Raw genomic sequence first — 72,089 nt, forward strand, 5'->3', positions numbered from 1 at the left:
ATTTCTGCTCTTCGTTGCGTTTCGGCGGTCGCGTCTTTCATGCTAGCCGCCTGCCCCTGAACAATAGGTACCGCGGTGAGCGTTTCCCACTGTTCGACCGATTGTTCCGTATCCAAGTCTACCAAATTTTGGTGATTGTTGCCTTCACTTATTTTAATAATTTTCAATATAAATGCCAAATCTCAAATATAATTAGGATTACTCCCACTACTTATTCTCGATGACGTAACGGCCTGCTCGTAACAGTACTTTGTTATGAGATTTGCACAATACAAAATTCGTGTCCAGAACAACCTCATATCCGAAGATTGTCCCGTCACCAGGACGCCACGTGTAACCCCCCCCTCACTTATCGACCTTAATGACAGTGAAAAATTAAACCACGTGTATCTAATGGAAATTTGGGAAAAGCAATCGTCACTGAAGTTAATCTGTCGGTAAAGAGGGAGGAAAGGGTTACATCTAAATGAAAGGAAAAATGCAAATGAAATTGGGGGAAATTAATTTTCACCAAGAGTAAAGCTAGTAAAGAAAGTAAATGTGCGGTCGTTACGTTAACAATTAATTGGCATTAATTAGATATTTGACATTTGGGGAAAATTACGGACGCCAGTCCTATGGACAATTACTATAGTAACTGAAAAAGAAAGGTTAATGCACATATAACTAGCACTAAAAGCGTGGCAACTGAAGGTTGACACTTGTGGTGTGAAAACTGAATGTTTGTCAGTAGTAATAAATTTCGCTACATTCTGACTTAATTTAGCAAAAGAATTACTAAAACCGGAAAATTGAAAGTTAATTTAGTGACTGAAATTAATAGTGAACTTTGCTTCTGAAGCACTACTAAATTAAATGAAATAAGGTTTGTCTTGGGCTACCTCAACAATCATCTCAAAAGCTACTGGAATCTACGCAATTTAGAAATAAGAGATTTAACTTTGAACTTGAATTAAATGATTCTGAGCAATTAACAATAGCAAAATTTAGTACGTACCAAGCTGAGCTGCAGTCACAGGTAAGCTAAAATATGGTAACAAAACTCGCACTCTTAATTTGTGCTTGTTTAATCTAAATATTGTAGCCAGCTATGAATACCTTAACTGAACTTTGAAATTAAAGCAGTGAAATCGAATGATATTACTTTAATGCTGGCGTCTGAATTTCAACGACAGTCGGGTTCATTCCGGAAAAGGAGGGGACCCTGCTTGGTAATGCAATTGGGACAATGAGCAACAAAGGTTCATGCTATGTTGCTGTAATTTGGTAACACAAATTGACCAGTTTGAAAAGCTGAGGTCTGCCATACGGTTCTAAAACTTTACGTACTTTTAGTCTCCCTTGTTGGTTGATTGAAGGTTTGCAGTCATCGATCGGGGAGGTGGCGACAGTCACTCATTGTCGGCCGGCGCTGTTGCAGAAGCTGGATGTTGGCGCGCCTACTTCACGACACGGTCACAAGGCGAAACGGGCTCTTGATGTGCCAGCTAACTCTTCCCGTCCGCGACACCATGTCAGAAAGTAACATAGCAAGTCGAGCGCAATTACATGCTGCCAAACCCTGAAAGCGCGGCAACTCGCGGGAGCGTCACACAACACACCTGCTCCACTGCCCTCCTCCAGCCAGACTCCCCCTCTGCTCGCGCTCCACGCGGCAGAGTTAACACTACCAAAGATCCTAAACATTTCTGTTCTCCACACGACCTATCGATGTATTCGTTCGATAGCATAGTTTTCCCTAGGCAAGACCCAACGTAAAAATCCAAATAATATTTACAAAAATAACCAATTATACATCGACATAAATGCATAAACATATATATACAAATAGTAAAAAAATTACAATATATAAAGACACAGAAATGTCATATCTTCAGGTAACAAAATAAGGAAAAAAATTTGCAGTGCAATAGATGGAAATAGGAGGATATGCATTTCCGGCGTTACAAGTTCTTTTTTAGGAAGAACATAGTTGATGAAATTCTAAGGTGGACTAAAAAAGAGGGAAGTCTTGTTTACAGTAGTATATACACACGATAGATGCTGCTGAACTGAAGTGTTTTATTGGTGTTTTGATCCCGGCAGGTGCTGACGAGGCCTGTAATGAAGCATTCTTGGAATAAAGACGATAGCAGACCCATTTTCAGTGAATCAATGGCTACAAATAGTTTTACCCAGGTTTCAAGTTGCATCCGATTCGACGACACGGATGTGGGATGCCGCAGTCGTGCACCTGATATGCTGCTTCCCGTCAGAGAAATTTTTGAAATGTTTTGGGAAGACATTTCGAGACGTTTATATTCCTCACAGCAACGTAATAATTAGGGACGCCTTGTGACATTTCGTGGTAGATGTCCTATTGGGCAATATATTTCTTCAAATATGGGAAATATAGATTTAAGCTATGGGCTGTATGTGATAATGCAACATTTTACGTTCTCAGTCTGCAGGTTTACGCGGTTGATCAGAAAAAGACACAAGCGAAGTTGGTCAAGGCAAGAGAGTTGCTTTAGATATGGTGAAAGGCTTAGAAAACTGTGTCAGAAGTGTAACAGCTGACGATTTTTTCACGTGCATTAGACTGGCGAGAGTACTTTTGAAATTCAGTCTCATATTTTTAGGACAAGTTAAAAGAAATAAAGGAGAACTACCAGAAGCTTTCACTCAGACCAAACGTTGAGTCAAATATTCATCCACTTTTGGGTTTCAAGAGGATGTAACAATTGTTTCGTATTGTCCAGAAAAAGCAAAAGTTGTAACCCTACTCAGAACAATGCATTCATGGAAGAAAGTGGTAGATCGTGAAGAATCCAAGCTGTGATGATTCTGGATTGTAACAGAACAATATCAGGAGTAGATTTAATGGACAAGCATGTTAGAACGTATCCTAAAAAGAGGATCAGCAGGAAGTTCCCAGTGATATTATTTTGTAACACGATTAATATTAGCGCATCGAATTTATTTATAACATGGCTACATCTTATATCAATCTGGGCAGAAAGGAGTAACTAAAACAGGTGGACATTCGTCATAGAAATTGGAAAGTAACTCTTTTACAGCAACCTAGACAATATTGGTTCCCCAGTACCTTTAACAACACCACAGACGAAAAAACGAGGATAGCGTCTAATTTTTGAAAGATCTGTTGATAGGAACCACACTGATAAGTGTTCAAATTGTATATGTCTTGTACATAGAAACCACTCGGTAGTTTCTCATCTTAGTCACTCTGGAATTTGTTCAAAAATATTTGTAATTTCATAGGAATCGCTTGCAGCTTTTACTAAAATAAATAGTTACACATAATTTTGCATTCTGATTTATGTTTATTCCACTGCCATCAAGTTTTTAATTATTTTTTTCTAATTTCTGCTACCAGTCACTTTATTTTTAATTTTTAATCTAACATACTACAACGCGTTTCAAACATCTTCTGTTTATCTTCAGGCATTTATAATACATACATACATACATACAGAGAAAGGTTACTTAAAAATAAACAGTCTTAACCTAGATTAATCTAGAACCCTTTGTCCATTGTTTGTTACTGACGCGGTTGATGTGGCATTTGGGGATGGGGGGGGGGGGTGGGGAGGAGGGGGCATTGGATGGCTAGAAATCGAAATCAATGGTGTCTTCTGCTAGTTCTGTCAGTACAAAGAATATCGATACAAAACCTCGATAATCGATACAGACTCGCATTGCTACAGTCCGCCATCTTGTGTTGTGTGCATAATGTTTATATGTATGTCGAAGCTATTTGTGCAGCGAATTACGTCGGCAGTCAGTGACAAAATACAGTGTGCAATAGTGTATTGTCAATCAACAGCTCCGCCATTACCCCAGTGATGCAAAAATTCGTAATTGATCAACTGTCATATAAAAGCCTTCCACACTACTTTCGCAACACATAACTAATGCAAATCTATCTGCATCTTATACAGGCTGTGATATCATACATAGTCAACCACAAGGAAGAAAACCAGCGGAAGACACCACTGATTTCGATTTCTAGCAATCCACTGCCCCCCTCCTCCCCCCCCCCCCCCCCCCCAAATGCCACACCAACCGCTACAGTAACAGACAGTGGACATTCTAGATTAATCTAGTTTAAGACTGTTTATTTTAAGTAACATTTTTCTGTATGTATGTATAAACGCCTGAAGATGAGCAGAACAAGTTCGAAAGGCGTTGTATTTTGTTAGATTAAACATAAAATAAAAAAACTGGTAGCAGAAATTAGATATAAATAATTGTCCCACACCTTCACAGTTCAAAAACATAGCCATTATGGCCGAGAATAAAGTTTCAAATGTTGAAAAGAACACAAGCAATGTGATTACGTTCATCACCTATAAAAGTATCATTAGTAAAAAAATAGATTTTAATGAGGGTCACTAGAGACCATAGTGATACTCGTGTAATAAAAAATATTCGGTATTTGGATGGTTCAAAGTGTGCGGCACCACTGGATATAAAACACGATTACATCTTTGAGGTGTGGTGAGTTATTGCGGTACCGAAAATTTTCTGACGGCTTACGGCCGCTAGCATTGCCTTATATTCGAGATCTAAATTGCGTTACCATTTCACAAGACAAAGCAAGACTTCTTGTTGCACATTCTGTCGTAGCATACATCGCTGCAGACAAGGTTCGATTAGTTTCCTGGTCAGGACGCTTCACGGGCCTCTAACTCGTTGAAAATAACTGGTCGTGGATTTTTGAGAGACGGGCACAACAGCAGTCGCCAGGCACTAAGACTGTACAACTCTGTCTCACAGTCGAAGAAGCATGGACTGGCGTACCTATAGCCAAGCTCAATTCGAGCCAATACCTAGCTGTACTAGAGACGTTGTTGCTGCCAGTGTTATATCCGTCGGATGATCTACAGACTGATCCACGTATTGGAATTTCCTGGCACATTAAAACTGTGTGCCGGATCGAGGCTCGAACTCGGAACCTTTGCCTCTCACAGGCAAGTGCTCTACCATCTCAGCTACCCACCCACCACTCATGACCCGTCGTGACAGCTTCAATTCCTCTGATGAGGAGAGCTTCTGTGAAGCTTGGAAGGGAGGCGGAACTGAAGCTGTGAGGACGGGTCGTGAGTCGTGCTTGGGTAGCTCAGTTGGTAGAGCACTTGCCGGCGAAAGGCAAAGGTTCCGAGCTCGAGTCTCAAAGCGGCACACAGTTTTACTCCGCCAGGAAGTTTCATATCAGCGCACACTCCGCTGCATCGTGAATGTTTAATTCCTAATCACGTATTCTTCCCCATATACACAATGCGTAAAATATCATTATTTACTTTCCGTCATAGTGTTTCAGTTTCAATGGCGAAACGTGTAACTTAAAGTTACGTCTAAGTTTCAACAAATCACTATAATAACTGCAGTTCTTACCTCAAATGTCTACTTGTTGAGACTGCCGCTGGAATTCGTTGAACATCTCTGTAACCCTATCTCTTCTATTAATCCAAGCTAGTAAGGGCCCCAAAGTGAGGAGCGACGTCAAGAACTGGTAGAATATATGTTTTGTGAGCCACTTCTTACAAAAATGAATTTCCTCAAGATCTTTGTAGTGAACCCCATCTTGGCACCTGTTTTTCCTACTACTTGTTTTATGTGGTCATTTCACATTACGTTGCCCTGAATCGTTACTCGAAGTTATTTGCTGTTTCCAATGATTTTTGTAGCTAATAATATAACTGGAGAGTAGTGCATATCTTCCTTACAGTATAAAGGGTTTGCCACTTTTTGAATGCAATACATTGTCTGCTAACACTCTCATGAATCTTTCAACGTTATGTAGCTAATAATATAATTGGAGAGTAGTGCATATCTTCCTTACAGTATAAAGGATTTGCCACTTTTTGTATGCAATACATTGTCTGCCAACACTCTCATGAAACTTTCAACGTTATGCACGAGATCACTTATAAATATTGCAAACAATAATAGCCTTATGACTTCCTTGGAATAGGTATCATCTTTATCTCACGTTTTGTTCCAATAACAGATGTAAACAAAGCATTTTACAGTGTTTGCTGGAATACACTTCTTAAAATTTTAAAGGTAGCAGACATAAAATACAGAGAGGAAATGGTTATTTACAACCTGTACAACAATCAGACTGCAGTTATTAGAAGGAAAGAAGAAAGATTGGGATTTATAAAAGAAATGGCACAATTTCAGAGAGGTTACGGGTCTCATAGTGATATGATTTTATGTGTATAGACGGACGCGGCGAGTGAAAATTTGTACGAAGGCCGGGAATTGAACCTGAGTCTCCTGTTTACTGGGCATCCCACTGACAAAGAGGTCATTAGAGACGGAGCACAAGCTCGGATTTTGTCTATTAAGGCTGAGGAAGAAAATAGGCCGTTTCACAAGCTGTGACATTAAGGCGAATGAAACAGTGACCCGTATATGTAATAAGTTTCCTAACGTATTGCAGCCATAATGACATCGTCAAATGTCTTGCATTTAACACTTGACGATGCCACTATGGCTGCAGTACATTAGGACTTTGTTTTTATAAAAAAGATCTGATGATGGTCATTATAGACCGAAACCGGTAATCTGTTAACAAAAAGTTTGTGACCATAGACGTAAATTAAAGGAAACTTAAAATAGGCCGTGCTCTTTCAAAGGAACCATCCCAGCATTTGCCTGGACAGGGATTATAGCAAAAGCCCTTACGAATGCTAGTCCAGTGTGGTGACAGCTGAGCCACCTCGCTCGGTTGCAGTTGTAAGAGTCAAAAGACGTGAAAGAGAAGATGTGGTTGAGAGGGGAGACTAGGTTGTAGACAACTGTTGTTGTTGCTGAAGAAAAATCAAGAAGAAATCTGCAAAGGGAATTGAAGTTCACAGAGAAGAAATAGATACTTTTTGCTTTGCCGATGATATTGCATTTTTGTCATATGCGACATTTGAATGGGAAGGGCAGATGAATGGATTGGATACTGTCTTCAAAAGCGGCTACAAATAAACATCAATAAAAGTAAAAGAAGGAAATTGATGTAGTCGCATTAAATCAGGTGATGCTAAAGCAATTAGACTAGAAAATGAGACACTTCTCGTATTTTTTCATGAGAAATGTGACACTAAAAGCAATAGATATATGCTACTTGGACAGTAAGGTAACAGATATCGCCCAAAGCCGAGAGGATATAAAATGCAGACAGGCCACATTATGAAAATCATATCTGGAAGAGAGGAATTAGATGCCATCTAAAATAAATTTGTCAGGAAGCCATCTTTGAAGAGATTTGCCTTGAGTCAAGCCTTTTTCAAGAAGTGAGGGCCAGACGAAAAGCAGTTTAGACAAGAAGAAAAAAGAAGCTTTCCAAATGCGTTGTTACGGAAGAATGCTGAAGACTGGATGTGTAGATCGAATAAATAATGAGGAAGTACTGACTCGAACTGAGAGAAAAAGTAATTTATGGCTCAAATTGATGAACAGAAAGAGTCGGTTGATGGGACAATACTGTGATGTCGGGAAACCATCGGTTTGGTAATGTACGGAAGTGCGGGGCTATAAATTATCGGAGAAAAACAAAGCGATGAAGACAGTAAGCTGAATCAGCTGATTTTTGGTTGCAGTAGCCCTTGAAAGATGAAGTGTTTTGTGCACAATAAAGTAGACATTAAGTGCAGTTTGAAGAGGGAAAATTACATTTAAATAACATCCCTAGAGAATGCATAACAAACAGAAAATTTCTAGTAATGAATATTTCTTATCAGTTGAAGTGGTGTAAACACGCAAATATACTTGCCCTCAGAGTACTTACATCACTAAGTAACAGTCAGTATCTTTAAGTTAATTATAGTTTAAATGTACACTCATTTCTTAGCTATGTAATTTTTTTTTAAGTAACAAATGGACAAAATATGAAAACAGATTCCAGACTAAAAAAAGGAGCAGTTAGTGTAATAACCAAAACTGGTAGTAGAGCTCATTAGAAAGACCTATTCAAAGCAGTGTAGTTTTCAACTAGACCATGTAAGAACACTTCCCAGTCTGTTGCAGACTGTGAACAACTGCTTATTTCGCAAATGAAACGTGCAATGTAATATTCCGCTCGTCACGTCTTTTATGGGGTAGTGAATCACTGGGAATCTCTACGTTCAAAATAGAAATTACGCTGACTCTCAGAATGAAGTTTCAGAGCAGATGAAGTGCAGATTCTATGTCACTAATAATTAATCCAAACATAGGAGTACATTATTAGAGATCGCACCAGACAAGAGCGTAAGTAGTAGTTACTTCAATATTATGTACCACAAAGAAGTATTTACTTGAGTATTTCAAGGACTAGTCTATGTATTTAGATATTCCAAAAGCAGTATATAATTAACATCAAGAACAAGTAGGTTTCTTGTTTCTGTTTGAATGAAAGCACCAAACATACAAAATGGGATTTATTACAAGATAAGAATACAGTCTACCTTCAGGAACTGTGGCAGAACACAGGAGAATCATTTCATATCAGTCGTGATAAAGCATTGAGTAAAATTCGAGCAATAACAGAGGGTTCAAATAAGGATCAAAGTTATACATTCCATAAGTACTCTATGTACAGAGCAAATATTACAATGACAGCGCACAGCGCTTTAAGTTAACATAATAAATGTAAGGTTTCTATAGTCGAATAAAATACTTTAAATTCGCCTCCAACTGCTAAATATTGGTCCTTACAGATATCGTACGTACTGAGCAGCTTAGTTGTTCTAATACCGATGTCCCTTCTTCATTACAGGTGTCCATTACATTCTTTTGTTGTCATTAAAGATTTATCCGAAGGCATTAGGTAAATTGTAGTTATGCATCACATTGACGAAGTTATGCGCTCTATTCATTATTATGGTAGTTGAGATTCAGGTTACCACAAGATTTTTAAACGTATTTAACAATGAATAACGTATTAGGTTTTCAGGAAACACTTTACCATCAGGTTTACTTAGGCGTTACAAGATCAGTATCTTGACTGACTGCTTGCTAGTCATGAAGTTGAATAGTATTTACTGATGCCAGAATGTTACAGGTGTTTTAATGTCTCCCCACTCAGGCGCGATTCCATGGAAAAACTCTCAAAAAACCGTAGAAGAGACCTTCAGATTCATGACACACATTACCCGAGTTTAAGTGAACGATATTATGAGTAGAGTACTTGGTATAGTCTTAGGAAAACCTTAAATGGACTACTTAAGGTAAAAAAAATCATTGATGTACAGATATGTGTTCAGGTTTAAGTACAGCCTGACACGAATATTGCAGATTTAAGAATGGAACTGAAGTGTATCAGTTCGATTTAAATTCATAAGTACGAACCTGAAATTCTACAAAATCTGTGTAAGGTATAACACTTCATAATTTCATTTGGAATGTACGAAACGTTGACATACAGTTATTCATTTTTCAAGTAGAAGATTGGTTACAAGTTTTATAATAATGTGCTGACATTTATTCTTCTTCCTGTTATTCGTATTGGCGGTCGGATGGAGCAGATGGTTGAGTTTAAGCCAAGTACGTTCTGTTGCTGGAATGGTGCAGCTGAATGCAGGTATCTGCATTTGCAGTTGCGTCTGACTTGCCACTTCACAACGGATAGCGAAAACATGAAAAAGTCCAAACAACACATAATTATTATCGATTACATTCAAGGCTTCCTGGAAATAAAAACGTCTGATTGAACAACAAGAATGATGAACTAGTAAAATAGCTCGCTCCAGTTATTATCGATTACATTCAAGGCTTCCTGGAAATAAAAATGTCTGATTGAACAACAAGGATGCTGAACTAGTAAAATAGCTCGTTCCAGTATCCATTTTTCTCCCTTAAATCGAATACATTGTATATTAGTGTTATATTTGGGATTACTTTAATCAATTTCGTCTTCTTTTGTCAGTTTCTACTAGTCCTTCAAGTCTCATTAGCGTATAGACACCCCACGCTCTCATTAGCGAGCATGTAGCTGAAGTTGGTAATCTTGTTGTTGCCCGCAGACTGACTGATAAAACAGTTGATCCGCCGCACATCAGCAACAATGCTGTCGGTTACCCAGCGGAAATATTTATCACGCCATAATCAACTTCCAATACCACTACACTGTATAGCGTTCATAAGATACATCATTATTTTTCATTTAGTTCTATGGTGAGTGTCCATTACTGACTGTTCTGGTAGATTCACCTTACAATTGTTCGTTACGTAACAGTCTATTCGAGACTGAATAATTGCCCATAAAAACTCATAGCCGTGAACTACCACCTTCGCTTCATCTCTGACACTTACTGTTAACAATTTAGAGTGACTGTTATCACCACATCCACTCACATTCGTTCAGCATATATAAACATTTAATAATTCACTACATTTATACAATTGTTCGTTACGTAACAGTCTATTCGAGACTGAATAATTGCCCATAAAAACTCATAGCCGTGAACTACCACCTTCGCTTCATCTCTGACACTTACTGTTAACAATTTAGAGTCACTGTTATCACCACATCCACTCACATTCGTTCAGCATATATAAACATTTAATAATTCACTACATTTATCTTTGTTTAAATTTTTTCCCAAAGACCACCATCTTATTGATGACTGAACTATCTGTAGATCCTTCTATTACACTACTAATCTAATATGCTTCCGCTTTCATCACATTAACTCCATCCATATCTAAAACGTTAGTTAATACTATTCTCCTCCACTGGAATACTCCTAGCACACCTGATAGATTTATATCAATACTTACGTCAAGATGGTGAAATCCATCCAACTGTAAGAGGAAGAGCATCTCGGCTAAGAAGCAGAAATACAAAACTGATATCAATTACTACACGCAGAATAGAAAAATTACATTAGAGAGTGGTCTGATAATATTACTATCGTTAACTGCAGCAAACCACTGCCAACTAGTAGAGATTATTATTCCCAAAGCAGCATTGTTGAACTAGTCATGACATCATGGTACCCTGCCACATACATTCATGGAACGATACATTAGCAATTGAAATTAATCAACTTTACCTCACTGTCAAACAAGAAATTAGACATATCCGTAGTCTACTTCAAACTAATAAACATGCTCCCACAGCCGAATTCCATGTATTATCTTACAAGGGCTGTAACTGTTTTGCCTCAGCTTTAGCCATATAAGGTATAGACAGGATTATTGAGGATATGATTTGTCTCATATACATTAATTCACAGTAAAATATCTAGCAGGAGGTACTGACTTCTTCCAGAAAAGTCCACATCGAAATATACTAACTTATATCTATATTACCTAATATACAACTTACAAGAGATTTCCACTTCTAGTGGGTGGACTCATTCAAAGTACTTCTTCATGTCCTTGTGGGCATACATTCCTGTGATATGTATCATACCAGTTAATTACAGAACATACACTTCCTCGTGAGGTATATCAACAATGATATAGGGACCACAAGGTAGAATCTGCCACTTCTTGTAGCGCTTCGCTAACTTAGAACGTCTATTACGGCTACACACAAGTATTTTCTCCCCTACCTCAAATTTCTGCACTTCCTTCAATTGGCATCAAAGTATAATTTTTTCTTTTATTCCCTATGCATTATCGTGATTAAAGTTTGTCTAACTTTTTCCTTTAGACAAGATTCTTCTCTTACAACCATGGGTAACGGTGTAAGCCATTCATTATTCTCCTTATCAAACATTAATTAATTTCTGGTACACTGTGTGGACGTATCCTTTAAGCTGTTAAAATCTTTCTCGAATAATTGAGTATAATCGATCAATATAGGTTGTCTATTAGAACAGTGAGTCCCTAAGCGTATTGATTTCCCTGAAAACGAGAGCTCTGGAGTTGGCTTTGGGATGACACCGTCATACATGGTGGAGAAAAATGGTGTCACGTAATTTTAACACTGGATAGCTGATGCCAGTAGGAACCAAAATTACCCTACTGGCCATTAAAATAGCTGCACCACAAAGATGACGTGCTACAGACGCGAAATTTAACCGACAGTGAGAAGATGCTGTGATATTCAAATAATTAGCTTTTCATAGCATTCACACAAGATTGACGCCGTTGGCGATACCTACGACGTGCTGACAGGAGGAAAGTTTCCAACCGATTTCTCATACACAAACAGCAGTTGACCGGCGTTGCCTGGTGAAACGTTGTTCTGATGCCCCGTGTGAGGAGGAGAAATGCGTACCATCACGTTTCCCACTTTGATAAAGGTCGGATTGTAGCCTATCGCGATTGCGGTTTATCGTATCGCGACATTGCTGCTCGCGTTGGCCGAGATCCAATGACTGTTAGCAGAATATGGAATCAGTGGGTTCAGGAGGGTAATACTGAACGCCGTGCTGGATCCCAACGGCCTCGTATCACTAGAAGTATAGATGGCAGGCATCTTATCCGCATGGCTGTGATGAATCGTGCAGCCACGTCTCGATCTCTGAGTCAACAGATGGGGACGTTTTCAAGACAACAACCATCTGCACGAACAGTTCGACAACGTTTGCAGCAGCATGGACTATCAGCTCGGAGACCATGGCTGCGGTTACCCTTAACGCTGCATCACAGACAGGAGCGCCTACGATGGTGTACTCAACGACGAACCTGGGTGCACGAACGGCAAAACGTCGTTTTTTCGGATGAGTCCAGGTTCTGTTTATATCATCACGATGGTCGCATCCGTATTTGGCGACATCGCGGTGAACGCACATTGGAAGCGTGTATTCGTCATCGCCATATTGGCGTATCACCTGGCGTTATGGTATGGGGTGCCATTGGTTACACGTCTCCGTCCCCTCTAGTTCGCATTGACGCCACTTTGGACAGTGGACGTTACATTTCAGATGTGTTACGACCCGTGGCTCTACCCTTCATTCGATCCCTGCGAAACACTACATTTCAGCAGGATAATGCACGACCGCATGTTGCAGGTCCTGTACGGGCCTTTCTGGATACAGAAAATGTTCGACTGCTGCCCTGGCCAGCACATTCTCCAGATGTCTCACCAATTGAAAACGTCTGGCCAATGCACCCAAATTGCGTGAAAATGTAATCACAGGTCAGTTCTAGTATAATACATTTGTCCAAGGAATACCCGTTTGTCACCTGCATTTCTTCTTGGTGTAGCAATTTTAATGACCAGTAGTGTACTAATGTTGTGTAGATCGACAAAGCACCATTATTAAAGAACGGAGACTTGGCACCACGTGCTCCGATTGACCGTGGGATTGCTCTGTTGCCATTCGTCAGTTGCCAGTTGACAGGCAGCGCTGTGGTTGTCGGTTCACACATACAAAAGTCTCTCACCCCGTCACTGCCGCAACGGGATACGCACACGTGGCGAAAAGGTATTTCTGTTTGTCTTCAGGTCATGCCAGAGGCATTCACACGTAAGCTTCGCTTCAGAACACACACCCGTCACCTGCGATTTAGTCTTACATGAAGCAGGGCGGCCAAATATTCTTTTGAAGATCAACGACATATGGTTTTTGTTTATGGCCTAGCCGACGGTAATGCGCATGAAGTTCGACGGTTGTGTGAGGAACAGTACCCAGCAAAACGCCACCCAAAACCGAAAACGTTTACAGCAATTCACCTGCGACTTGGCGAAATAGGCTCTTTATGGTGGCGCTGGAAGACCTCGAACACGATGGGATGCTGCGTTTGAAGAGACTGTTTTCGACAGCTTCGAGGAAGCACCTATGACAAGTACTCGAGCGGTTGGACACGATGTGGGGGTGACTCAACGGTTAGTCTGGGAGGCATTGAGGGATGAGGCCAGCATCCATTTAGAGTCCACCTGTCCAAGACCTAAATCCTGTGGCAAACTATGAACATAGGCTAAGGTTTGGCCGATGTTTTTTGCGACATGTTGCACGAGATCTCGACTTCCCCGCCATTGTGTTGTTTACCGATGAATGCACCTACTATCGAGATGGCCTCAGTGGGCAAGGGGAAATCCTCACGTCACGTACGTCCACCGACACCAGGAACGATTTTCGCTCAACATTTGGACAGGCATTGTAGGTGACCATCCGATTGAGCCAGTCCGTGTATCTCCTCAACTTACCGGCGCAAGTTACTTTCACTTTTTGCAAGGAATTCTGCTTGAAGATATTCTCGTGGATATACGGCTAAGCATGTGGTTGCAGCACATTCAGGCGCCTGCTCATAAAAGTCGTGCTGTTCGTGGAAATTTAAACGAACTCTGTGACGGCCGGGTAATTGGAAGAGGTGCTCGTAGGACATGGTTCCCGAGAACATCAGACCTCACGCCACCGTACTTCTTCCTGTGAGAAGTTTTCAACGTTCGAGTTCACCCACACGTATGCGAACCACCTAGAAACGAAGAGGAATTAATGGATCACGTTCAACATGCCGCCAATCACATCAGGGCAATGCCAGGAATGTTTGAAAGTGTTGGGCAAAACACCGTTCGACGTTACCAAGCTTGCGTCCCGTCAGAGGGTCGCCAGTTCGAGCACCTGCTTTAAGTAAGCATTGTCCCAGCTACAAAAAAGGTCTTTCCAGTGTCGACACAATTTGTACGCGAACTAACAGCTGTTGATGGTTTTGTTCCTGGTACGTCTTATCATGAAACTTCAATGGATGTTTAGGGACCCTGTCGTATTCGCCCTCAGCCCCCAAAGTGGAAGGCTGGCGCGCTACCACGGAGCGTGCGGCTTACCTTGGACACATCGCGATCTCCGGCAGGCAAAGCATTCGCGGTCAGGCTTTGTCCGGAGCATCCGGCAACAAGGCAGTCCCGCGGGCAATCGGAGCGCGTAGCGCCAAATTACCGTAGTTTAAAAACTGTGCGTTGTCGACCTACACAACACTGGTAATTTTTGTTCCTACTGGCATCAGCTATCCAAGGTTAAAATTTCGCGACACGATTTTTCTCCACCCTGCACAATTACCTGTTTGATATCATATATCTGCAAAAATTGCTTCAATTTCTTGATTTAAAGTTATGTACATCATCCGCTGAAATAGTGTTCGGTTTGCCAACGTGAGTAATCTAGTCTCTTATAAATCTGCGGATTGCGAGGGTGGTGGTTGCTTTCTTTTAGGCATATAGTTCAATATGTTTCGTGAATGAGGCATACATAACAATGATGTATCGGATACCTGCACATGCAATCGAGAGGCGTCCTCAGTTGTCAGACGAAATAATATATGGTGATTTCTCAGCGATGATAGGATGTAATTTCCCTTCGAGATTTGGCACATTACACATTTTTTTAAAAAAAAGCCTTGCGCTTTGCTTCATATATTTAGAAAACAACAATACTCAGTAATTTTTGAGGCATGATTAGCCAGTCCAAAATGCCACCGGCTCTTTGTGTATACCAAGTTAAATGTTTCCGACCTTCTTTTGGAATGTAGACACACCACATGGTCTACCGCGTGTCACGTTAACAAAAGAATACACCATTATGCACGAAGTAATGATTGCTTAAAGCCTCTCTGGGACTGATTGCCAACCGCCATTCTATCTTTCTCCATGTGAGATGAGCATCCTGTAGTAGTCCCATGTTGTTACACAGATTCAGCTAATATTGTCGGTACACATCGTCCTTACTGAGCAAAACTTTGAACTCAGTACCTTTTCTTAGAACACTTATGCATCTTCAGCAATCCCTCCGGCAAATGCGACAACGCATCAACTTACACATTATTTTCAGTTTTTCTGTTAATTATCTCAAAATCATATTCCCGGATAGCTAATGACCACAGAAATAGCCTGTCATACATCAGTCTGCAATCTAACATAAAACTTAGAGCTTTGTAGCTACAGTATACTTTTGTAAATTCACCAGATAAATAGTACTGAAACTTATCAAATATCAAACAGTGGTGGGTACTTCTAATTCTGTAACCGTTCTTTCACAGTCAGTTAGTATACGATTGATGAAGACATAGTACATACTGTACGTTTACCATTGATTTTTCGAAAGTGAAAAGGCAAGCCCCCAGGCCAATGGATGTTTTCAAAAACTCAGTCGCCACCTTCTGTCCATCAGTCACAAATGAATTTTCCAGTGGACAAGGTTACGGTGTCCTTGTTCTCACGGAGACGATCGATCCCAATTAGGCAGTCCGATCAGGAATGCGTCCATTATTGTTGCATTTCCTATCTTTAACAGATTGCGGCACTGCCGCGAAATATTTTGGGGCTTCGTGTCAAAGGCACCTACAGTCCTTCAGTTACTAACCGGCAAGGTGGGCACTTCCATTATCTGACATAATTTTTCACACTATCCAGAAAGTATAACACTAGTTGCAACGCCTGTGTCAATCATAACCACTGCCGTGCATGTCCTATTCAGCGTATATTGCTGACTGAGACACTTCCTTAGATTGCTTTTGACAACACATGTCACATAAGTTTTGTCAATCATACCTTATTAAACTGATTTCCTTCTGAGCACCATTATTCCATTCTCCAACTAGCCGTTTGGGGTTGGACCCAGCCCTCTGCAGAAATCTACCCTACACCTTCTTGTGTTTTGGTATCAACTAACTCCACAATCTCCCCTTCCCTAGCTGCATACCAAGTATTAAACTCGTCAGGCAGTGGCAATTGTGAGCGTGGGGTTGATCTGCTATACTGTTATTCTGCGCAACGGATTAATATGAGATGTACCCTTTACACTGTGGCTCCTGCAAGATGCAGTTTCCACCCCCACACTGCTACAGAAGTCAGACTGACGCTCCTAACGTTCTAAAGAGAAATGCCTGAAAAACTTTCAGCAATAAACATCTAATGGAGTCGTCTGCTGTAAGGAAACGACACAAAAACTTACAAAATTTCTTACGTAACTAGTGGGATACTTGGGTACTGGAGTAGTGCTAGTTAGTGTAAGAAAAACATGAAACTAACAAAAATTATTATTTATTTTGCAAAAATTATGAGAAATCACAATGGCACTTTTAGTTATGAATTGAACAAGTTAAATCCTGGTTCTTTTCGGAATGTGAAGTTACCTCTAAAGGATAGGATTCGCTAATGAAATTTCTATACAAAATTTACGATTATTAACCTGGCAGAATGGCTGAGAGCCGTGCCTACTCAACTTGAATAATTATCCGTTAGAATGTTGCTAGGTACGGTCGAGGCTGTCGCGTGTGAAATGCAGTCAAGGGTACTGTTGTGGAGGAAATATGGGGCTCGCAACAGCTGTAGCGCACAATACCGTAAGCTGCGATGATTGCTGTCTGCGCCGCTCGCTGCTGACAAATAAGATAACTCTCGTTCTATCTGGATTGACCTCCGCCCATCAAACTCACCCTACGCCTGGATGAAGACAAGGATTCCTATTCGCCCGTAGTCTAACTATTTGCGTGGTACACCAGTCAGATAACCAGTCCACTGCGACGCCACTCAAAAATTCGCTTACAGGCGTTCAACTGTAACTCTGTCCTTTCACACCGCACAATAAGTGTGTCAGCCAACACAGTGAACAATGCTTAATCGCAAGGACTCAATACGGAGTCGCACTTCGATTCGCCTTCGACAGAGGTGCTCTCTCAGTGAAGTACTGAGAAGAGACTTGTTCCTCGCTTCAATAGCGACAACAGAACGGCGCCTCACCACGCCAGACGTGAAGGGGTATATCTCTCGGTCTCTTCCATTACTCCTTCAGCTCGAGGCGTCAGAAATATCGTCTGCCAATCAGCATTGCTCTTCTAAAACGGGAGAATGACGTTTCGTTTAAGGCGACCAACCCAGAAACCTGTAGTATCGGCGTTTGGCGTTTGCTGTCTCCCTGTGAAAATCTCTGAAACTGCTTGCTATGTGTAAAGAATGCGTAGGCTGGCCGCTCGCACACAATGTAGCGGAATTTGCTTTTAAGCCGAACACGGGGTCGTTCCTCCTTTCCCTCGGGCGAACGCTGTCTGCTCCACAGGCGGCCACCGACCGACGTAGATGGGTTGGGACTGGCCTCCTGGCGTGCGGTTGCCTCTCTCGAACTAAAAGCTCCTGTGACCGTCGTGTCTGGAATGTATGTGTGTGCGCCAGCCTCGAGTATTTCAACCACGGTGCGCATTTGCGATTTATTAGTTATTTGTATATCGTTTACATGAATTCATAAAACATTGACTTTATCTTATCGAGTCTGGGTTCGAATGAAGCGTCTTGATGAGCGGAATATGATTGTTGTTGTTGTTGTGGTCTTCAGTCCTGAGACTGGTTTGATTCAGCACTGCATGCTACCCTATCCTGTGCAAGTTTCTTCATCTCCCAGTACCTACTGCAACCTACATCCTTCTGAATCTGCTTTCTGTATTCATCTCTCGGTCTCCCTCTACGATTTTTACCCTCCACGTTGCCCTCCAATGCTAAATTTGTGATCCCTTGATGCCTCATGACATGTCCTACCAACCGGTCCCTTCTTCTCGTCAAGTTGTGCCACAAACTCCTCTTCTCCCCAATTCTATTCAATACCTCCTCATTATTTATGTGATCTACCCATCTAATCTTCAGCATTCTTCTGTACCACCACATTTCGAAAGCTTCTATTCTCTTTCTGTCCAAACTATTTATTGTCCATGTTCCACTTCCATACTGGCTACACTCCATATAAATACTCTCAGAAACGACTTCCTGACACTTAAATCTATACTCGATGTTAAAAAATTTCCCTTTTCAGAAACGCTTTCCTTGCCATTGCCAGTCTACATTTTATATCCTCTCTACTTCGACCATCATCAGTTATTTTGCTCCCCAAGTAGAAAAACTCCTTTACTACTTTAAGTGTCTAATTTCCTAATCTAATTCCCTCAGCATCTCCCAACTTAATTCGACTACATTCCATTATCCTCGTTTTGCTTTTGTTGATGTTCATCTTATATCCTCCTTTCAAGACACTGTCCATTCCGTTCAACTGCTCTTCCAAGTACTTTGTGGTCTCTGACAGAACACAATGTCATCGGCGAACCTCAAAGTTTTTATTTCTTCTCCATGGATTTTAATACCTACTCCGAATTTTTCTTTTGTTTCCTTCACTGCTTGCTCAATATACAGATTGAATAAGATTGGGGAGAGGCTACAACCCTGTCTCATTCCCTTCCCAACCACTGCTTCCCTTTGATGCCCCTCGACTCTTATAACTGCCATCTGGTTTCTGTACAAATTGTAAATAGCCTTTCGCTCCCTGTATTTTACCCCTGGCACCTTCAGAATTTGAAAGAGAGTATTCCAGTCAACATTGTCAAAAGCTTTCGCTAAGTCTATAAATGCTAGAAACGTAGGTTTGCCCTTCCTTCATCTAGCTTCTAAGATGAGTCGTAGGGTCAGTATTGCCTCACGTGTTCCAACATTTCTACGGAATCCAAACTGATCTTCCCCGAGGACGGCTTCTACTAGTTTTTCCATTCTTCTGTAAAGAATTCGTGTTAGTATCTTGCAGCCGTGACTTACTAAACTGATAGTTCGGTAATTTTCACATCTGTCAACACCTGCTTTCTTTGGCATTGGAATTATTATATTCTTCTTGAAGTCTGAGGGTATTTCGCCTGTTTCATACATCTTGCTCACCAGATGGTAGAGTTTTGTCAGGACTGGCTCTCCCAAGGCCGTCAGTAGTTCCAATGGAATGTTGTCTGCTCCGGGGGCCTAGTTTCGACTCAGGTCTTTCAGTGCTCTGTCAAACTCTTCACGCAGTATCGTAACTCCCATTTCATCTTCATCTACATCCTCTTCCATTTCCATAATATTGTCCTCACGTACATCGCCCTTGTATAGCCCTTCTATATACTCCTTCCACCTTTCTGCTTTCCTTACTTTGCTTAGAACTGGGTTTCCATCTGAGCTCTTGATGTTCATGCAAGTGGTTCTCTTATCTCCAAAGGTCTCTTTAATTTTCCTGCAGGCAGTATCTGTCTTACCCCTAGTGAAATAAGCCTCTGCATCCTTACATTTGTCCTCTAGACATCCCTGCTTAGCCATTTTGCACTTCCTGTCGATCTCATTTTTAAGACGTTTGTATTCCTTTTTGCCTTCTTCATTTACTGCATTTTTATATTTTCTCCTTTCATCAATTAAATTCAATATATCTTCTGTTACCCAAGGATTTCTACTAGCCCTCGTCTCTTTACCTACTTGATCCTCTGCTGCCTTCACTACTTCATCCCTCAGAGCTACCCATTCTTCTTCTACTGTACTTCTTTCCCCCACTGCTGTCAATTGTTCCCTTGTGCTCTCCCTGAAACTCTGCACAACCTCTGGTTTAGTCAGTTTATCCAGGTCCCATCTCCTTAAATTCCCAGCTTTTTGCAGTTTCTTCAATTTTAATCTGCAGTTCATAACCAATAGATTGTGGTCAGAGTCCACATCTGCCCCTGGAAATGTCTTACAATTTAAAACCTGGTTCCTAAATCTCTGTCTTGCCATTATATAACGTATCTGATACCTTTTAGTAGCTCCGGGATTCTTCCATGTATATACCCTTCTTTTATGATTCTTGAACATAGTGTTAGCTATGATTAAGTTATGCTCTGTGCAAAATTCTAACAGACGGCTTCCTCTTTCATTTCTTACCCCCAATCCATATTCACCCACTATGTTTCCTTCTCTCTCTTTTCCTACACTCGAATTCCAGTCACCCATGACTATTAAATTTTCGTCTCCCTTCACTATCTGAACAATTTCTTTTACCTGATCATACATTTCATCAATTTCTTCATCATCTGCAGAGCTAGTTGGCATATAAACTTGTACCACTGTAGTAGGCGTGGGCTTCGTGTCTATCTTGGCCACAATAATGCGTTCACTATGCTGTTTGTAGTAGCCTACCCGCACTTCTATTTTTTTATTCATTATTAAACCTACTCATGCATTACCCCTATTTGATTTTGTATTTATAACCCTGTATTCACCTGACCAAAAGTCTTGTTCCTCCTGCCTCCGAACTTCACTGATTCCCACTATACCTAACTTTAACCTATCAATTTCCCTTTTTAAATTTTCTAACCTACCTGCTCGATTAAGGGATCTGACATTCCACGCTCCGATCCGTAGAGCGCCAGTTTTCTTCTTTCTCCTGATAACAACGTCCTCTTGAGTAGTCCCCGTCCGGAGATCCGAATGGGGGACTATTTTACCTCCGGAATATTTTACCCAAGAGGACGCCATCATCATTTAACCATACAGTAAAGCTGCAAGCCCTCGGGAAAATTTACGGCTGTAGTTTCCCCTTGCTTTCAGCCTTTCGCAGTACCAGCACAGCAAGGCCGTTTTGGGTATTGTTACAAAGCCAGATCAGTCAATCATCCAGACTGTTGCCCCTGCAACTACTGAAAAGGCTGCTGCCCCTCTTCCGGAACCACATGTTTGTCTGGCCTCTCAACAGATACCCCTCCGTTGTAGTTGCACCTACGGTACGGCCATCTGTATCGCTGAGGCTCGCAATCCTCCCCACCAGCGGCAAAGTCCATGGTTCGTGGGGGGGGGGGGGGGGGAAATATGATTGTGAGGGCGGAATATGTAAGCAATGAAGGTCAGGAGACCACGACGTCTTACACAAATGCATCTGGTCTTTTAAATAAACCAGAAGCAATCACATCTTGTTTTTGAACTAAATCAGAAGCAATTTCATCTTATTTTTTAACTGTATCAAAAACAAACGGATTTTGTTCCTTAATTAAATCAAAAGTAAGGGTATCTTGCTTGTCAGCAAAACAATCTTGTTTCTTAAATACATCTTCTCTCATTGGCTCGAATTTTCGTAACAAAATAGTAAACTGATCTAATGTGAGACTAGATGGGACTATTCGAGTTTCTATAATTGGAGCTGTTTTAGACGGTTGCTCCACACTAGATTGTACATTTGCGCCGGCGGCGGTGCCCGAGCGGTTTGCGCCGGCGGCGGTGCCCGAGCGGTTCTAGGCGCTTCCGTCCGCAACCGCGCTTAGGTTTGTTAGGTTTAATTAGTTCTAGGGGACTGATGACCTCAGATGTTATGTCCCATAGTGCTCAGAGACATTTGAACCATTTTTTGTATATTTACCATCAGGTAGCTGATCTTCACCATCAACAAAAACTCTCACAACTTGGATAAATCAGATGTCCTTTGATACTGGTTAACATTGCTTGTATCAAGCAATAACTTTGCTGACGTCATAGTCGACATACATTGTCAAAAATCAATCTCATAGCGCTTCTAAAATTCTTACACTACGGAGTTATAATCTAGATGTGAAAAAACTTCTGCTTACTAACGTGAATCACACTATGACGACGGTAGTCTATGCAATGATACAAGTTCATACTGCGAAACAATTTGAATGTACTTGCGTTATTTCTAGCTGCTCCGCCGATGCCAACTTCCTTGGCTCACTGTGGATTTTTGTCTTCCCAACAGTTCTCCAATGTGGACCTATTACATCCAGTTACATAAAACAAAAAGGGAATTTCTGGTAGAATAAGTGAATGCATTACGTACACAGATTTCAAGCATCTTCGAGAAGGCGCCAAATTAAAGTGACTGTTTATTTTGCGAACGGTACGTATTCTGTTGGTCTCGTCTGGTGTGGAGCAGTAATTTATTGCGTTCAAAATAGAAATAACCGTGGCACAGAATCAAATTTTCAAAACAAACAAAGTGTGTTTTACTAATAATTAATCCGAACGCCAGAGTTCATTAAAAGAGTTCGCACCAGACAAGAGCGTAAGTAGTTGCTACTTTAGTATCACGTATCACAGAGATGTGTTTACTGTACCCTAGAAGCTACGCCAGGGTCATTCTGACCCTGGAGTGTTTTGTTTGTTAGTGCGCATGTGCTACTGCTCACTGCCACCAATCTAAATTCAGCATTTGATGAGACCTAGTAGAAGTCGGACGTTCGAAGCAGTGAGACGCTCTTGTTTAATTAATTTGATAGAAATGTTTTTGAAGGTTCATTGTGAACCTGAAATACATTTAGAGTACCTGCTGTGTCAGTGAGAGTGAAGTTCATGTACGTTAAAACTGCAAGTAGGAATGAAATTTTGCTGGCGGGAGATGTTATACAGGAAGCATTGTTAGAGGAACATAATCGGGAAAGTAACGTGAGTTTCGTGATGAAAGTGGTTCTGAAGCTTATGCTCCTAAAACAGTTATGGACAATGGGGAAACTCATCAGTCTGCCTAATCTTGTGACAGCTATGAAGAAAACAGAGTCGTCCACGGTAAGATGGTTCAGATGGCTTTGAGCACTATGGGACTTAACTGCTGAGGTCATCAGTCCCCTAGAACTTAGAACTACTTAAACCGAACTAACCTAAGGACATCACACACATCCATGCCCGAGGCAGGATTCGAACCTGCGACCGTTGCGGTCGCGTGGTTCCAGACTGAAGCGCCTAGAACCGCTCGGCGACTCCGGCCGGCCGTCCATGGTAAGACTGGTCATTATTGAAATACAGCTGCTCCTATCAGAACACACCTGTCAGCTGCGGACGACGTTGTTGTCCATACTCCAATAGCTTGGAAATAATGAATGAATGGATGTATGAATGCTGGGAACAGCTCAAAATATTTGTGCAAAATGTGCATTTCTTCAAATCAATAGCGTCTTCATCTACTTATAATGCAAAAAAGGCTTTAAATCCGGATCAGATTCAAGTTTCTTCACTGAAAACTTTCCATAACCGTTTTTACTTAGTCTCGAATTTTAGCTGCATTAATGGTAACATTGTAAGTAGGCACTTCAGGTATTTATGTTGGTAACGCTGCGCTATGTGCAGTCTGTGGCTGATTTGCATTGTTGGAACATTGTTATTGCAGTGTTGGGCAGTTGGCTGTTAACAGCGCGTAGCGTTGATCAGTGGTGGATGTGTGGAGAGAAATGGCGGAGTCTTGAGAGCGGATGATCTGGACGTGTATCCATCAGAGACAGTAAATTTGTAATACTGAATGTCATGAACTGCTATATATTATGACTTTTGAACACTATTAAGGTAAATACATTGTTTGTTCTCTATCAAAATCTTTCATTTGCTAAGTATGCCTATCAGTAGTTAGTGCCTTCAGTAGTTTCAATCTTTTATTTAGCTGGCAGTAGTGGCGCTCGCTGTATTGCAGTAGTTCGAGTAACGAAGATTTTTGTGAGGTAAGTGATTTGTGAAAGGTATAGTTTAATGTTAGTCAGGGCCATTCTTTTGTAGGGATTATTGAAAGTCAGATTGCGTTGCGCAAAAAATATTGTGTGTCAGTTTAGTGTTGATCAGAACAGGTAAAGAGCGAAATGTCTGAGTACGTTCAGTTCTGCTCAGCTGTTTGAAAATCAAATAATGTAAGAGGTTTATCAGCACAGTAATTCATAAATTTTTCAAAGGGGACGTTTCAACATTGATCAAAAAAGTACATGAGAGAGATGAAATTTAATGAGCTTCGTAAGTGGGAGACCAATTTCAATAAAAATATTCTATTTTCAGGTAATCTCTATCGCAATTAATTGAGGGTCACTGTTACCCTGGTGCACATTTCGTGTGACAATTTCAGAGCTGTTCACTATTGAGCTTAAGTATTTCAATGACCAGTCTAAGAATTGATGTATTTCAAAAATATTTACTTAAATAATTTCGAGTCCAATGAGGTTTCTAATTTCTACTGGAATGAAGGCGGAAAATATGCAATATGGGATTTATTACAACATAAAATTACACCGCATTTTTCAGAGTAATTAACAAAACAAACGTGAATCATTCATTTCATATCTATCGTGATGATATATGTCATAGAGTTCCGGAGATAAGAAAGAATTCGTGCAGATGTCAAAGTTATACACTCCATGAGGACTCTATATTCAGGGCAAAGATTATCATGAGAGCGCATAGCGCTGTAAGGTAACATAATATATGTAACATTTCAATAATCTGTAAGATGCATTATGTACCCACATGAAAAGTAACATTGATTAGTGCATAAATAGCTCTGTGCCTTATCGTGGGACAAGAGCTAGACTAAACTTACATTTACGATTAAAGAAGGACCATAAAACTCAAAACAGCATTTTCTGCCAAAGAATAAAACTGTGCAATAAACTACCAAATCTCACCTATTTAAAAAGGCAGTTACAAAGTAACCGTTAAGCAATACATTTTTACACTGAAGGATTACTTAGATAACATGAACAAGAGGTTTGGTAAAATGTGTAGAACGTATAAATAATAATATCAATGATAAAAAATGTATCATTTCACATACCACTTTCACGTTACTTATTTCCTCCTTTTATTTCTTTTCTGTAGAAACTTACACCAAAACCATGGAATACATAACATTATCATCTCATCCTCTTTCTAAGCTCAACAACTGACTCGTTCCAGAGTGATGCTAGTTCAGTTTTTCAAGCCAACAAATGTGAAGTTGTGAAACAAAAATGGAGACAGATATCGTCACTGTGACACTCGACATCAGTTGATAGAGTTTATAGTTTGTGTTATGAAACAAAGTTTGTGTAAGGTGTGTAGTGACAGCAGCGGGAAAGAAACGAACAGTGTAGATCTAGTCTTTTATATTATCAAATAACTTTTTTGTACAACAATATTATACACTGGAGAGAGAAGGAAATTGGTATACGCATGCGTATTAATATAGAGAGGTGTGTAAACAGGCAGAATACTGCGCTGCGGTCGGAAACGCTTATATGAGACAACGGGTGTGTGGCCAGTCGTTAGATCGGTTGCTGCTGCTACAATGGCAGGTTATCAACATTTAAGTGAGTTTTAACGTAGTGTTATAGTCAGCGCTAGGGGATTTTGCCGTACGACCACTTAACGAGTGTACCGTGAATATCAGGATTCCGGTAAAACATCAATTTTCCGACTTCGCTACCGCCGGAAAAACAACCTGCAAGGACTCGACCAACAACGACTGAAGAGAATCGTTCAACGTGACAGAACCGCAACCGTTCCGCAAATTGCTGAAATTTTCAATTCCGGGCTATTGACAAGTGTCAGCGTGCGAACCATTCAATGAAACATCATCGATATGGTGTTTCGGAACCGAAGGATCACTCGTGTGCCTTTGATGACTGCACGATACAGATTTCTGCACCTCGCACCGCTTGGGTTAGCCACGTGGTCTTGGTCGCCTTGCCACGGTGCTCGCAGCTCCCCCCGTCGGCAGTTCTAGTCCACCCTCGGACATGGGTGTGTGGGTGTTGTCCTTTGCGTAAGTTAGTTTAAGCTGGATTAAGTAATGTGTAAACCTAGGGACCGATGGCCTCAGTAGTTTGGTCCCATAGGAACTTACCACAAACTTAAAAAAAAAAAAAAAATTCTACTCGTCGCCTGAGCCCGTCAACATCGACGTTGGACTGTTGATGACTGGAAACATCTTGCCCGGTCGGACGAGTTTCATTTCAAAATGCATCGAGTGAATGGACGTGTGCGGCTACGGAGACGACTCATGAATACATGGACCCTGCATGTCAGCAGAGGACTGTTGAAGCTGGTGGAGGCTCTGTTATGGTGCGGGGCGCGTGCAGTTGGAGTAACATGGAACCTATGATGCTTCTAGATACGAATCTGACAGGTGGCACGTGCGCAAGCATCGTTTCTGACCACCTGCATCCATTCACGTCCATTGTGCATTCCGAAAGGCTTGCGCAATTCCGGCCGGACAATGCGACACCCCACTGGTCCATAATTGCTACAGAATGGCTCCAGGAACACTCTTCTGAGTTTAAACACTTTTTCTGGCCACCAGACTCCGCAGACATGAGCATTACTGAGAGTATCTGGGACGCTTTGTTACGTGCTGTTTAGAAGAGATCTCCACCCCCTCGTACTCTCACGGGTTTATGGACAGTCCTGCAGGATTCATGGTTTCAGTTCGCTCCAGCACTACTTCAGACATTAGTCGAGTCCATGCCACGTCGTGTTGCGGCACTTCTCTGTCCTCACGGGCGCCCCCATATTAGGCAGGTGTACCAGTTTCTTTGGCTCTTCAGTGTATACTTGGGTTAAGGATCATGGGGTAGCACTGCATTAAAAAGAGTGGCGTCATGTTCGGTAGGGTGGAGGCCCCAAACTTCATTTGGCCATCGCAATTTGGGTTTGCTGCGGTTTCCTTACATTATATCTGACAAATGAGGGGATGTGTCCCACTATGAGGCCATAGCCGACTACCACCCTTATATACCTAGACGTGTAAGTACGTAAATGTCTGAACATACACTCCTGAAAAAACACAACAAGGGCTGTTTTCCGTGGCGTCAGGGTATGATGTTTGGAATATTGAGTGGTTATTGTCGTAGTGATTATTGGTCACTGCTTTAGGCGATCAGGTGGCGCTCAGGAGGTCTGTCGGAGTACCCTCTATTTGATGCTGCAGGCAATAACTGTGCTGAGTTTAGGGGTGAACAGTGTTTGCAACATGGCTCACTGACGAGTACTCCCTGTTGAACAGCTTCAGCCATTTGAATGGGAACGCCTTGTGAGCCTATGGGGAACTGGATGGACGTACCGACGCAATGCTGCACATGTTGGGCGCAGAGTATAGGCGGGCGTGTCGTTGCGTCGACAAACCTGAAGACCAGGTTTCAGGCACAGTACAGACGCACGTCTAAATCGATAGGTTGTCTGAACTGCGGTGATTGAACAAATATCATCAGGCACAGTACAGACGCACGTCTAAATCGATGGGTTGTCTGAACTGCGGTGATTGAACAAATATCATCCAGCGACGAATTCCGGGCACCTGCTGTGTCATCAGGTACCACTGAGAACCGTCTGTTTGCAGTAGTATTAACATCACGTGTACCTCTGGCCAGGCTACCATGGACACCTACACACTGCCAAATATGGGTACTCTGGTGTCGTGACAAGAGGTGGAAAAGTGGAATGTAGCTCTTCAGTAATGAGAATTGATTCAGTCTTTCTGTCTGTTTGCGAGTGATGGACGTAGCGCGTAGACATGGTGAGCTGCCTATTCCAGAGAGCATTCACCACGACACCAACACAGGCTTCTTGGTTTGGGGACCATCATTTAAAACTCTCTGTCACATTTGGTGTTTCTACACGGTCAAGCAACCACTATCCCCACGCTACTTTCATTTCTTCGACAGAAAGGTGATATGCTTTTTCAGCAGGACAACGCACGTCCACAAGTGGCTGCTGCCACACAATGTGCTTCTTGTGGGGTAGAACAACGGCCCTGGCCAACCAAGATCAACAGATTTGCCGCCAATTGAACACATATGGGACGTGGTGGAATTATTCGTTTTCCAGAGCGTGCAAGAACCAAAGCTGAACTGCAGCAAAGGGTACAATATGCTTAAGGCTGTCCATCGCAGGGTGCCATTCGGCACCTTCGTGATTGTTCGCATTATACAAAACACGCCAGCGTTGCCAACAGAGCGGTTTAGATGGTGTGTTGGCGCGACTGTTTCGTCATGCTTTACAGTGATATCTGCGTTTCATTTGTTCTGAATTTATCATACACGGTTATTACAAATGATTGAAGCGATTTCACAGCTCTACAATAACTTCATTATTTGAGATATTTTCACAATGCTTTGCACACACATACAAAAACTCAAAAAGTTTTTTTAGGCTTTCAAAAATGTTCGATATGTGCCCCTTTAGTGATTCGGCAGACATCAAGCCAATAATCAAGTTCTTCCCACATTCGGCGCAGCATGTCCCCATCAATGAGTTCGAAAGCATCGTTGATGCGAGCTCGCAGTCCTGGCACGTTTCTTGGTAGAGCAGGTTTAAACACTGAATCTTTCACATAACCCCACAGAAAGAAATCGCATGGGGTTAAGTTGGGAGAGCATGGAGGCCATGACATGAATTGCTGATCATGATCTCCACCACGACCGATCCATCGGTTTTCCAATCTCCTGTTTAACAAATGCCGAACATCATGATGGAAGTCCGGTGGAGCACCATCCTGTTGAAAAATGAAGTAGGCGCTGTCGGTTTCCAGTTGTGGAATGAGCCAATTTTCCAGCATGTCCAGATACACGTGTCCTGTAACGTTTTTTTCGCAGAAGAAAAAGGGGCCGTAAACTTTAAACCATGAGATTGCACAAAACACGTTAAATTTTGGTGAATTGCGAATTTGCTGCACGAATGCGGGAGGATTCTCTACCGCCCAGATTCGCACATTGTGTCTGTTCACTTCAACCATTAAGAAAAAATGTTGCTTCATCACTGAAAACAAGTTTCACACTGAACACATCCTCTTCCATGAGCTGTTGCAACCGCGCCGAAAATTCAAAGCGTTTGACTTTGTCATCGGGTGTCAGGGCTTGTAGCAGTTGTAAACGGTAAGGCTTCTGCTTTAGCCTTTTCCGTAAGATTTTCCAAACCGTCGGCTGTGGTACGTTTAGCTCCCTGCTTGCTTTATTCGTCGACTTCCGCGGGCTACGCGTGAAACTTGCCCGCACGCGTTCAACCGTTTCTTCGCTCACTGCAGGCCGACCCGTTGATTTCCCCTTACAGAGGTATCCAGAAGCATTAAACTGCTCATACCATCGCAAAATGGAGTTAGAAGGTGGTGGATCTTTGTTGAACTTCGTCCTGAAGTGTCGTTGCACTGTTATGACTGACTGATATGAGTGCATTTCAAGCACGACATACGTTTTCTCGGCTCCTGTCGCCATTTTGCTCACTGCGCTCTCGAGCGCTCTGGCGGCAGAAACCTAAAGTGCGACTTCAGCCGAACAAAACTTTATGAGTTTTTCTACGTATCTATAGTGTGTCGTGACCATATGTCAATGAATAGAGCTACAGTGAATTTATGAAATCGCTTCAATCATTTGTAATAGCTCTGCACATAGCGATGAGCTACTTGTCTTTCACATGTCAGTAAAATGACTTTGTTGCTAAGGGTGTTGCATTTTCGTTCCCAGCAGCGTATGAATTACATTAAGTTTGCTGTTATTAAATTGCAACGTTAAGGCATGCCCGCTATGCTTGTAAAAGTAGCCTACAAGTGAATAAAACCACTGCCATTGTTATTACTTCTACTACTGGATGGATATAATTTTAACTTGCAGCAACTCATGGAGGTCCAATGTGGCCTGTAATTATCTCGCGGCAGCAATTGGTAGCTGTATTAATGCGTTAATGCCAAACCCATTTACGCAGGAATAAAATTAGTTCCAATTTTGACCAACAGGTGTAAATCTGGCGCTGTATATCACCAGCAGTCGTGTAGCAGGTAATAACAAAATCAGTATAATGTCTTTCTCGCCTGTTTGAGTTTCTCTGCGCATGTCCCATTCCCAATCCAGTACATATGGAGACTTTTCTATGTGTCTTTGTTGCATACAAAAGACCAGATTTGCACCTGGTGGTCAAAATTGGAACTTTTTTTCTTTTTTCTTTTTTTTTTTTTTTTTTTTTTTTTTTTTTTTTTTGCTAGTGTAAATCATTTCCACATTAAAGCATTAGAATATCTACCAAGTTTCGCTGCAGTACGATGATTGCAGCCCGTACTGGACCTATGTGAGTGATTGCACAGTTATTATAACCACCTGCTATTATAACTACTTCTAACGTGGAGAGATCGGACTGAAGATGACAACAACAACTGAACTATCAGGCTCAGGCAACAGCGTAAGCTATGCAGCTGATGCTATGCAACGAGGGAACTCGTCCCTGACAAATGTTAGCCGCATTTCAGTGAAATCTCATTCATCTGTTAGGTTACCGACAGGCCGTTGAAAGCGCAGCTTTAATAACCGGAATTCCGAGCGCTGTGGCGCTTCGCCCGGCAAGGGTCATTTTTGACGTGGATTGCTGGCGCCAGCGCGGCCAGTTATGCCGGGAATAGAGCGCGACCGCAGCGCGGAACGGCGGTGGGTCGGCGGCCGCGGAACGCATCCGAATATGCAGCGAGAGCAGCTGCCCAGGAGCCGCGGCCGCGGTTGTCGCGGTGGCCGCCAGAGGCGCGCGCGTCGCCAGTGTCACGCGTACTGCTGATAGGTCTGCCCAGTGAACGACACAAACCTCGCCGCTGGCCAAATACACATGGCAGAAATATCTATGTAACACAAAAGTGCAGCGATTCTGCAGTGGTTTCTGAAGGTACATGATACTGGATGTCTCGGCATAAGTCACGTTATTATTTTTATGCCACATATTGGCCCACATTTCATAACATTTTGCTGTCGCAATTTAACGTAAGGTTAGATTCAAGCCGCTGTAGGGTAGCGAAAGTGTAGGATCATTAGGCTTGCCCTAGAGCAGCGCAGCAGATCGTTCAGAGCGTGGTGAATAGACACCGTATCGTGCTATAACCAATAGAGACACCGAAGATGGACCTACGAGGCTTGGCACTAAGAAGCGTATCCTTTCGTATACTCTTAACACAAAAAAGAACACAATGCACCACGAAGGAATTATTTGAAAGGGACGGAAATCGTAGATATGGCGTACGTGAGAAGACCAAACATGATACTAACTACAGAGAAAATTGGATGATTAATCCAAGAGAAAGAGCCCGGCAAACTGAGCAAGACATATGTCAGTCCACATCTAGAGTTTATGCAAACAGTTATTCGACTTATCATTGATAGACAGAGTTGTTGGACATCTTCATGAGAAGTAATGTTACCATATCCTGCTCATTTGGTGTGTTAGATCGCCAAATGGCAACCTGGTTAAAAGCCCCTGCCACTAATGGTCCATACGTTTTCAAATGGGGGAGGATCCGGCAACTTTGCTCGTTTTGGAAAGCAGAAAGACAAACAGTAGAAACTCTCGTCTTGTGCGGAAGGGTATTATTATCTTGAAATGTAAGCCCAGGATGGCTTGGCATGAAGGTCAATAAAATAAGCACTCCGTTTTCAGGCCACAACTGGCCCATCGGGACCATCCGACCGCCGTGACATCCTCAGGGAGGATGCGGATAGGAGGGGCGTGTGGTCAGCACACCACTCTCTGGGTCGTTGTGATGGTTTTCTTTGACCGGAGCCGCTACTATGCGGTCGAGTAGCTCCTCAATTGGCATCACGAGGCTGAGTCCACTCCGGAAAATGTCAACAGCGCATGGCGGCTGGATGGTCACCCATCCAAGTGCAGGCCACGCCCGAAAGCGCTTAACTTCGGTGATCTCACGGGAACCGGTGTATCCACTGCGGCAAGGCCGTTGCCTAAGGTCAACAAACTGGGGCGTATAAAATCGCCGACGAATAGCTGTGCTGTAGGGGTGCTGCGAAGACAACCGAAGGTCTCCTCCTATGAAATGAAATGGCATTCCTGACTGTCGCTGCCGATTCTTCCGCCCTGTGGTGGGCGACACTCAGGTTGGTGTCCCACCATTGCCATCCAGACAAGTCGTCGCTGGTCATCGGGGCTCAGTTAGAAGCGAGACTGAAGGTAATTCTACTCCGATCCATGATGATTCCACGCCCCGATGACCAGCAAAGACGCGTCTGGAGACGCCCCGGACAGTGCTGGGATGCCAACCTCTCATCCACATGCGACCCCACAAGTTGGAGTGTCGGTCTGGGCTGCCACTTCATTTCATAGCAGGACCCCTTTCGTTGTCATCCGTGGTACCCTCACTGCACAGTGGTACGTTCACGATATAATATGCGTCATTTTGTTGCCCTTCATGTCAAGATATCTTGGGCTTACACTTCTGAAAGGTAATATCTGTGCGCACACGGCGAGCATTTCCGAAGCTTGCCTTTGTGATTTCCAAAGCATCCTTGGCCAGCAATGTCGCCGCATCTCTCCCCATTTGAGAACTTCTGGTGCACTAAGAGCAGGGTCCTCGAACCAGCTTGGAATTTCTACGATCTAACGCGCCAATTTGACAGAATTTGGAACTATATCCCTCAGAAGGTCATCCAACAACTCTATCAATCATCGTCAAGGAAAATAATGTCTCGGAAAACGATTAAGTATGATTTCGCGCTGGGTTTGGATCGTGTGATGGATTATGTCGAAAACTGCGTAATTCCATCTGTCTGTAACAGCCGTAATTCCAGTAACCAGTAACTCCACAATCAGAGAAAGATCTGAAAGTGCATGGATTTCTCTAATCTCTCAATTACTACGTTATCACTATATAGTTAACATGTATAACTTTCTGTATCACTTTATATTAGTTTTTAAGAAACGGTTTTTACTTCATCTGTAAAATATAACAAAATGAATGTATGAAATCTTCATTGCCCAACATCGATAGATGTCTTTTTCCTGCGCTCGAGAAATAATGATTAGCTTACGGTAACTTTCTTTGTATATATTCGCAGCACATTACACTTGTCTACATTGAGATTCAATTGTCATTCCCTGCACCATGCGTCAATTCGCTGCAGATCCTCCTGCATTTCAGTACAATTTTCCATTGCTACAACCTCCCGATATACCACAGCATCATCCGCAAAAAGCCTCAGTGAACTTCCGATGTCATCCACAAGGTCTTCTATGTATATTGTGAATAGCAACGGTCCTACGACAGTCCCCTACGGTACACCTGAAATCACTCTTACTTCGGAAGACTTCTCTCCATTGAGAATGACATGCTGCGTTCTGTTATCTAGGAACTCTTCAATCCAATCACACAATTGGTCTGATAGTCCATATGCTCTTACTTTGTTCATTAAACGACTGTGGGGAACTGTATCGAACGCCTTGCGGAAGTCTAGGAACACTTCATCTACCTGGGAACCCGTCTGTATGGCCCTCTGAGTCTCGTGGACGAATAGCATGAGCTGGATTTAACACGATCGTCTTTTTCGAAACCCATGCTGATTCCTACAGAGTAGATTTCTAGTATCCAGAAAAGTCACTGTACTCGAACATAATACGTGTTTCAAAATTCTACAACTGACAGACGTTAGAGATATAGGTCTATAGTTCTGAACATCTGTTCGACGTCCCTTCTTGAAAACGGGGATGACCTGTGCCCTTTTCCAATCCTTAGGCAAGGCTACGCTCTTCTAGAGACCTACGGTACACCGCTGCAAGAAGTGGAGCAAGTTCCTTCTCGTACTCTGTGTACTGGTATCCCATCAGGTCCAGCGGCCTTTCCTCTTTTGAACGATTTTAATTGCTTCTCTATCCATCTGTCGTCTATTTCGATATCTACCATTTTGTCATCTGTGTGACAATCTAGAGAAGGAACTACAGTGCAGTCTTCCTCTGTGAAACAGCTTTGGAAAAAGACATTTAGTACTTCGGCCTTTGGTCTGTCATCCTCTGTTTCAGTACCATTTTGGTCACAGAGTGTCTGGAAATTTTGTTTTGATCCACCTACCGCTTTGACATAAGACCAGAATTTCTTAGGATTTTCTGCCAAGTCAGTACATAGAACTTTACTTTCGAATTCATTGAACGCCTCTCGCATAGCCCTCCTCACACTACATTTCGCTTCGCGTAATTTTTGTTTGTCTGCGAGGCTTTGGCTATGTTTATGTTTGCTGTGAAGTTCCCTTTGCTTCCGCAGCAGTTTTCTAACTCGGTTGTTGTACCACGGTGGCTCTTTTACATCTCTCATCTAACACATACTGTACGATGTTTTTGAACTTCGTCCACTGATCCTCAACACTTACTGTACTTGAGACAAAACTTTTGTGTTGAGCCATCAAGTACTCTGAAATCTGCTTTCTGTCACTTTTGCTGAACAGAAAAATCTTCCTACCTTTTTTAATATTTCTATTTACGGCTGAAATCATCGATGCAGTAACAGCTTTATGATCGCTGATTCCCTGTTCTGCGTTAACTGTTTCAAATAGTTCGGGTCCATATTCTTTATCTGTTAATATTTTGCGTTTCTTTAACTATCTCCGAAAACAAGGCTTTCTATTTATTTAATTGATTTACCACACTTGGGAAAATGTCGTGTTTGAAATCAATCCTGACCATATGGCGAATTCCCTTTTCGGAATAAATCGGGAAAAACACAGTTTTTCTGATACTGATACATTTTTTCAACTTCCAATTCACAACCACACATATCATCGATGCGATTAGTCCTAATGCACAACGTTCTTATAAAACAGATCTGAAGATAGTGAGAGCGAGACACTGTTGTCTCTGTTACTTACAAACTAATACATACAAATAAATTCTTATCTAGAGTATCCTTACTCTTTTACTCTCTTAGATTATATAATGTTCCTTTTCTCATAACTAACACTTAAATCATTATCATCTTCTCAGAAGAATTTCACCATTCCGAGGTACGCTTTAAAAATGTATGTGTTTTCCTTTTTTAGCTACATGTCTTTGTTTTTAATTTAAAATAGAAACGTAACTCTAATGTTTCTTTCTCATTGTAATACATATTTTTTTAATTCACTTGGCTAAAGAGCAGAATATTGTATCGCTGACAGACCACCCCTCACCCACATACACCAAGGGTGATGAAATAATAATAAAGGAAAAATAATTTATTATACACAATCAAACTCTAGAAAACTCTTGATTTAGAGTATTTTAAATTTTTCTCTTTGTTACATTAGCAGCTTAGATGATGACATCAAGTTTGTGTCCAAACTTTGAAATAATCAATATTCAGCGATGTCGGACGTAGAAGAAATTCCTTTTAATTATATTGTGTTTCATGTATACTTCTTATAGGTATTTCAATAATTTGTGTTAGACATTTCTAATGAAACTGGCTCAAGGCTTTGAAGAAGTAAATGCAAGAGGATTTCGCTTATTTTCGGCATGTGTCACAGATTGTACGAGTATGCCGTTTTTTACTATAGCAAAAACGTGGAAAAATTGAACTAGAGTTCTTGTATGGAACTTTGTCGAACTAAGAAGTCCCTGTTGTTATAAATTATGCGAAGATGCCATTGTGCAGACGGTTCCTTGTACGCAGAAATGAAAATGTCCAGATTCACATCGAATGTGAACCTATGAGAAGCAACAAATTATAGGTTTAATACACTTTGAATCATTTTTAGGCACCAAGTTTGTAGGTTTTTACTTTGATGTTTTTAGCAATCGTTTATTCTTAGGAGAAATAGAACATTAACCTCAGTTTATTGTTTTCCACGTCATAGGTATCTGTATCGTAGTTTCCAGTTTAGCCCAATTTATGATAAGAACAATGAATATCGAGGATATTACTTACTCATTCATCAATCTTATCTGTAGATGGACAGTGCTTGAAATGCGTATTAAGTTCAATTCGTTAAGTGGCAACACACGCGCGCACTATAAATCCAGCTAGCACTTACCTAGTAACTGGGTGTATAGTACATACAACTACCTAAATCTGCCCTTCGATTTTATTCTTTCATTACAATGTGTCTCGATATTAAGTAACAAACAAAGCCCTATCACTATTACAATAACTTTAATTAGGTTTTTGTGGTACCTATCTACGAAAAGTAACTTTTCCTCAACGAAGAATTTCTGTTTGAATGCGTAGCGGCAACATTTCAGCCCCCTTGCTGTTAGTAATATGTAAATGTGTGAAGACATGTGAAATACATGCCATATTAAACCGCATGTCTTAGTGTAAAATGTAAACAAAAGACGTCATACTGAACTTACATGACTATTTTGGTTAGTTGCCAATGACATACACAGTACGCTTTGCCCATAGCATAAGTATTCTTTTTCCTACTCCGTACAGGGAATTACGAGGTGACATAATATTACCCTATCAAGCGTCACAAGCGAGATACTAAGATCAATTCACACCTAACTCTCACGTAGCAATCCTGTGAACACAGTTAGTGCTGTTGACATACAGCAGATGTCAAATGTGGTGATAGGGAAGGTTCTTTCATTTTAAGGACTGTACCAACAAACTGTACCCTAATAACCACATATACTTAAGTTCCATAGCTTATTATAGCGGACAAGACATTTGCTCCAAAAACATACATGATCAGGCGCTCTCCAGCGGATAATTTAGATAAATGAAAGCGGCACTTAAAATATTTAGTATTTAGTGTGTAACATGTATAGCAATTACCTGGAGACGATGTATGTGTCTTTGTGATAGTCAGGAATGAATACCACCACCTGACACCTCTCATAGATGGGAAACTTGACATATTCTCCAGATTCTCATGCACTGGGGCAGACCAAATACCGTCACTTCCACCACTGCCACCACAAACAGTGATCTCCAGCAAGACAAGTCCTCTCTCCCTCTCTCTATTTCTCTTTTGTCTGTTTTCTGTCCATTAGACAGTACTGGCTCCCCATGATTCTTTGTCATCTTCCATTCTTTTTATCATTATATACTTGATACTTGTTTTACGCCTTTACCGTCTCTATCAAGTGTTCCCTCTTCCACATTCCTTTTCTTCTTCTTTTCGTAAAGAATTTCGTAGTAAATATTATCTCCTTAGGTAGTTTTATATCTAGTTCTTTTCTCTCCTTAACGTTCAGTGTAACTTCTTTTTTATCAACCCTGCTTACTGTATATTTATTTATAATTCTTTCTATCCAACGTAACTGCACCATCTCCTCCACAGCCTCTTCTCAAAGTTCTCCTTTTCCTTTCATCTTCCTTCTTTAGTGTCTATATTCGTGCAATATACAAAACCACATTCTACATAGGTCTTTTAACCAGTCCTTCCCTCAGATGTCTGTTCAGTTTTACACGTAGTAGCTTCTTAGTTATTTCTAATTCTTGCTTAGCTAAAGGAATTCTGAATTTTATTTATTGAGTGCATGTCATCACCTTTTAAATGAAGGTGACAGTATTTGAAATGTCTTACTTATTGGACTGTCTTGCCCTAATCTTATTGTTGCTCCCTTTTCCTGCCTACTAATGATCATGCTCCTGGCTTTGTTAATATTAATTCTCATCTGATATTCTAGGCATGCTCTACTCTGAAACCAGCATCTGTGGCCGAGCGGTTCTAGGCGCTTCAGTCAGGAACCGTGCCGCTGCTACGGTCGCAGGTTCGAATCCTGCCTCGGACATGGATGTGTCTGATGTTCTTAAGTTATTTTGGTTTAAGTAGTTCTAAATCTAGGGGACTGATGACCTCAGATGTTAAGTCCCATAGTGCATAGAGGCATTTGAACCATTATTTTCTACTCTGAACTTCTACTATTTCGTTTACTGTCAGTTCATCTTCGGACAAAAACACCACGTCATCAGGATATTTCATACATTCTTTTCTTTTCTCATCGACAACCATACCTTTGTTTCCTTCAAAACGTTTCTTTACAATTTCCTCCAAACGTATTGGGTGAGCCAAAACTCCACCAACACACTTCCAGAGGTGGTAGTATGGTCCGAAACAAAAAAACTGTCAAGTCAACATCGTCTCTAAAGTACATGCCTTAAGAGATATGGGCACTTGCTCATAATCGCTACTGTGAAACACATCTCTTCTATTGAACAATTATTCGCATCTATTAAGGTAAGCATTTTAGTGGCCTTGGTTACAACATATTTAAGCCTTGTTCTGTTCCAGGCTACCACCTCTGAATGTTTGTAGTTCTTGTTCAGCCTCATTACTGAACGAGGCGGGGGAGAGAGTACATCTGTGTCTGATGCCTCTCCATTCTAGCCTTCTGTAGTCTCTTCTCCAGTTGTTACACTGACCTTAAATGCTCCCAGTATAAGTTCTTAATTAGCCTTCTTTCTCTCCAGTCTACTCTCCCAACTTCCATGTTTTACTAGTCAACGGCGGCTTGTTGCTTCACGCAGACGAGGTCTCTGAGACGTCTGTGTAAAGTCGTCATATTCTCCCACCAACTTATTTTAATTGTCGCCTAGACCTTTGCCTGTATACCCAGATTTTTAGTTATCTGGATGTCTCTGTACCTTTCGTAACGAAGCATTACAATAATCCCTGTATGAGTGAACTTCCTTCAGAATTTCATTTGTGGAAGCGTAGACGCATTATATTTCTGTATGGACAGAGAAGAAATGTAGTGTGAGATATCAAAATACGCGTTCATATCTGAGGAAGCATTTAAGAGACGGCAATGTAAGATTGAGAATATAGCCTCCGTCGACAGGCGGCACAAATGTGTTAGCGGTGAGGAACACAGGTGTCAATAAGACATATTTTAATTGAATGTGCTGTATATGACGAACTGATTGCTGACGTGGATCTTTCATGGGACATGCCCTCTATTTTAACTGATAATATGACTAGTCTGGTTCGTGTTTCAAGGTTTTGTGCGATGTCATGACCTCTTCCCAAAACATTGCGTGTCAGGTTTTGTTGCGCTGCAGAGTGGCTTCACCACCCATTAGTTTTGGGTAGTCATCAAGTCATAGTAATCTATACTCTTTTTAACACTCTCTGTACTGATACTGTATCCTTGACCTTATAACGTAAGAGCATAAATTTACCCTAAAATTTATGAAAAAAGTTTAAATTATTTGTGTAAAAGCAGAACTCGATATAGAAATATCGGCAACTTTCAGTTCTCTAATACTACCTAAATGAAGGGGTATAAATAACTACAGCACTATTATCGTAAGAAGGCTACGCTCTTCTAGAGACCTACGGTACACCGCTGCAAGAAGTGGAGCAAGTTCCTTCTCGTACTCTGTGTACTGGTATCCCATCAGGTCCAGCGGCCTTTCCTCTTTTGAACGATTTTAATTGTTTCTCTATCCATCTGTCGTCTATTTCGATATCTACCATTTTGTCATCTGTGCAACAATCTAGAGAAGGAACTACAGTGCAGTCTTCCTCTGTGAAACAGCTTTGGAAAAAGACATTTAGTACTTCGGCCTTTGGTCTGTCATCCTCTGTTTCAGTACCATTTTGGTCACAGAGTGTCTGGAAATTTTGTTTTGATCCACCTACCGCTTTGACATAAGACCAGAATTTCTTAGGATTTTCTGCCAAGTCAGTACATAGAACTTTACTTTCGAATTCATTGAACGCCTCTCGCATAGCCCTCCTCACACTAAATGACTTTAATACTTTTAGGGACGATAATTTCATAGTAAAATTTTGGAATGGAACATAAAAAAGGCGTGGATTCACTGCCTCTTTTAGAATCATTTTCTTGGATGACCTTAGAGTGCCGAGAGGCAAACAGGCGTAGCAAATGTGTGCATAAAAGACAGGTTAGCAGTGTGTGCGCCATGGAACTCTGTCATGTTCGTTGAGGTGAAATTAGTTACTCAAATATTGTGTTGGTGTGGTCGTGGCATTTACTGTGCAAAGTCGTCTCTCGAAATTATGGGTCGCGGAATGCAACATTTTTCAGCCATAACCTAAGTTGGAATTTTGAACTACAGACTATCTCAAGAAAAAGGGCTCCTGCCCACAGCTTGATTCACTATGCACACTAATGAGACAAAACAATATCACCACCTGTTTAATAGCTTGTTTTCTCATCTTTGGAACAAAATACATCACTTATTCTGCGTGTCAGGGATCCGACAGTTTGTTGTTAGGTTTGTGGAGGTATGTGGAATTAGTTGTCTACGGATAGGTCATGCAACTCGCGTAAATAACGGGCCGCTGTTTTCCGTATCAGCATTTAGTTTGGAGACTCGAATAGAACTGGTATTACCTTACTGTATGATACTCTCTCTGTAAAGATAATCTCTCTATAAATATTTCCGTGCCCAGCTGTGAATGAGCAATTTAATTCCAATATTTCAGATTTAATTTTACTGTCACTGAAATGAATACAATAATGTTTCGTCAGATTGACTTCTTACTTGGAGATAAGGTGGATGCAAACTGTGAAAGTTCAGAGTAGCACAATGAATACCGTCTTGAAAGTTTTTGAATTACGCAGCTATTGAAATTAATTACTTAAAAAACTGTGTTGTTACTTGAAAACAGATCTAATTAGCAGCAAGGTAAAAATGCGACCTCTACGTTCAATTGAAATAATTATAGCCCAAACTGGAACACAATTATTTAGAACTTACGATAAACATAGTTTGTCGTAAAACTTTGATTCAGGTGTGATGTTTTAAATCATATAAAATGACTTAGGAACTTTTACGAAATATGTGACCTGAAAATGGATTTCAATGAGTGACAATCGTAAGTGAAATTAGGAATCTTTTTGAAAATCTACTATTATTCGAAAGACTGCACAGCAATAAGAGATAGTAATACTCTTGTATTTGTCCAATCCGTACAATTTTATGAGTGTTTTGATGATGTTGTAAAGAGTAACGTTGTGTCCTGATTGTTTTGACTGATCAGGGAAACTAATGTCAGAGAAGTGGCGCAACGTGGTACCATCTCATATCCTGCGCCTCTTAATAAGCCCCGAGCTAGCCAGTGAGTCTAGAGTTGCGATTCCAAGAATCAACGGAAGTGTTTACCCATGAGAAGGTCCCAAGTAGTAGCTCATTTCATCCCATGAGAAGCTCCCAACTAACCGCTGATTTAATTCAGGACAGTGGCGCATTCTGGTGATCAGGTAAATTGTGCCACCATTTCCTCTAGGCAAATACTGATGATAGAAACTTATTCCGCCAGCAGGGAGTCTAGCCGGAGTCTATCGCACGGCCACCACTGCACTAGCGTATGCTACGGCGTCAGGTTTGCTAAATATAGCGTACGTGATAGTCGTGTGCAAGAGTTGCTCACAATACGACATACGTGGACGCTTTTAACGTCCCTCTCTCCAATTCAGGGTCGCTGTTTGCATTTAATATAGGTGTGCTTATAAACAGCACGCAGAACCATTTACAAATGCAGCTGTTTGGCGCCGCTTGCACTGCTGCGCCGATTGTTTCACAAGTATTTGTATGTCGCGTAGGGTGGAGGGGGGAGGGCACAAAAAAAATTAAAAATGAAAAAAAAAATCTGTTGACAAACCTTGCCGCACGACAGAGCGACAGTTCATATTAATTTTGTCGGCTAATTAAACGGTGCTTTTGAAACGTTGTCGGCAATGCTTTAAAAGCCTGAATTAAAATGCTCAGTGAGAGACTGGTTTGGCCGTCCGGCCGAGTGCGCTGTTGATGACACGTGTCAGGGCTCGCGGAGGGCCGTCTCGTCCAGCGCACTTCCTCTATGTCGCGTGGGAAGGTCACAGGTCGCGTCGCGTGGGGCAGGGTTGCTGGACCAAAGCCGAGCTGGTGGCGCCACTATCGAGGGTGAACGTAGATCTTTTAGGGAGGCTGGGCGCAAGCACTGCGGCCTGTGGGCTACCAAAACATAAATCCCGAGTTTAAGGGCTTAATGCGTAGGCGATCCTACTACTTATAAACTAATGAGCCATAAACACCATGACCGCTACCCGGTTTGTCTGAACGCCTCCTAATGGCGTTGTGAGCACCAGACGCTGTGAGATACACTGACGGAAAAAAACTGAAACACCAAAAAATAATGTCGAGTAATGAAATTTCGGGCATGCTTCTGTCTAGGTAACATATTTAAATGATAGGCAATACAAGATCACCGGTCAGTGTAACCGCGACATACGACTTTGCAAATGTGAAATGCTGGTACACTAATAACAGTTGTAGCCGTCCCAATATTTAATTCAAGCATGGAAACGTGCATGTAATGTGTTTTACAGGTGCTGATCGACAGTTTATGGGATGAAGTTCCATGCCAGTTGCTTTTGGTGGGTCAGTTAGGGACGGTTAATGCTGTTTGTGGATGATTATGAAGTTTTGTTCCGAGATGCCCTTTATGTGCTCCATTGGAGACAGATCTGATGGTCGAGCAGGCCAAAGCAGCATATCGACACTCTGTAGAGCAAGTTGGGTTACGACATCAGTATGTGCAAAGCGTTATCCTGTTGGAAAACGCCCTCTAGTATTGGAGTACAACAGGTCAAATCACCAGAGTGACGTGGAAAGGTGCGTGAGACAACGAGAGTGCTCCTTCTGACATATGAAATAGCATCCCAGACCATAACTCCAGGCGTAAGTCAAGTGTGTCGAGCACATGGAGAAGTGGCTTGCAGACCATCAAATAGCCTCCTTATAACGCCATCAACGGCACCGATGCAGAACCAGTTTTCGTCAGAAGTCTAAACATAACTCTACCATGCCGTGCAATGAGGTATCGCTTTACACCACTGATGTCGCAAATCTGCTGTGGTTTGGGGTCTGAGGAATGCACCCTTGAAGACTTCTGTTCACTGCTGTCCTTGAAGTAACCGAATTGTAACAGTTCGTTGTGTGACTGTGGTGCGAGCTTCTGCTCAAATTGCCGTTACAGATGCAGTATGATGCGCCAAAGCTGTACGCCAAACACGATGGTTTTCTCCCTCGGTAGCGTCACTTGACCGTCCTGAGCCCGGTTTTCTTGAGAGCGTTGATTCTCGTGACCACTATTGGTTCAAATGGCTCTGAGGACTATGGGACTCAACTTCTGTGGTCATCAGTCCCCTAGAACCTAGAACCACTTAAACCTAACTAACCTAAAGACATCACACTCATCCATGCCCGAGGCAGGATTCGAACCTGCGACCGTAGCAGTCGCGCGGTTCCGGACTGAGCGCCTTAACCGCGAGACCACCGCGGCCGGCGTGACCACTATTGTCACCAATCATGTACAGTGGCTACATTCCTGCCAAATCTTTCTGCAATATCGTAGAAGGATCACCGATCGTCTAAGAGCCCTATTACCTTGTTGTTGTTGTTGTGGTCTTCAGTTCTAAGACTGGTTTGATGCAGTTCTCCATGCTACTCTATCCTGTGCATGCTTCTTCATCTCCCAGTACTCACTGCAACCTATGTCCTTCTGAATCTGCTTAGTGTATTCGTCTCTTGGTCTCCCTCTTTGATATTGACCCTCCATACTACCCTCCAATGCTAAATTTGTGATCCCTTGATGCCTCAGAACATGTCCTACCAACCGGTCCCTTCTTCTTGTCAAGTTGTGCCACAAACTCCTCTTCTCCCCAATTCTATTCAATACCTCCTCATTAGTTATGTGATCTACCCATCTAATCTTCAGCAATCTTCTGTAGCACCACATTTCGAAAGCTTCTAATCTCTTCTTGTCTAAACTATTTATCGTCCATGTTTCACTTCCATACATGGCTACACTCCATACAAATACTTTCAGAAACAACTTCCTGACGCTTCAATTTATACTCGATGTTAACAAATTTCTCTTCTTCAGAAACGCTTTTCTTGCCATTGCCAGTATACATTTTACATCCTCTCTACTTCGATCATCATCAGTTATTTTGCTCCCCAAATAGCAAAACTCCTTTACTACCATAAGTGTCTCATTTCCTAATCTAATTCCCTCAGCATCACCCGACTTCATTCGACTACATTCCATTATCCTCGTTTTGCTTCATTAGACCTCAATGAGGTATTGATAACGGCTTAAAGGCATTCATGACCAACCTCAAATCACAAAGTCCAATATCAAAGGCAGCCTAACACTCACGACCGTTACAGTATTTAAAGCAGACCCGATTCTCACCTTATAGTGGCACTACCGTCACCATTCATATGCGACTAGTGTGAAATTTTTATAGACCTCATCCTTCAGATTTAGAAACACGCTTGCCAACTTTCTTTTATGCCGCACAGGTCCTTCTTGGTTTTGCAATTTTTTTCCGTCAGTGTTTGTACCGGGTGATCAAAAAGTCAGTACACATTTGAAAACTTAATTAACCACGGAATAATGTAGACAGAGAGGTAAAAATTGGCACACATGCTTGGAACGACATGGGGTTTTATTAGAACAAAAAAAAAGTTCACAAAATGTCCGACAGATGCGCGTCGTTTGGTGATGATCGGGTGCTCAGGCTCCACTTTCGTCATGCTTGGCCTCCCAGATCCCCAGACCTCAGTTCGTGCGATTATTGGCTTTGGGGTTACCTGAAGTCGCAAGTGTATCGTGATCGACCGACATCTCTAGGGATGCTGAAAGACAACAAAAAAATTGTTCAAATGGCTCTGAGCACTAAGGGACTTAACATTTGAAGTCATCAGTCCTTTAGAACTTAGAACTACTTAAACCTAACTAACCTAAGGACATCACACACATCCATGCTCGAGGCAGGATTCGAACCTGCGACCGTAGCAGTCGCGCGGTTCCGAACTGAAGCGTCTAGAACCGCTCGGCCACCGGTGCTGGCGAAAGACAACATCAGACGCCAATGCCTCACCATGACTCCGGACATGCTTTACAGTGCTGTTCACATCATTCCCCGACTACAGCTATTGTTGAGGAATGATGGTGGACATATTGAGCATTTCCTGTAAAGAACATCATCTTTGCTTTGTCTTACTTTGTTATGCTAATTACTACTATTCTGATCAGATGGAGCGTCATCTTTCGAACATTTTCAGAACTTTTGTATTTTTTTGGTTCTAATAAAACCCCATGTCATTCCAAGCATGTGTGTCAATTTGTACCTCCCTATCTACATTACTCCGTGATTTATTCAGTTTTCAAATTTATACTGACTTTTTGATCTGCCGGTATATAATTGGAGTACAGGCGAATGGAGATTCGTGCTCGCAACGATACACACTAAAAGTGTGGAAATCCATCAGCATTAGCGACTCTGAATAAAGGGCAGAATTATGTGTTCAGGTGCCTGTGGACGAGCATAATGGAAATAAGAGAAGCTGGTCAGTTGGCCGCATGCTACTGTCGTGGGCGTCAACGAAGAGTGGTTGAAGGACGGTGAAATCACAGGTAGGCGACAAACTGTTGGTCGTCCCGTGTCTAATCTCTGAGTCTTGTCCGCTCTGTAAAGCAGGCCACAAAAAGATTTGCGACATATCGGACGAAATAGTACAACGACAGTGCAGACACAAGCGTTCCGAGCACACCATTCAACGCAAGTTTTTGAACAGGTCTCCGCAGCAGAAGAGCCTAGGTACTGCCATCTAGCCCCAAAAACATCGTTAATTATGATTTAAATGAATACACGGGATCATTGTGGTATGACAGTGCATCGATGGACACATGTAGCCTGCTCGAATTAATAATGTTTATTGTTACACAGTGTAGAAGGTGGTGTCCGGAGACTCCGCCATATAGACAAACTACAGCTCGAACCAGGCACCAGGCCACGGATGCAGACAGATGGGGGCAGTATTAGGCTACGGGCGGACGTACACGGGAACTTCCATGATGCCCGTGTATGGGGTTATATTGTTTTATCGGTGTTTAGTCAGTACTTTTACGATGTGACCTGGATGGTTGTGTAAAACTTTTCTTACAGCAGTATAGCGACTCGTTTGCAGGAACCTCGTAAGAGGAAGTGCATCGATGTTTAATTGTCATTTATAGTAGTTAATTACTCGCTTTCTTATGATGGGTTCTTAATATTTAGTTACCACCGACACGCAGCTAAGCAAATTAAAGTTAAAAAATGACATTTAAATCTGCTGTAGGCCAGACCATACAAACAAAATATTCTTGTTGGCTTGGCGGCGAGAATAGACGCTTTTCATCGAATAATATTACGTTAACTACTTCTCGGAGGTTTGACCCGTGGTCTAGGGGTAGCGTCTTTGATCAAAACGTCTTCGGCCCCGGGTTCGATCCCAACCACTGCCTAAATTTTGATAAATAATCAGCATTGGCGGCCGAACACTTCCGGCATAAGAAGTCAGCCTCATTCCGCCAACGGCCTTTTCAAAGAGGGCGGACCTCACAGTCGTTCCTCTGTTTTATATATTCATATTTACTTTCATTTTACGTCACGTGGAATTGACTTGATGTGGGAACTAGGATAAGGATGCGTCAGTTTCTGTTTAGTTTACATGCACTATGCTAGACCTGAGAAATCCACCTATACTGTGTAGTTCTCTCTATCACTCTCTATTACCCACGCCAGCATCAGTTCCGTCGCCTCTAGTCTACTGTTGCGACAAAAAACCGCTACCCTTTCCTCTTTTTATCATTCTGTTTGGCCATCATCTATTTGTTTACTTAGGGAAGTCAGAGTCCTCGTTCATCGTAGGTCGTTGTAGATCCGCCAAGAGCGGGAACATAGCTCTGTAAGCAAAACCATACATAATTTCTGCAGAACATATACAAAAACTATTCTGTAACACTATCTGTTACTATCCATAAAATCTCCTTTTATTTTACCGTTTCCGTTTACGTTACCTCTTTTTATTCCCCTTTTACTCTCAACGTATTCCACCGTTATTTTCGTTTGTCTCCGAATGTATCGATCCAAGGTTTCTCATTTTTGTTCATTCATTCTTGCTCTTACTTTATCACAAGGGTAACCGTTAATACAGCTCACATCATCTTAATAGTAGCTGGGAATACGCAACATTGTCACGTTTTATTTTCATTTGGATATAAATTCTCTTTTAAAGCAGCGTATAACCCTAAACAAAATCCAATCGTCCTTTAGCTCGTTAATCCTCATAAACGGCATACTTCACTTCTAATTCGGCAACGTCCCCTGTGTTTGAGAAACATGAAAATCATATCTCAGGCTATCAGTCTCCAGTACGCATTTCTCAACTTATGCACTTGTCGCCAACAATTATCGAACGTTCCTACTCTTCATCTCGCTGTTCCCATTTGTCTGACTTCTTCTGATAAACTCGATTTATTCCATGTAGTTTCAGTTAGGTATCTCTTGTATCGACCTCACGTTGTTGCATATTAGCTTCCTTTGATAACAGAACACAGACTCAGTGTTATATTTCTCTTTATCCTCTCTTAACTTCTTAAGTAATTTGACTTGGGAGGTGTGATGATTCCCTAATGTTTTGTGGCTTTTCAAGGTTTCCAACTCTCCAAATTCTCGTGTGCAATACTTCTCCCTTGGTATGGTCTGGAACATATATAAAAATTTCTTATTCAAACACTGGCTCCTTTTAGAACCGTTACCAATTATTACTCGCTGAGTTCATTTCTAAAATTCTTCCTGCTTAAATTGTGTGACCACACTCTGTTTTTCGCACCTCTGTTACTTCCAGTTCACATCCCAGACTTATTTTTTACTCCATAATTCAAACATGCCTCCTCAGGGTCTCCTCCATTGTTACTGTCCAAAGTCAATTCATTCTGGTCATTCAGACTATCGTCCACTCCAATTAAGAATACCTCTTACTTCTTCCTCTTCTGGCAGATTTTACACTGCGTCAACAGACCCACTCTTGTCGATAACGGGGAAGACCTACAAAATTACAGTTAACAAATTCGGCTACGTCATGATCGGAATCACTCGTCCATACATCTTCCTACTCGTCACCACTTCCTACCTCTGGTTGCATCTCTTTAATTCAGTCCAGCACAGAGGCAAACGGTCCAGGCGTTGCAGTATCCCTATCATTTGTTTCTAGACTCGATAAAGCGGGAGATACGCCTCGCATCAAGTCACTTCACCGATTTTTATAATGGGGCCTGCGGTGGCGGTGTTCTTTTTCTGTATAATCAGCCGCTGAACTGAGATCATCTGCACTCGTAATTACTTCTTCTCTCTTCTCGTTTCCTTCGCCCCACATCAAATATTCTCCCCTTCTCACCGACGACAGACATCGCAAATAGCCTTCCTCAGCGATTGTTTCTGTGTGTTCCGCAAATGCTAAGATAACTTTTTCTCCGTCAGGTTTTAGCTTTATTACCTCCATCTTCAGATCCAGTGGAGCCCGATATTACTTCAGGAGAACTAATCCCACCAAGGCTTCCGCTGTAAAGCTTTTTTCGATCAAAAAATTAGCATTCAATACATGGGGTTTAAATTCTACTCGTACCTGCTCTTTGATTTCGGCTCAATTCCAGTTCACGGCAACCTGAATCTTCATTCCTTGCATCGTAAAAGACAGCCACCGTTTCTTCTCATCATACATAGCATATACGAGTAATTCATAATACAGCACAGAGACCTGTCACCTCGAGTCGAGAGTCGAGTATATACTTAACTTCTTTTCCTCTCGTTCCTACGCTCAATGTCTGGCATGTCATTATATCTGCCTTATTCTTTTCTACCTTTATCCCCTCTGCCAATGCCCTTGTGAGCTCCGTGCAATCCACAAACAAGTTCATCTGTAATCCGACTATTACTAATTGTGATTACGAATCGTTTTCCATTAGTCACTTCTGTCCTTCAAATCACGTCACCTCAGCTTCGGATTCTGTCGTGGATAAGGCTTTCCAACTTCAATTATTTCTACTTGTCCTACATATCTGTCATTTCTGAGGACTTCTCTCCTGTCTTCGTTTCCTCTTGCTTAATATCTTACATTGTCCCGTCGGTCAGTTCCCCTATCGGCTCTCCGAACATCATATTTTCTATTAGCTCTCCTACCAGCTGCCCAGTAATTTGATCTTCAGCATCGATAGTCGTTCTTCCTCTCTCATCTGTTTCGTTCCTGTATTGCGGAGGTCTCGCTCTCCAATGTGCGTTATTCGCTTGCGGGTACGCTGTCGAATATTCTTTTGTACAAAGTGTAATCGTAAATTGATTTCTCCGCTCCTGTCGTATCCCAGACCTCGTAATGATTTCAGAAATTTCTTCATGTGATCTACACTCCTGAAAATGGAAAAAAGAACACATTGACACCGGTGTGTCAGACCCACCATACTTGCTCCGGACACTGCGAGAGGGCTGTACAAGCAATGATCACACGCACGGCACAGCGGACACACCAGGAACCGCGGTGTTGGCCGTCGAATGGCGCTAGCTGCGCAGCATTTGTGCACCGCCGCCGTCAGTGTCAGCCAGTTTGCCGTGGCATACGGAGCTCCATCGCAGTCTTTAACACTGGTAGCATGCCGCGACAGCGTGGACGTGAACCGTATGTGCAGTTGACGGACTTTGAGCGAGGGCGTATAGTGGGCATGCGGGAGGCCGGGTGGACGTACCGCCGAATTGCTCAACACGTGGGGCGTGAGGTCTCCACAGTACATCGATGTTGTCGCCAGTGGTCGGCGGAAAGTGCACGTGCCCGTCGACCTGGGACCGGACCGCAGCGACGCACGGATGCACGCCAAGACCGTAGGATCCTACGCAGTGCCGTAGGGGACCGCACCGCCACTTCCCAGCAAATAAGGGACACTGTTGCTCCTGGGGTATCGGCGAGGACCATTCGCAACCGTCTCCATGAAGCTGGGCTACGGTCCCGCACACCGTTAGGCTGTCTTCCGCTCACGCCCCAACATCGTGCAGCCCGCCTCCAGTGGTGTCGCGACAGGCGTGAATGGAGGGACGAATGGAGACGTGTCGTCTTCAGCGATGAGATTCGCTTCTGCCTTGGTGCCAATGATGGTCGTATGCGTGTTTGGCGCCGTGCAGGTGAGCGCCACAATCAGGACTGCATACGACCGAGGCACACAGGGCCAACACCCGGCATCATGGTGTGGGGAGCGATCTCCTCCACTGGCCGTACACCACTGGTGATCGTCGAGGGGACACTGAATAGTGCACGGTACATCCAAACCGTCATCGAACCCATCGTCCTACCATTCCTAGACCGGCAAGGGAACTTGCTGTTCCAACAGGACAATGCACGTCCGCATGTATCCCGTGCCACCCAACGTGCTCTAGAAGGTGTAAGTCAACTACCCTGGCCAGCAAGATCTCCGGATCTGTCCCCCATTGAGCATGTTTGGGACTGGATGAAGCGTCGTCTCACGCGGTCTGCACATCCAGCACAAACGCTGGTCCAACTGAGGCGCCAGGTGGAAATGGCATGGCAAGCCGTTCCACAGGAATACATCCAGCATCTCTACGATCGTCTCCATGGGAGAATAGCAGCCTGCATTGCTGCGAAAGGTGGATATACACTGTACTAGTGCCGACATTGTGCATGCTCTGTTGCCTGTGTCTATGTGCCTGTGGTTCTGTCAGTGTGATCATGTGATGTATCTGACCCCAGGAATGTGTCAATAAAGTTTCCCCTTCCTGGGACAATGAATTCACGGTGTTCTTTTTTCCATTTCCAGGAGTGTAGGTGTCTACCAGCGATCTGAAACTCTGTTTTAATCAGATTCAATAGCTTGCTCATGCAGATTCGTATTGGTTCAGAGTGTGGATATGGCACCGACAAGAAATTATTTCTCTCTGAAATGGTGCAGCAGGTCCAGCCATCCCTATCCACCGGAGTTTTCTGTTATTATTATGCCTATTTTCACTTCTTTGTCCCCATTGAACAGTACGCTACCTGGAAGCCACATCTAAACACGTCAAACGTTTTGCTCTATTTCACGATTACTCTTTCGCTCTTGGCGACTCCTGTGCAAAAATATTTGCGCACTAAACTGATTTTCATGCTGTGTAAACAAGACCACGGCATCCATTCGCGATAGTCTTGTATGCATAATTTGGATTTAAATGATACTCTGTACCTGGGAACCGCGAAAATTGAAGAATCGTCAAAATCTGTTTCCGAAGCTCTTCGTCCTCTGCATCACTTGACATGATATTCATTGGTACAGTGATAATTTCGGAAGGAAATGAACGTGGCAGGTCTGTAAGGCACCACAGTCTTCCCGTTAGTTCGCGAAACTCTCGTCCTTCTTTCTTACAATGAACCGTTTTCTGTCCTCTTCCATTACCGTATATGGAATTTCGGCTGTTCCCCTTTTCATGTGCTAACACGTCCAAAGTTTTTCTATTCTTACGATTGATCGTTTCTTGTCCGTTTCTAAAGTGTTCAAGGTTTTTGATCTCTTCATATTCACTAATATCGATCGACATTGTCCGGTCATATGTGGTCTCGTGGCTATTTGCTAATTGTTCCACGGCAGTGGTCAATACTCATACATGACCTACTATTTTGTCTAATGTCTTCGACATTGTATCTACCTTTCTTTGCGAATTTGCATATTCTCCTGCACGTCGAATTTTCTTCTTATATTTTTCCATCGGTAACTTTTTCTGCCTCTTCGCATTCCGTAACGTTCTCATTAACTCCCTTGTTTACGAACCATATCTGACCATCGATTTCTTTTATTTTTGTTTGAGTGCTCAAATCGTTCTTTGCATTCTTACCTTATTTTTTTAAATTGCCGCTCATTATTTTCTTCACTGCATTTAAATCTCTTAAATTTTTCTTAAGTAAATCTCCGTGCTGTTTAAATCGTTCCTCTCTCTTTTCTTCCCTTTCTTTTCTTGTAAATCAAGTGCGGTGGGTGGTAGCGGCGTCACTTTACGACTCGTAACAAATGATTCAAATGGCTCTGAGTACTATGGGACTTAACATCTGAGGTTATCAGTCTCCTAGGCTTAGAACTACTTAAACCTAAATAACCTAAGTACATCACACACATCCATGCTCGAGGCAGGATTCGAACCTGCAACCGTAGCAGCGGCGTGGTTCCGGACTGAAGCGCGTAGAACCGCTCGTCCACCGCGGCCGACGATTCGTAACACACTGCTCTATTCTTTCGTGTCCTCTGACTAGCAAATTCCCCATATCAGGTGAAAATTCATGCTCTTTTGTTCCTCGGGTTCCTATTCTGGATATTGTGTTATCGCTTGTTTCATGATAGCGTTCCTCGAACATATTAAGTTCTCCCTGATTTTTCTCTTTCGCCTATTCACCACACTCTACTCCCGGAATACTTGCTCGTGGTACTCCCATCTCCGAATTCCCCTTCCAGTTATCTGAAGTATCTATAGTTTCACTTATTCGAGCTTAACTTCGTGCCCTCGCTCTTGTATTTCGTGGCTTACGCCAAGAACTGAAAACACTAAACGCTCCTAGCACATGTACACACACAAAAATTAAATTTCACCTCTACTAGCACGTAAAAGTACCTACAAACCTCTTCCCCTCCTTGCTAGAAAGATCACATATGTAGTTATGTGCCAGATCTTAAATTTAAGTTACAGTTTTGAGTTAAGTTATTTTTAATGTATTTGGGTACAATCTTCCGTCAGATTATCTTTGCGTTCTGAGCGTGTTAACAGGAGTTCCCAGTGCAGGTATCCTAGCAGCGTCACCAGAATTGTGGGTGATGTTCTTTTGATGGTATTGTGAGACTTCATGCAACTGAATATATTAATTTTTGGTTTATTTATCATCACAACAATTCGCAATCATGGAAAAAATGCTTGATTCTCAATAATATTTCATAAAATCTCCCTCTGAGAACATTTAGATAAACAGTCGCCGGCCATGGTTACCGTGCGGTTCTAGGCGCTACAGTCTGGAACCGCGCGACCGCTACGGTCGCAGGTTCGAATCCTTCCTCCGGCATGGATGTTTGTGATGTCCTTAGGTTAGTTAGGTTTAAGTAGTTCTAAGTTCTAGGGGACTGATGACCTCAGAAGTTATGTCCCATAGTGCTCAGAGCCATTTGAACCATAAACAGTCTGTTAATTTGACATGCGAGTCGGGGAAGAAAGCTGAAAATAAATCAGGTAAAGACTGAGTGATCGTCGTGAATTGAGCTAGTATGGGACAGAACTACTGAAGCCAAGATGTAGAACTGTGGAAGAGAGGACCTCGAACCTGTTATGGAACTTGGAAGCATATCATTCATGACTTAATAGATAAATCATTAGAACGAAAGTCAAAGATGTTCAAGTTATAAACTAATTAAACTTCATCGTACACAGAAGAGGTTCGGTCTCACCTCATTGTAGCTGTTGGCTGCAGAAATACTGCGACTTCAGTCTGTGATAGCGCCGGAGTCCTTTCTTCTAAATTAACGTTATAAGTTGAAGACCTCTTATGGAGACCCACGTAGAAGTGCTGGAGAGTAGTTCTGCGAGACGATCATGAGAACAGAAGAGAAAGATGAATCGTGATTTTACTGCGCGACGGCGTCCATCAAGGAAGCCTGATTTCAATGCGTTTTTCGTTACAAGTTAGGCCTGATAGGCTGGATCCTATTTCTTGTGAGCTATGCTAAAGTGAAGTGGACTTCGATTTTCTATTGTCTCCGCAATTAAACAAAATATTTAAAACGATACTGCTGGTTTCGTCTTCCGCTAGGAGAGCGAAATATTGGAGACAGATCTGCAACTAAGTGTCTCTTGCTGTAGTTCGTTAAACAGGTCAAATCTATTCCCAGACTTACAGTCTTTCGTATTTAACTACATCCATGCAAGGCAAGTGACAATACAGAAGCCTTTCTTTGGTTAAGCTCAGATATTAGACCCTATCCCAAAGTAGGTGAGATCCTAATGTTTCTTTCACTTACAGTATGAAATCACACTTATTAAAAATATTATTTCTATGCCTATTGGCTTCTGTCTCGGGTTCTTCGGCCGACGTTCATCTGATGATGTTACTGAAATTTCGCCAGTACGAGTGGCTGGCGCTGTCAGAGCTTCACCCTCCATTGCCGGTGGTGGACTGTAGCCGAGCTCGCGGCCCCAGGCTATATGTATCTGGCGCGCCAACGTCCGAGGGCTTCTCCTCGATCATTTCCGGTGTGATTATCCTCTTGCCACCTGCTACGGCCGTTCGCTCAGTACGGGAAGTCAAGATCCGTTTACCTTCAAGCTTTCCTCTTTCTTGTTGAAGCTATTCGCGTGTTTTTTTTTCTACAGATTCTCTGAATAAGCGGATGTGATAGTGCTTCCCTACAACCAGAACGTCCGTGTCGGCGAATTATATTACGTGGTCGGTCTCACTCAGCGCGTGCTCTGCCACGGCCAATTTCTCCTCCTGCCCCAACCTGCAAAGTCATTTATGTTCTTTGATCCTAGTGTTGATTGATTGTCCAGTCATTCCGACATAAAGTTTTCCGCATGTGCATGGTATGCGGTATATTCCCGACATTGCAAGTGGGTTATTTTTCCCCTTCGCCGATTTAAGACACACTTTGATCTACCTTGTCTGTTTGAAAATCGTCTTTACGCCGTGTTTGGGCAATATGCGGCCGACTCTGTCCGTCACTCTTGGAATGTATGGCAGAAAGGCCGTACCCGAGATTTCTTTTTCTGAAATCTTACTTGGCCGTTTGGCTCTGTTACACTTACTGTAATTATACTTACACCAAACGACATCCCGGTCAGCTTTGATATTGTTTCTTTGTTTACGAAAGTGCCACTCAGTAACGTCGTGGGCACATTGGTTCCATTTTCCCGCAAGAGATCAGGAAGCTCTTACGTGCATGTCTGACCACGAGCTATTTCACGTGGAATGGTAATTTCTACGAACAACTGGAAGGCGTCGCCAGGGGTAGTCCTCTTAGTCTAGTGGTGGCCAACATCTTCATGGAACATTTCGAAGCACAGACACTGGAATTGGCGACTTGTAGACCTAAGGTGAGGTACAGGTAAGACGATGAGACTTTCTTTGTGTGGAGCCATGGTGGAGAACAGCTCGGTGACTTCCTAAGACATCTGAACAGCCTTCATGCCAACATAAGGAACTATAAAAAGACAAAAAACAGCTATTTCTAGATGTGCTAGTCACAAGGGATGGGGAAAACCTGGGTCACAGCGTGTATCAAAAAACAACACACACGAACAGAAACCTGCACTAACTATCAAACCACCATCCGAGCCAGGAAAGAGGCATCATTAATACGCTCGTAACGCGAGCAGGACTAATATGTGAACCGCAGTACCTCAGACTCGAAATGGAGCTCCTGGAAAGTGTTCTGAGGAATAATAGGTACTCCACAAATTATATTAGGAATCGACTAATCATAAAATCCGTGGTAAGTGCCACAACTGCTGTTTTGAGGAAATCGCAGAAAACTTCCAGAAAGCATTCCTTTTTGATATTCTTATTTTTTTATAGCCTAAACAAACGAACACTGTTAATTTACAAACATTTTTAGAGTAAAGTTACTGTAAAACATTTAACAACGACAAAAAGTTGTCGATGGAACAAAACAAGAATAGGGCTAAGTGCCGACCTTTCTAATATAAAAAGTGGGCTAAGTCTGCCACTGATATCTGTAAATAAAGGAGTGTGGAAAGGATAATAATAACACTAATAATAATTTTACTATTATAACAATCTGGACACTACTGTTTATAGTTTTTCTATAATAACTATATCATTATGAAAATTCAATTAGGACTATAGAAGTGCTGTATTAGGAAACAAACTAGTTAAAGAACAAAGACAAAATCAAGTATTTTAGTGCGTTCTTACAGGTCTTATCTCAAAATAAATGCCTTTCACAGAGTTTAAAAAGTTACATTTTGTATTAATTTACCACTATTTTATATACAAAATATGACAATTTTACAGTCTATAAACAGTGCAGTGTTTACTCAGTCAGATTTTGGTAAAACAGTTTGTTTTCTTGTTTGAGATAAAGTATCATCTTTTTTAAGTCTTCCTTCTTCTCAGTTTTCAATCTGGCTGTTAGTTCAAGCTGGGGTAGATCTAAGGCTCTTATGGTTTCCATCTTCACACCTTTTTTTGAATACATTCGTTTGCGTCCACGTTTAAACTTCGTTGAATTTTTTTTTTCTGTTTTGTAAACACTTTTCCTTTTTGTAAACACTTTTACTTTTAAGCAGATCACATGTGTTACAGGTATCTTTCCTTGGATGGTTAAATCTCAGTTTCAGAAAGTGTTCTTTCAATACTTTTTTGTAGTACAAATATCTAATTTTTGTGTTTCGATAAAGTGGAACAAAAGCCTCATCTATTATGCTGTAATCTAAATCTTGACTTAAAAATGGGAGCTTTTAGCCCTTGTGTAATGGTTTTCGTTCTTGAGGATATTTTTTAAGTGTTCGACAATGCGTTTTACATCAGCAGCTGTGTATTTTACTTCTTTGTTTTTATTTCCCCTACGTTCAAATTAGGTAACATCACCACTCTGTTTTGCTTTTACCAACGCTTCCATTTCTCGTCTGGTAATTTTGTGTATTTCCAAAACGTCTTTTTTGCAAACATGGAAATGACAGCCTTCGTCATCAGGAACAGCATGAAAAACACTAGCCTGTCTGAGGCTCTTGGGTTTTTCGTAAGAACCATGACGCCTTCTTCTAACATTGCACACACTTACGTTTCCCGTCAAATAATTTTCTTTACATTATCACATAGTTCGTAGAACTGACTGAATATGTTTTATTTGTGTTCCAATAATAATAAAAGCTATCTACAGTGATAGTGGCACTGGCATGAAACCTACAACAAACACGGGAATTAGAGGCATTAAATATTTTGTGACTGCCACGAATAACCTGTTTGTTTGCTACTCTGCACAGTTACTAGGTCTACTATAGTCCAGGAGCCAAGTCAAACATAACCTAACGTTGTATGCATAATCTAAACATAGGTTAGCTTAAAACTCCACAGAAAAATCATAGTTAAACGAAGTTCTTAAAAAAAATAAGCCTTTGTCCTAAGGCGTTAAACTGATTATGTACACTTACCTCATCAGTTAGAGATTGTTTTTGAGGTACTGTAACTTTCTTATTCTCCTCATACGGTTTGCTTTCCGCTCTTAGCTTCTTATTTATTTGGGAAACACTACCTTCGCCCCTTTTCCAAAGTTTTCTTGTTTCAACCACAACTTGAACACAATACAAACTCAAACTAAAAACAACAGCACAGGCACATAGCCCGGGGTTTGTTTCAGAATAGGTGGCACTTAGCACCTGGCGCATTCTGGTGGCAATGTTTTAAACTACTTCTACACTGGTTACTAGATAGCCTGGTTTCTACTGACGAGGGTTAGGCAGATATCCCATATTTTGACAGTAAAACAATTATTTTTACTTTTGGCACTTATACCGGATTTTATAATTAGTTGACGTTTGTGCGCTAACAATCTGCCAAAGTTAGAATCACTTAGCTCCAACGTAATGCACTCACAGTGACGTAAAACATTATTCTGATCATGACTGCCACTTGCAACGTTTTGAAAACATTGTACAGGTGACGTTAGTCGCCATATACAACAGCGCAACTAGAAGACTTGGGCAGAATACGAATTTCAGTTCAAGTCTGCATTTAAAGCTATTTTCCATGGATTTGTCCAACCCCTGTTTGATAGTTTAAACCGCTGAAACGCTGTTGTTCTACATCTACGAGGTGCATTCAAGTTCTAAGGCCACCGATTTTTTTTCTAATTAACTATTCACCCGAAATCGATGAAACTGGCGTTACTTCTCGACGTAATCGCCCTGCAGACGTACACATTTTTCACAACGCTGACGCCATGATTCCATGGCAGCGGCGAAGGCTTCTTTAGGAGTCTGTTTTGACCACTGGAAAGTCGCTGAGGCAATAGCAGCACGGCTGGTGAATGGGCGGCCACGGAGAGTGTCTTTCATTGTTGGAAAAAGCCAAAAGTCACTAGGAGCAAGGTCAGGTGAGTAGGGAGCATGAGGAATCACTTTAAAGTTGTTATCACGAAGAAACTGTTGCGTAACGTTAGCTCGATGTGCGGGTGCGTTGTGTTGGTGAAACAGCACACGCGCAGCCCTTCCCGGACGTTTTTGTTGCAGTGCAGGAAGGAATTTGTTCTTCAAAACATTTTCGTAGGATGCACCTGTTACCGTAGTGCCCTTTGGAACGCAATGGGTAAGGATTACGCCCTCGCTGTCCCAGAACATGGTCAGCACCATTTTTTCAGCACTGGCGGTTACCCGAAATGTTTTTGGTGGCGGTGAATTTGTGTGCTTCCATTGAGCTGACTGGCGCTTTTTTTCTGGATTGAAAAATGGCATCCACGTCTCATCCATTGTCACAAGCGACGAAAAGAAAGTCCCATTCATGCTGCCATTGCGCGTCAACATTACTTGGCAACATGCCACACGGGCAGCCATGTAGTCGTCCGTCAGCATCTGTGGCACCCATCTGGATGACACTTTTCGCATTTTCAGGTCGTCATGCAGGATTGTGTGCACAGAACCCACAGAAATGCCAACTCTGGAGGCGATCTGTTCAACAGTCATTCGGCGATCCCCCAAAACAATTCTCTCCACTTTCTCGATCATGTCGTCAGACCCGCTTGTGCGAGCCCGAGGTTGTTTCGGTTTGTTGTCACTCGATGTTCTGTCTTCATTAAACTGTCGCACCCACGAACGCCCTTTCAACACATCTGTAACTCCATCACCACATGTCTCCTTCAACTGTAGATGAATTTCAATTGGTTTCACACCACGCAAATTCAGTAAACGAATGAATGCACGCTGTTCAAGTAAGGAAAACGTCGCCATTTTATGTATTTAAAACAGTTCTCATTCTCGCCGCTGGCGGTAAAGTTCCATCTGCCGTACGGTGCTGCCATCTCTGGGACATATTGACAATGAACGTGGCCTCATTTTAAAACAATGCGCATGTTTCTATCTCTTTCCAGTCTGGAGAAAAAAAAATCGGAGGCCTTAGAACTTGAATGCACCTCGTACATCTACATTTATACTCTGCAAGCCACCCAACGGTGTGTGTTGTAATCCACTTTACGTGCCACTGTCTTTACCTCTCTTTTCTGTTCCAGTCACGTATGGTTCGTGGGAAGAACGACTGCCAGAAAGTCTCTGTGAGCGCTCGAATCTATCTAATTTTACATTCGTGACCTCCTTGGGAGGTATAAGTAGGGGGAAGCAATATATTCGATACCTCATCCAGAAACGCACCCTCTCGAAACCTGGACAGCAAGCTACACCGTGATGCAGAGCACCTCTCTTGCAGAGTCTGCCACTTGAGTTTGCTAAACATCTCCGTAACGCAATCACGCTTACCAAATAACCCTGTGACGAAACCCGCTGCTCTTCTTTGGATCTTCTCTATCTCCTCTGTCAACCCGACCTGGTACGGATCCCACACTGATGCGCAATACTCAAGTATAGGTCATACGAGTGGTCTGTAAGCCACCTCCTTTGTTGATGGACTACATTTTTTAAGGACCCTCCCAATGAATCTCAACCTAGCACCCGCCTTTTTTTCCGATATCATATAATCATACAATAAAGGATCCTTCTTTCTATGTACTCGCAATACATTACATTTGTCTATGTTAAGGGTCAGTTGCCACTCCCTCCACCAAGTGCCTATCCGCTGCAGATCTTCCTGCATTTCGCTGCAATTTTCTAATGCTGCAACTTCTCTGTATACTACACCATTGCCCGCGAAAAGCCGCATGGAACTTCCAACACTACCTACTAGGTCATTTAAATATATTGTGAAAAGCAATGGTCCCATAACACTGCCCTGTGGCACGCCAGAGGTTACTTTAACGTCTGTAGACGTCTCTCCATTGAGAACAACATGCTGTGTTCTGTTTGCTAAAAACTCTTCAATCCAGCCACGCAGCTGGTCTGATATTCCTTAGGCTCTTACTTTATCAGGCGACAGTGCGAAACTGTATCGAAGGCCTTCCGGAAGTCAAGGAAAATGGCATCTACCTGGGAGCCTGTATCTAATATTTTCTGTGTCTCATGAACAAATAAAGCGAGTTGGGTCTCACACGATCGCTGTCTCCCGAATCCTTGTTGATTCCTACAGAGTAGATTCTGGGTTTCCAGAAATGGTTCAAATGGCTCTGAGCACTATGGGACTTAACGTTTGAGGTCATCAGTCCCCTAGAACTTAGAACTCGGTAAACCTAACTAACCTAATGACATCACACACATCCATGTCCTAGGCAGGATTCGAACCTGCGACCGTAGCGGTCACGCGGTTCCAGACTGTAGCGCCTAGAACCGCTCGGCCATTCCGGCCGGCTTTCCAGAAATGACATGACACGCGAGCAGAAAACATGTTCTAAAATTCTACAACAGATCGATGTCAGAGACATAGGCCTATGGTTTTGCGCATCTGCTCGACGACCCTTCTTGAAAGCTGGAACTACCTGTGCTCTTTCCCTATTATTTGGAACCTTCCGTTCCTCTAGAAACTTGCGGTACACGGCTGTTAGAACGGGGGGCAAGTTCTTTCTCGTACTCTGTGTAGAATCTAATTGGTATCCCGTCAGGTCCAGTGACCTTCCCTTTGTTGAGAGATTAACTCTCAGAGTATTACTTCCGGTGAGTGTCTCATTGCAGATTTCTTTGGGTAGGCATCATCGCACAGTGCCTCTGTCGTAGGGCTTCCATAGCAGCGATGCTCAACGGTTCATTGTTGCGGCTTTAGCCAGACAGCTGCGCGCCGCAGTCCAAATTCAAACTGCGCACGGCGACCAGGCGCGGGGCGTCCTATGGCAGCCGCAAGCCACTCTCGGGCGCTGGACAACACACTTTATAATCGAAATCTCGGTTAAAATAACACTCATCAAGAACCATTTTGCATCTTCCATGTGACCTACTGATTCCTTTGGACATTTTGTTGCTGCCTTACAATGCGGTATTACTTAAGACTTTTATATGAAAATATGAATCATGGACGTTAATGTTGGGGAGGTAGCTTGTGTGCCTCAGTGAAGCAGATAGCCAAACAGTGGGTGCAACCACACCTGACGGGTATCTGTTGAGAAGCCAGACAAACGTGTGGCTCTTGCTGTGCTGGTACTGCGCACGGCTGAAAGCAAGGGAAAATTACATCCATGTCTTTTTCCGAGGGCGCGCATCTACTGTATTGTTAAATGATGGTGGTACCCTTTCGAAGTAGACGTTCTGGTGATAAATTAGTTCCCCATTGACATCTCTGGCCGGGGACTACTCAAAAGAATGTCGTAATCAGGAAAAACAAAACCGATGTTGTGCAGATCGGAGCATGGAATGCTAGATCCCCTAATCACCCAGGTAGGTTAGAAAATTTGAAAAGGGAAGGGGACAGTTTAAGTTAGATACAAGGGGAATTAGCGAAGTTTGGTGGTGGGAGGTACAGAACTTCTGGTGATGTGAATCCAGAGTTATAAATGCAAAATCTAATAGGGGTAATGCATGAATGGGTTTAATAAAGAATAAGAAAACAGCAACTGTAGTAAGCTACAACGAACAGCATAGTGAACGTATTATCGCAGCCATCATAGGCATGAAGCCCGCACCCACCACACAACTACAGGTATCCATACCAACTATGTCCGCAGTCGATGAAGGCTGAAGACTGAAGAAATGAGTGATTATATAAGAGAAATTAGTCAGATAGTTAAGAGAGACGAAAATTTAATTGCGATGGGGGACTACTATTCGACAGTAGGGAAAGGAAGCAAGGAAAAATAGTTGGGCAATTTCGACTGGAGGCAAGGAATGAAAGAGGATGCCGCCTGATGGAATTTTCCACAGAGTATAATTTAGTCATAGCTAACACTTGGCTTAAGAACCATGAAACAAGATCATGTACTTGGAAGAGTCCTGAGAACACCGGCAGGTTTCAGATTTTTATATAATAACAAGACGGAGGTTTCAGAACCAGATTTCAAACTGCAACACATTTTCAGTGGCAGATGTGGACCTTGACCACAATTTATCGGTTGTGAACTATAGATTAAAACTGAAGAAATTCCAAAAACGTAGGAAATCAAGGAGATGGGGCCGGGATAAGTTGAAAGTACCAGAGGTTATTGAGAGTTTCAGAGCAAACATTAGGCAACGGTTGACTAGAACAGGTGAAAGAAATACAGTAGCAGAATGGGTACCTTTGAGAGGTGGAATAGTGAGGGCAGCAGAGAATCGAAAAGAAAATTATGTCACAACCTAACTATAAGAAGGGATCGGTTGATAGCATACAATCTAAGACGTAATAGGATCACCAATTTAGTATAGGAATGAAGTGTGGGAGATATTTATCCAAGAGGAAGACCAGGAGATGAGTACAGTAATCAAATTCAGAGGAATGTATATTACAGTAGTTATTCGGTGACGAGGGGCTTGAAAGGACAGAGTAGCATGGAGAGTTGTATCAAGCCAGTCTTTCGACAGTAGACCACAACAACATGAAGAATTTCGCTATGAAGTTACTTTCCCTATCTCTTCTTTTTCTTTTGATCTTTAGTTTTAAAAACAATAGCTAGGTAGCATGTCAATTACATAAGTGAGATTCTTTACCAGAGGTGAGGTTTGATATCAGTTTGTATTAAAAGTTGTTCTTCTAAATGTGTTAGGATGGCCACGTGGTTCACACATCTTCCTTATAGCAATTAAAAAGTTTGCATAAGTGTGTCTATCGGATAACAGCTCAGAAAGATGATGATAAAATTACGAATGTCGAGTTACACGCTTGATCTTCTTTGAAAACAAAAGAAGGAAAGAGAGTTATATTTTTGTAGTGACTGACAAATAATTGGAGTATACAGTGTTACTAAAGATACACTTCTTTACATTCACACCTTGACGTTTTACCTCTATGCTGTTAGCGATCCAAGACGTTCTTACCATAGAAATTCGGTATTATGTTCGGTGGAACCCTTCAATGATGAGTGAGTATTGTTGGTTTTTGTTTAGAGACACAGCCAAGACAGCTTACAAAAAAAAAAGGAAAAAAAGCATTATAATCACATTTTTTCAAATAAATTGATATTAAACTTCGAAATACGTTAACATTTCGGATTATGATGACTCTTTTCATGGTGTACGTAACTTTTTTATAATATAATGATTGTTTTGATGATTTTTTTAAGAGTTCGAGTAATTTTCTTGTTGTATGTGTTTTTTGATTGTATTAATGTTCATCACATACTTCAAACGAAAATGTTGCAATTTTCTTATTATTTGGCATCTGAAACATTTGACATGACAGGGAAGACTTAAGAGATCTGAATTTAGCATACCCGAATTAGTCACATCCATCCACGTACAGACTATACGCATAAATAAATTTTCGATTGGTCTATAAGCTTTCAGTACCTCTGAATATTTTAATACCCCTCAAGTTCGACAGATGTTCGTATTCAATTTCTGAAATATGACAACTGTATTTGAGAAATCTTTTACAGAGTGTACACTGAATGAAATTTTTCCAAAAGTGCGAGAAACGTAATAACAAAACACAGATTAAGAAGTGTATTGTAACCTTTAACGCCACTCATATGAAGTCTTGGAACAGGACAAATAATAAGGTGTTGTGCTCATTCCACTTTTAATGCCTAACTACACAAAACCCCATGATTTCTCTGTATGATATTTTATTCTTCCGTCTCTCGACTGTTGCTACACGGTACTTGCGTAAATTACGGGTAGGTTTCGTGATACGGTACTCAGACAAATGGAAGGCAAGCAAACGGTGGATAAATTATTAATAAGATCACTCCCGACCACAGTAAGCCTCATCTGTAGTCTCAGCGCATTCTGAGACACATTTTCTTGTAATATGTGAAACATATTCGTATGTTAGTATCTGTCAGTTCTCTCCAGCGCTTTACACAAGGCTAGAAACGTACAGTACTGCTTGCAAATATATCAGAGACCAGAGCTACAACACCTGGGTATATATTTAAAGCCAAATTACAAAGTAGTTCAGAATTTCGAATGACGGACTTATACTACAGTTACTATCATATACTGTCACCGAAGAGAAAACGTATCACCGCTTTGAGAAGCTTGCGGAAATGTGATCCTCATTCTGTTTCTAACTCAATGATGGTGATCAAATTTCGAAAGCTTCTGTTATAGAAATAGCGATCATTCTGTCCAAATAAACTCTTTAGAATCGTAAGGATAAAATATCTCTGCGCAGTGTATTGAGATTTGTTTTACGACGCCTAAGCAGTAGGTTTGTTGACTAAAATGAAAAAAATGCTTGGATGTCATATTTGACTGAGGCATTGTGTCAACATGCCATGCCAGTACAACAGTTCAGTGTCCGAAAATAGTGCAAAAATGATCATTATTCCATCTTTAATTATTTTAAGAAAAAGAGTATCCCATTAATGTAGCATATCTTTCCGAAGCCAAGTTTGTCTAAGGAAGAATTGCCACTACTGCTTAACTTACAGTTTAAAGGAACTACATGAAGAACGTCAACAAAGGAATGTATAGTCTACTGACATGCTGGCACCAAATTCATTAGTCTCTTTCAGTTGCCCATCAATTGCTTCCCTACCTGGTTCCTTCAGACAAATAAGCGGAACGAGTTATTCCTATAAGCAGGCCAGCCAAATGTTCGACGGTAAATGATGTTACCTCGTACATTTCAACGTATGGGTTGTTCGCAGACCTTAACGTACATCCCTCACTGTTTTACTTAGTAAAAACGGAAAATGATTTACGAAAGATCTTGTAATAGAAGAAGGCCACATTATACGATTTTGTGAATATACAGAAAAATTACTTAATCATGAAAGATTAATAATGACAGCCAAATCCAAAGAAGCATGTTTAAATGTAGTCAACGGTAGTACGTGCAAATAAAAGGAGAGTTATTTTTAACAATGGCATATAAATTTTCCAGTTAAGTTTGCATATTTGGAGAACACGTGCAATGTAGTTACTCAACTAAACGTTCGCAAATATAGAGTCCTGAAGCTTCAAAACTTTACAAAATCTCAAACCATGGAAATACACCTCAATGTGTGTTTAATTCACCATAATGTTATTTAAGTCTACAAGGCACGCCAGAAACAATCAGATGAAACGGCTAAATAATTACAAGTTTTCATACCCCGATATATTTCTTATATATGATGCTCAAAGGTCGTAAATTAATGTTAGCCACTGCCTCGTCTTTTCGGATACCACATACGAGATGTGAAGGCAATTATTTTACTTCTGATCTTCTGCCGCTGATTGGGACTTAACTTAAGAACTTTCTGAAGAATTAGTAGCTATTATTCAATGACGAATGGGAGATTTTCGCACCATTTTCTTTATTTTTCAGTACTGCCGATATTAGCTTCTAACATGCAGCTACTACATTACAATATTATTGTGGCTAATACTTCGTATTCATCAGTAAAATTTCACAAAACTATGCTTTCATAAAGTTGTGGTTAAACCCACAAATAGGAGATTTCCGAAAAGGATTCTAGCTTATTCGACTATTGAGGCAGAACTAATCTTTGATACTGTCTGCATCTCCGCAGAGGGGATGACAATCCATGGAGTAAAAATGCAGATAGCTGCCTTGCTAAAAACCCTAAAGGGCAACGAACTTAATCTTTATCGTAAGGAAAATGCCTTTTATTTACGCCTGAGGCGCTAAAATGAAACTGAGCTGATACACTGCCGCCATGGTAGGGTGAAATTATGCTGATAGTAGCGTTTTATCTTACATACAAAAATGTTTAATAACATTATTCGCATTCCTTTACAAAGATAACGAACTGCTAAGATGAACTGAGAGTGGACTTCTCTGTGAGTTTATTTACACGTTGCATTAGGTAACAAACTTTAAATTTTTATTTTTTGTTTCCACACCGAATAACCTTCTGTAAATACTTTAAAATTCTTTCAGTCAATGACAATTATTTGAGGTATCTTTGATCGAAAATTACAGAGCTTTTGAATAGTAGTTTGCAAGTACACACAATAATTTTGGTGGGTTACATGATGGTTTGGTGATTTAGGGTTTTTGTAGGGTTTTTTTAGCTTCAGGACTTCATATTTGCGAATATGTATTGGAGTAGATACATAGCACGTGTTCTGAAAATTACGTGAAACTTGGAAGGAAAGAAATATTACATTACACGAATATTTACATTAAAGATTGCACTAAAGCTTTCTGATAACTATTTGGTTACAGTACACTAAATAATCTGATTTATTTTCTCTCTCTCTCTCTCTCTCTCTCTCTCTCTCTCTCTCTCTCTCTCTCTCTTTCCCTTTTTGCTTCGTTCTTGATCATTGTTACAGATTAGTTAAGTTGTGCGAGATGAGTCATTTAATGCACTTGTATGCAAATACCAGGAGTGTATAGTTATAGCACAGGGCATATAAACAATGACATTTTTCAGACTGAAGCATAGAGTAACAAACCCATTACATAAGTGTACACGAAGGTAAATACACATACACGCATTCATCTTCCATAAGGTGCGTGCTGGTTTGGAATACATGCTGTTATATTTTCTTCTAGTTTTGTTGCTGAAGCTTAGCACTGCGTTCGTATTATTTACTTTGTCAGTCTTTGTTTCACTATTAACAATACGTTTACAGCATTTATTCTTGGTTTCTTTACACTGCCAGGTAACTGTGCTCAATTAACTTCATGTGGTGGGAGGACATCTTCTTCGTTCTGGAATTAGCGCTATAGCTGTGGTGAAATACTCTCCAAACTCCAACAACACAACGACATCCGGCATCGTGGTATCATCAGAGCACATGGTGGTTGACGTCGAGTGGGCAGGACAGCTTCACAATAGCAACACGCAGTGGCGGTTAGCGATGTCAACTTGACGGTGGCCCAGCTTTAGCAAACGTGGCTCACCTTTCGTACATGCAACAGATAGTTCATGTAAGCATTAACATTTCATCATTACAAATCTAGTGGTTTTTGATTTGTTCTATGGGATGCATAGCCACTGGTGTTAGGTATTTATGCAAAAACACAGTCACTAGAAGTAGCAACACAAATGAAGAATATTAACTGCAGAAAAACATGGAGAGCTTCAAGGCATGGTAATTCATCCTGCTAACGTTGTTATAGGGCGAATATATATCCAACAATACGCTATTAGAGCCTTGCAAATATATCTCCAGTGTGTTTCGGGAACGTTGATGTTATCTAGAGGTTTGATTACCGTCATGAAACGTAGATAGTTCAAAGCATCATAATGCCATTTTTAATTACTCCACGGGATCTGAGTCAACAGTTCGCCTCTCGCAGTCACTTTCTATTTAGTGTTACCCCCAGACTGCGTACACACACCGTAGCCAATTCGCAGAAGAGCCAACACATAACACTTTCATACACATTGTTAAGGTTTAGCAGTCTGTGCGGCACGCGGAATCACGCGTGTTAGTTACATGGTAAGTGATTAAACACGTCCCCTTTGAACGCTTTCGCGACTTCAGAGCCAAATGTGTACTTTTACAAAATCCTCAATGCACAGATCCCACAATGCAAGCCACGTCGTCCAAATAAGATAAGCTTTATGCAGTTCACACTGTCTACACAATTAGCTTACAGTTAGCATATGCACGCCCTATTACGCGAGACGTAATGTGTATCTGTGACAGTAAACATCACGGCCCCCTACACAAGCTTGACTGTAGAAACATTCCGCCCATACCGCAAGCATGATGAGTTATGTGCTTATGTAACAAAAACTCAATTCTGAGAAACAAACTAACGGAAATGAACAATCAAACCAGACCAAATTATAACTTACGGCTATACCTCTTGGTATAAGGCTCCTAACGACTATCTTGGTACATGTTCACAAGTTGGACCCGGATAATCATGGCTTTTGTATTGACAATACCATCAGTCATATGCACTCTCCGCACTGCGTACATTCGTGGAAATTCAAGAAGAAATACAGAGCACAATCGTATCCATCTTGAAAACGATAGCGTACTCTTTACAAATAAAACACAGTGCAGCTGATGAGTATTTGTAACGTGTCTTAGCAAAACACATATGTGGTAAAAAAAAGAGAAAAGAATAATTGATCTGGATGATTGTAATTGCGTGGACAACGATTGTGTGAACTTTATGTAATAAAGAGAAAGGATTATGTGTCATGTTTTGTTCTTGTATAGATTTATGTACCGATTATTTTCAAGATAATATCTGTGTCGGCGAGTACCAAAACCGCCACAAACGATACGTATTAAACATCAAACAAAAATAAGAATATGTGACAAGTATAAATAGTAGTGACCGAACATTAACTTCTCTATCGTCTTCTTGGAGTTACGTGAGTAGGAAGAGCCTGTGACGTTATACTGTACGCTTGCGTAGCATTCTTTTGTCAAGATTGAGAGACGTGCGCCATTACGTACTCATTGTAATGGTGTGTAATAGTTTAATCTGTTTAAATGTTTTGAATAGAGTTACTTAGTGAAAACTTGCATTATGATTTGTAATAAGCTTGCCTGGTATTTTATCCCATCCTTTTAAGACGTTTTCAGCTATTTAAATATTATTCCTGGTGCAGAGCTGCGCTACGAACGAACGAGCCGCTGCCGCGGGGCATTCAAACTCCATTAAATGAAACCAATCATACCGCAAAGGAGAGGACAGGTAATAGTAAACTAAAATTGTTTCTTTCAGCTCTCGCAATTACAGAGCAGAGCAGCAGATTTTATGATTTGTTTCACAGATTTACGCGGCCTGCTGATAATATATTATTAACAGTGCAAAAAGATAACTTACCTTCATAACATAAAAGAAATCTTGCTGTGCGTAGTTCTGGTCTGGCAAACATTATACTAAAAACATCTATTTCTATGATAATACTTTCATGTTTTCGTGTTAGTCGTGGTACTTATTGGTGTTTTACTGTTAACAAAAATCCACTGCAAAATTTTGATGTTGAACAATCATTGCGTACTGTAACATCAGTATTGATAACGAAGTAATTTTCATTAACCTTTTCTATAACTGTAAAGTAAGGAAGATATGTTGAACTTTATGGCGAGTTACAGTAACGAAAAAATGTTCCTTTAATAATAAGAACATAATATATTTTGTTTCGTTGAAATATAATGATACAAAGAAAGTCACAAAACAGCATCACTAAAAAGTATTTCGGGGCTCTCTTCGTAGCAACATACACTCCTGGATATTGAAATAAGAACACCGTGAATTCATTGTCCCAGGAAGGGGAAACTTTATTGACACATTCCTGGGGTCAGATACATCACATGATCACACTGACAGAACCACAGGCACATAGACACAGGCAACAGAGCATGCACAATGTCGGCACTAGTACAGTGTATATCCACCTTTCGCAGCAATGCAGGCTGCTATTCTCCCATGGAGACGATCGTAGAGATGCTGGATGTATTCCTGTGGAACGGCTTGCCATGCCATTTCCACCTGGCGCCTCAGTTGGACCAGCGTTCGTGCTGGACGTGAAGACCGCATGAGACGACGCTTCATCCAGTCCCAAACATGCTCAATGGGGGACAGATCCGGTGATCTTGCTGGCCAGGGTAGTTGACTTACACCTTCTAGAGCACGTTGGGTGGCACGGGATACCTGCGGACGTGCATTGTCCTGTTAGAACAGCAAGTTCCCTTGCCGGTCTAGGAATGGTAGAACGATGGGTTCGATGACGGTTAGGATGTACCGTGCACAATTCAGTGTCCCCTCGACGATCACCAGTGGTGTACGGCCAGTGTAGGAGATCGCTCCCCACACCATGATGCCGGGTGTTGGCCCTGTGTGCCTCGGTCGTATGCAGTCCTGATTGTGGCGCTCACCTGCACGGCGCCAAACACGCATACGACCATCATTGGCACCAAGGCAGAAGCGACTCTCATCGCTGAAGACGACACGTCTCCATTCGCCCCTCCATTCACGCCTGTCGCGACACCACTGGAGGCGGGCTGCACGATGTTGGGGCGTGAGCGGAAGGCGGCCTAACGGTGTGCGGGACCGTAGCCCAGCTTCATGGAGACGGTTGCGAATGGTCCTCGCCGATACCCCAGGAGCAACAGTGTCCCTAATTTGCTGGGAAGTGGCGGTGCGGTCCCCTATGGCACTGCGTAGGATCCTACGGTCTTCGCGTGCATCCGTGCGTCGCTGCGGTCCGGTCCCAGGTCGACGGGCACGTGCACCTTCCGCTGACCACTGGCGACAACATCGATGTACTGTGGAGACATCACGCCCCACGTGTTGGGCAATTCGTCGGTACGTCCACCCGGCCTCCCGCATGCCCACTATACGCCCTCGCTCAAAGTCCGTCAACTGCACATACGGTTCACGTCCACGCTGTCGCGGCATGCTACCAGTGTTAAAGACTGCGATGAAGCTCCGTATGCCACGGCAAACTGGCTGACACTGACGGCGGCGGTGCACAAATGCTGCGCAGCTAGCGCCATTCGACGGCCAACACCGCGGTTCCTGGTGTGTCCGCTGTGCCGTGCGTGTGATCATGGCTTGTACAGCCCTCTCGCAGTGTCCGGAGCAAGTATGGTGGGTCTGACACACCAGTGTCAATGTGTTCTTTTTTCCATTTCCAGGAGTGTAAATTTAAAAAACAATGCCGATTTTGACAATTTTATTAATATATCGAAAAATTTAAAATTGTAAACACTCAGTTTAAAAGTCGATGACCTTTATGAAAAATGGTATTCTATTTTAAAATAGCTGTTTTGTGGTCTTCAGTCGAATGACTGGTTTGATTTAGTTGTCCATACTATTGTATCCTGCGCAAGCCTCTCCATCTTCGAGTAACTACTGCAACCTACATTCTTCTGAAACTGCTTACTGTATTTGTCTCTTCGTCTCCAGCTACGATTTTTACCCCCCTCCCCTCCTCACTCTTTCCACCCAGTATTAAATTCACGACCCCCTGCTGTCGCAATATATTTCCTTCCAATTCATCCCTTTTTCTAGCCGGATTATGCGCCAAATTTCTTTTCTCACCAGTTCCATTCAGTGCCTCGACATCAGTTACGTGATCTACCGATCTAATCTTCAGAATTTTTCAGCAGCACCACATTTGAGAATCCTGTATTCTCTTCTCTAAACTGTTATCGTTCATGTTTTACTTCCGTATATGGCTACACACCATTCAATACTTTCAGAAAAGGCTTACTGACACATCTATATTCAGAGCCAATAAATTTATCTTCTTCAGAAACGTTTTTGTTGCCATTGCCAGCCTATATTTTATGTCCTCTCTACTTCGGCCATCATCAGGTATTTTTCTGGCAAATAGCAAAATTCATTTACTACTTTAAGTGTCTCATTTCCTAACCTAATTCTCTCAGCACCACCTGATTTAATTCGACTACTTTTCAGTATCATCGTTTTGCTTTTGTTGATTTCATCTTATATCCTCGTCTCAAGACACTGTCCATTCCGTTGAACAGTTCTTCCAAGTCCTTTTCCGTCTCTGGCAGCATTACAAAGGCATCGGCAAACCTGAAAGTTCTCATTTCTTCTCCCTGGACTTTAATTCCTACTCCAAATTTTTCTTTTGTTTCTTCTACTGCTTGTTCAACATACGGACTGGCTAAGATCGGGGACAGGCAAACACTCTGTCTCACTCCCGTCTCCACCATTGCTTCCATTCCAGGCCCTCGACTCATGTAACTTCCGTCTAGTATCTGCACAGGCTGTAAATAGCCTTTTGGTCCCTGTATTTATCCCTGCCACCTGTAAAATTTGAATGAGCGTATTCCAGTAAACATTAGTAAGCCTTTCGCAAGGTCTACAAAGGCTATAAACGTAGGTTTGCCTATCCTTGACCTATTTTCTATGAGAAGTCGTAGGATCAGTATTTTGTTATGGCTAGCTCTCCCAAGGATATCAGTAGTTCTAACGGAATGTTGTCTACTGTTGGGGCCTTGCTTCGCCTCGGGTCTTTCAGTGCTCTGTCAAATTGTCCCCGCAGTATCATGTCTTCCGTCTCATCTG

This window comes from Schistocerca americana, chromosome 5 (assembly GCF_021461395.2).
Source record: "Schistocerca americana isolate TAMUIC-IGC-003095 chromosome 5, iqSchAmer2.1, whole genome shotgun sequence".
Lineage (NCBI taxonomy): Eukaryota > Metazoa > Arthropoda > Insecta > Orthoptera > Acrididae > Schistocerca > Schistocerca americana.